Genomic DNA, 70567 nt, shown 5'->3' on the forward strand with positions numbered 1-70567 from the left:
GGAAAGAAGCTGCCTTAATGAGTCACTGCTGCCCAGGTGCAGCCCTCTTGGGGGCTGCCCATTTGCGTTTAAGATTCGTCATGTGATTTCTACAAAGGATAACGGAGTGGTAGGCTGGAGCTGGCTCGAACCAGCTCGCAAGAACTGATTGTGTGCGTCTCCTCCCAACGTTCGTGCTGTAATCACGGCAGCTTAAATTGGAGAGCCGGTTGTTAAACATTTACCAGCACACCACTGGATAATGGGGTCAGCATCAAAGCCAGGAGCATATGCCTGCGTGTGTACGTGGGACTCCACGCATGTGTTGGTGTGCACCATTCCTGGGGTCCGCATGGGGTCATGTGTGAATGCACGGCAGTGCTTGCCTGTGACCCTGTGACACATGGGACACACCCATGTGGCATTGTGTTCCTGGTTGTGTGAGACTGTGTGTGTGTATGCCATGTGTGTTGGGAGGAGTGTGTGTCTGCAGGTGGGTGTCACTGCGAACCTGGGAAGTGAGGAAGGGGGTGTGTGTGTGAGTCACTGAGACTGTGTGCTTTACGCATCTAAGTGTGGGGCTGTGTGACACGGTGAGTCTGGAGGACAGTGGGGAGACCCACATGTGCCCACAGTGGGGGACAAGGGCAGTGCCTGAGACCAGAGACACACAAATCTCTGAGCTCTGAGGATTCAGGGGAATGGCAGCTAAGACCGCCTGTGCCAAGTCCCGTTCAGTCCCTCCTCTGTCCTCAGGCTTAACCACCTGCCAGTCCGAGAGGGGATGGGATGCCAAGGCAAGCAAGGGGCTCTCTGATCCCCGAGATGAGTTCTCTGGGTGTGCACCAGAAGGGCCAGCACCAGGGGGCACTGTCCTCTGCCCTGCCCCTCACCATCCTTCTGGGTGAACTATCTCCTTTACACCATCGCCTGATCTTCCCCCTCACCTCTCATCCACAGCTCATTTTTGCTGTCTGGGGGGCAGGAGAGTTCAGCTCCTGCAACACTCACAAGGCCAAGGGCCCTAGGAATGGGGAGGGACATGGTCATTCAATCAGCCTCACCCACCTACTCACCGTGGGCTGAAAGCCTGGGCTGGGCGTCCCTCTGGAGCAGGGGGCTCTGGCCGGAATGACACGGGCTCCCTGCAGACCCCTGCTCCTCTGCTGACTCCCTCTAGCGCCTCTGCCCTAGGGAATTTGGCTCCACTACCCCCATTTCCTCCTGCCAAGAAGTCCTGCAGGCCTCTTGCTCCAGGCACAGGGAGAAGGAGCCAGTCTCCCCTGACCATAGCTGTTTTCCCTCCTGCCATCCCCTCCCTGGTCTATAAGACCAGAAGAAAGCAAGCATGAAGATAGGACAGTGAGGGAGAAGGACTGAGACGAGAGACAGGCTTTCTCACCTGCGGTCTTCTAACTCAAATCCCTTACCCATGGTCTGGCCTGGGGACATACGTCTTCTGATGCCTGAACCCACCCTCCTCTCTCTTCCCTGGAGCCTTCAGACTCCCATCGCCTGCAGTGGGTGGCAACGCTCATCTCTCTACCTCTGGCCTGCACTGCCCCAATAGCAGCCCCAACTCCCCAGACTTACAGGGAGGGAGGGATCTACTGCGGAGAGCATCCAGGCAACAGGATGCCTCGGTTCATCTCACAAATGTGCCCCAGTATCTTCACTGGAAGTTTCCTAAAGTCTAACCTAATGTTCCTTCTACTGCGGCCCTGCCCAGCACCTCACTGGCTAGAAGTTGGGCCTTCTTCCCATCTCAGCCAACCTTGCTCCTTCAGGTGAAGCTGGACTCTCAGGCAGAAAAAAAGCCAAGCTCCAAAAACGAAAACAAAAGTCTTCGCTCATCCCCAGCGCTCTATCTAAACGCCCTGTGCGCCCCTGCCCCCAGCCACCACAGAAACCCACAGGGCATTGGAGCCTTCATCCCAAAATGAGTCAGGGCCTCCCAGAGGGGTTGAGCTGGGGCACAGGAATTTCCCTTCATGCCAAGCAAGGGCTGCACTTGACATCGACCTCCATCCAGCCTCTTTGACCCAAAGGGGCAAGATCGGCTTCCCCACCAGGAGGGGTGGGACCTCCCATGGGCGAACTCAGCTGGCCTTAAAAGAGCCTTCTTCCTGGCCTCTTTGAACACCAAATCTGCTCTTTTAATACCAAATTTTCTCCCTAAGTTTGATGCTAAAGGGGGATCCATGCAGAGTGCCTAAGGGTGGAGTTGGGGACAAGAACTCCCTGCCTGACGCACCCCGTGTCCCACAGTACCCCCCACACTTTCATTCCAAGGAAGTAATGGAAATGGAACCTTCCCCCCAGGACTGAGGCCCCAGGGGACTCCCAAGTGGGTGCCGAGAGGCCAGCTGCAAATCTCCTAGCTCCTTTCTCTTCTTGCACTCGAGAGAGCAGGAAGATTTTCCCAATGGGGAGAGAAGTGCTGGGGGTGGGGGGTGGGTTCCAGCGCCAATGAAGATGGCTGGCCAAGAGAGGGGAGGCAGCAGGTGGTCCAGCTGACCCCTGGGGAAGCTGGCACACTCCCCCCCTCCTGCCCCCTGCACTGCATATATTCTCTCCCTCCAAAATAGCATCTCTGGAGGGGGGAGGTGGGGGAAGTTCTCAGCTCATCGTTCACTCCTTCCCACAGTGTGTTCACAGCTCTCTGGCTGTCTCCCGCGACCTGGTTTCCCTGCCAGGCCCTTCTGCTCTGCCTCCACCCTCACCACCTCGCTCTTCCAGGTCCCAGGACCCCTCTGGCAGAGAGGGAGCCTCCCTCTCCCGGGCCCATCGTGTTCGCCATCTCCTGCCTCCAAGCTGTGGCTGCCACATCATTCCTTACCTTCTTTGGGACAGAATTAAATTCAATGTACATAAATTGAGCACCAAATGTGTTTGTGGGGGTCTGTGTGGTGGTCACTGGGGCAGGGAAGAAAAACATCGAAATAGAACATTCCTGGTCCTTTTTTCCGAGGATCTCACAAGGGAGAGGTCTGACACTTGGTAACCTCCAGGTAAAGGTGGACCAGAGGCCTCTAACAGTGCTGGGAGTCCCCTCTCCCTCCCCCACCATAGGCCTAGGGCCAGGGTCTCACGCTAGACCCTGAGCCACCTCATGCCACTTCTAGAATCTACTCACAAGCTCCCCTGCTATTGTTTGGACTATTTCTCATGCAGAATGTTCCCGTGAGAGGCTCCCAGGTTGGCAGGGGCAGTGTGGGCCCTGCCCGGGAAATGCCCACTCTGATGGGGCAGCAGGACACAGACTGAAGAAAACCACTCCCCAGTTGGGCACAGCTAGGGTCACCACAGCTGCGAGGGGCCCCAGGGAGAGGGTTCCCAGAGGAGGGAAAGGTGGGTGAAGTAGACTCCGAAGAAGAACAGGGGCAGGGCTGGGTGTCTGGGACCGTGGGAAGTGGGAGGCCGGGATGGGGGATCTGCCCAGTCCGAGGAGGGAGGAGCAACAGCAGGTGACTTTCCGCTGCCAGGCGCCAGCTGTGGGGCTGGAAAAGGCCTGACCTCTTGCCCCCAGCACCGTGGGAGTGTTGGAGGCAAGGAAAGAGAGCCTAAAAGCCCCCCCCAGGGAACCACCTCTCCCCCTTGTTATTTCTGGCTCCATTTTCTTGGTCAAGAAGGGTGTCAGTGGTAATGCAAATTAGGAGGTGTTGGAGGTGCTGGCCGACACCCATCCTGTCCCCCTCCCAGCCCCTCCCTCCCTCCCCCATGCCCACACTCACACAGCCGACTGGAACATCTGCGAGGTGCGCATGGTGCTCTCGCCCTTGGCTGAATTGGCATGGAGGGTGGGCGAAGCTGCGGGTTCTCGGGGGCTTCTGCCTCTGCCACAGGACAGGGAACTCACTGAGAGGGCTCCAGCGGATGCCCAGGTCCTCCCTTACCCCAGCCCTCTGCCGCCCTTGCCCTGCCAGGCCTCCCTGGGTCATTAACATCTGCATGTGCCCCAAACCAGAGCCTTCTCTCCCAGGCTGCCCATGGGAGGGGACGCAGACTGGAGCCTCCTCAACAACACCCTCATGGCCTCTGCAGGTGTTGTCAGATCTCAGAAGGCACATGGGCAACCAGGGGGCACAGCCTTGATGCCAAGAATTTCTCTGGAGTCAACATAGAGAAATTAGGGGAAGGGCAGGGATAGGGGCAGGGTGCTAGAGGATCGCACACGTTTTCCCCACACTGTCTGGCCTCTGCCCCTGGATGCCTGCTCCCACCCCTTCCCGGTCAGGACCCCCTTGCCCTTGATGTTTCATCCTGGCGTCTGACCTCAATTCTTCCTGCAGTAGCCAAAGGTGCTCTGTTCTTATCCTTGCTGAGGGAGAAATGGGACTAGGGGAGCTCTTCTGCTCTCCCCTACCCTATAAAGATGTCACTAAGCGAACCCCCACCCCCTCTGTTCTTCTTCATTAGTCCTAATCAGCGGGGTGAGGTGTTTTTCATTAACACGGCTGACTCACCTACACATCCCTCCCTTTTGTTAGCGATCAGCTTTTCCCCTGACACACATACACACACACAAACACACATACACACACCACCAGCTTCTGAAAGGAGCTGTTGCTCTCCTCAGCTGATCATCTGACACAGCCTGCACAGGGACCCAGGAGAGGGGCAGGGGTCTCCAGGGCCTGGTAGCTCTGGCTGAGGAAATATTGGTGGGGAGAGGGCAGGGCTGCAGGGTCCCCAAAGATGAGGCAGGGAGGCCCGAGGGGCAGCTGCTGGTTGAAAGAGAGACTGAGAGCAGAAGAGCCAAAGCTGGAGAGAATGATGGGTGTTGGCCTTTCATCGGGCACTTGGAGATGAACCCACAGACAGCTTGGTCTCTGTGAAGTCTGCCCTTCCCCTGGCTCTGGGTCTGCACTGGTAAAAGTGAGCTGGTACCCAGCTGTGTCTTCTCCAGCCTCAACAGGGGTCTTCCCTCCACTTGGCTCCTGTGAAAGTCGTCCCACTCTCCTCACCTTCCCAGGAGCGTAGAGATGGAGACTCTTCTAACCCCACACTCTCTTGGCCCCTAGTGCCCCCCACAGGACTCCCACAGAGTAAAGAGTAGCCAGGGTCCTTATTTCTGAGCCGGGTCCTGCTTGGGAGGAGAAGGACAAGCGTTAGCAGGGCTCCCCAGCCCCTCCCCCAGCCCCACCCCCAGCCCTGATGTCCTCTCCTTTGGGGGAGGCATTACATGAAAGGCTATGGTTCTGGGGCACCTGGGCTGGGGGCACTCTAGCTTTTTTTCCTTCCCCTGCCTTCCATCTCAGCCCCCAGCAACCTTCCACCCTGCACCTGAGCCCTTTCCCAGCTCCCCAGAAATCAAGGAGACAAGCTGCCAGAATCTACGCCCTATGTCCCCAGTCTCCCCTCACTCCAGCAACAGGGGAATGTGCAGGCTGTGGGATACTTGGATTCTCTCCCACTTTCAGACATGCTCAAGGATCAGAAGTGGTTACCCGGGTCATGCCCCTGCCTCTAGCTCACTCCCAGGTCATCCTTTGCCCTTTTTCTCCATGGCTAGGATTTCTCTCTGCCTTGTGCCCCTGTACCACCCCTAATATACTTACGCCCTTCTAGCAAAAACTTATGCCTCTCTAGCTTCCAGAGATCCAAACAGGACCCAGAACCAGAAACCTAGGTGCTGCCTTCCTCCATGGGAGTTGACTGAGGTGGCGGAGCACCAGGGAGCACTAAGCATCCATGTGCCAGAGGTTCCAGAACCTTCTTTCCCACGGCTTGTGAAGCCAGGTCCCATAGGGATGGCTGTTCTTCCCTTTCCTGGCACTCAGGACATGGCTGCAGGTGGAATTAAGGTTGGATGAACTTTTAGAGGCCAGCTGTAGTTAACTGCAACAGAGGAGCAAGGGAGGCTGGGAGATCTCCCTATGGGGGTCTGGACCTTGGCACTAAATGGAGAGGGATGTTTGCCCTGGGTCTGGAGCTGAACCTCAGGCCTTCAATGAGCAGTTGCCCCCATCTTTTCTTTCTTTTTTTTTTTCCCTGGTGAGGAAGATCAGCCCTGAGCTAACATCCATCGCCAATCTTCCTCTTTTTGCTGAGGAAGATTAGCCCTGAGCTGACACCTGTGCCCATCTTCCTCTATTTTATATATGTGGGACGCCTGCCACAGCATGGCTTGACGAGCGATACGTAGGTCCGCGCCCGGGATCTGAACCTGCAAACCCTGACCTGCTGAAGCGGAGCACGCGAACTTAACCACTAGGCCACCGGGCCAGCCACCCGCCTTTGTTTTTAACTGAACCGTTGGCCTGAGAGGGTCACACAAAAATAAAAGGCACCCAGAGTTGATGAATAAGTAGCTCAGGCCCTTCCTGCAGACAAAAGGGCACAGCGCTGGCTAGGGCAGAAGTCACAGGTTCATGACCTGGCTCTGACCTCTCAGGCTCTGGGTCTTTCAGGCAGCCACTGAGCCTGGAGCCCAGCTCCTCCCCTGCTCCCAGACCCATGAGGACATGGACATGGATGTTCTCCCTCTCTGAGGCCCAGCCTGCTTCCTGGCATGCAGAACTCATTTGATGAAGAAATAGCTGCTACTGATACATGAGCCCCCAGGGCTACAGAACCTCTACCTGCCAGACCTACCTGGAGAGAAAACGCAAGAGTCCTTGACACCTGCTCAGGGCTGGGGTGGCGGCTTTGTCACAAAGACACCCTCTACTGTTCCCTATCTGTTCTAAATAAACTCCATGTCACAAGTCATCTGTGGCCACTTGCATGCCCAAGTCTCCAGAACCTTCTTGGAAGGTGGGTGCCCCACGCATCTCCTATGTGTCCAGTGCCCACCCTTCCATGGCTCCTTGAGACACAGTTTCCAAGACTTCCCACCACCAAGGGTTCTCTCGCCATCCAGGCATGGAAGGCACAGACAGAACACAGATGGAACAGGTAAGTTTTATTTGGACTTTCAACTTGTTCAGAGAGCTCAGAGGCCCCCATTGCCCCTCTCCAGTCCCCCTTCCCCACTTCCCCTCCCAGGGGGAACACACAAGGTACAATGCCATGTGTCTCTGGAGTCCTTGGCCCCTTCCCCGCCTGACACACCCCTTTACTCCCCTGCACTGAGGAGGAGGGGAGGGGTGTGAGGAGGTGGGGGCCTGGAAGAGTTGGATCAGAATGGTACATGCACTGACAGTAGCGTCCACTGCTCCCTGCCCGGGACTGAGACCTGGGAGAGGCTCGCAGTGGAGGGAGTTGGAGTCAGCGTGGGGCAGCAGGCTCTTGCCATAGGAAGCTCCCCACCTCAGCCCTGGGGACCCCCTGGCCTCCTGCTTACCCGTCCTTCTGAGGGTACGACTCTGAGGTAGATTGCACAGAGGGAATGTGGGTCGCTGGGGCGTGGGAAGGGGGTTAGCTCTTTTGAAGTTGATCTCCACAGCACCCCGGGCCCATCCTCAGGTTCTGGCCTGGGAGGCAGGGATGATGACACCCACCCAGCTAACAGAGGCTGAGTCACACCTGGGCTCCAGGGCACCTGTGGTGTCAGGGGCTCAAGGGAGGTAAGGGTGGAGGGGAGCATCTGCCTTAATAATCTGTGCCTCGGTGCCGGGGCTCGGGCAGGGAGGTGGGGGGGGCTCAGGCAGGGCATGGGACTGGGAGGCTGGCACAGATAGTCCCCTGGCCTGAAGGTCATGGTGCAGGGCCCCCCGCCCTCAGGGCAGCCTCTTTAGGCTAGATCTTCCCAGTCCTCCAAGGTCCTCCCTCTCCTCTCCCACCCCCCACTACTCCCTAGGGTGGGCAGAGGAGGAGAACAGGGCTAGCCTGCAGGGAATGGCAAGAAACAAGATGCCTCCCTCCCCCAGTGGAGGCCCAAGCCATGAGCCCTGAGCTGGCCACGGGATGGAGGAACTGGCATCAGTGTGCAGGGCAGGCTCTGGGACCCCACAGAGAGGTGTTCCCCAGATAGAGCACAGCCTGAAAAAGATGGACATCGGGAGAGGGGCTGGGGCAGCTCCTGGAGTCCTCTGATATCCTCCGCCTCCCCAGGCCCAATCACCCTCTTGGATCCAACCCTATCTGAGAACAGAAAAGCAGAGAAGAGCCTGGGGTGGGGTATGCCCCTCCCCACCCCAGCCCAGATCCCTACCTCCCAGCGGAAGCCAGGATGCTGGGGAGTGCCTTGGCTGATCTCCTGGCAAGAGCCAGGGCTGAGTGGTGCCTGGACCAGGGAAGACGGCACACACATTGACTCAGTAGCTAGTGGAGGTATCTGGGGGTCGCAAGGGGCAGGGGCCCCCACGAGATTCATGCAGCATTCAAAGTGAGTGAGTGTTTGGGGGTGATGGGAGACAGTAAAGAAACAGCCAGTGGGTGGGAGAGGCACCCTAGATCTTGCTGTTCTCCAGGTGGGAGTCAATGTGTTTGATGAGGGCATCATCCGGGTACCCGACAGGGAAACCCAGCTGGCAGAGGGGGCAGCTGCGGATGTCAGAGCCCACTGTCTCCATCAGCAGCTGTGAAGAGAGGGGGGAGTCACTTACGGTCCCCGATCCCACCCATGGTCCCCACATCCCAGCTTGTCCTTTCCTGGGACCCAGGGCAGGAACAGCTGCAGCACGAAGAAGGGGTCTGGGCACCCTTTCTCCAGCACCACGCACTTCCTCCTCCTTCCCTGCCCACCTTCCACCAGTTCAGCGTCCACTCCCCTGACCCCAGGCGTAGGGTCCCCAGGAGGTGTGTATGAGGAGGTGTGTGCGCTCAGCCTACCAGGGCATCTGCAGTAATGAGCCAAGACTCGGACACGCCCCCAGAGCGACTAAGACACAGCTCCCAGATAACTCAAAGAAATGGATAACCTCAAACAATGTACATCCCCCAAATAATTTTGTCTGGCTTTAGAATATATTTTGGTCCTTCTGGGTGGCAAGGGTTGGCTCTGACATTCAGGAAACTCATTATTTCAGTGCAATGATAGAGCCTTGAGACAGGGTGTCTTCTAGGACAGACAGAAAAGAGCAGGGGCTCTGAGGCCTGATGGCAAGAACTGGATGAGCAGGCCTATCCCTGTGCTGGTCGAAACGCAGGACAGCACGGCCTGCATCACCAGCAATAGTGGATGCTCACTACTGAGCCAAGCACCGTGCAGGGCGTTGGGCTCACTGCCTCCCTCTTAAGAACCCTCTAATGGAAATAAAACTAATCATCGTCCTCATTTTGCAGATGAGAAAACTGAAGATCAGAGAGGATAAGTGACTTGTTCGAGGTCCCACAGCTACTAAGCGGGGAGTGCAGAATCAAAGCCAGGACTCACTCTGAAGACCATGCCCTTACCCGCGGGGGTGAACAAGGTGTAAGGGTGTAGGGCCCAGTTCACACCAACAAAAGGCCTCGGGAGAGAGGTGAAGGACTCCCTCTACGTCCCAGGGAAGCAGGGGTGGTCAGGAGGGGAGCCCGCGGGTGGGCGTGGAGCGGAGTGCGGGCGGGCGGGGCGCACACTCACGTTGATGGACGGCCAGGACTGCGCGTGCTCGGCATGGGCGTAGGCGGCGGGCGACTCCGGGACGGGGAAACCCGCGCAGAAAGAGGCGCAGCGGGTGGTGCCAGCCCCGGGGCTGGGCGGGCTGGCGGGCACGGCCCACTCCTCCTCCTCCGACGGCTGCTTCTCGAAGCGCAGCCGGATGCCCTCGAAGGCGCGCCGCGGGCTGAGGGGCCTGCCGGGGCCGTAGAGCTCGGCGCCGTAGGCCCGCGGCTTGGGCAGCGTGGCGGCCTCGGCCTGCAGCCAGGGCGGGGAGGCACCCGCGTAGCCCGCGCCCTCGGCCATCTCCGAGTAGCTGCGCCGGCCCTGGAAGCCGGCCTTCACGTGGTGGCTGGGGGGCTTGGCGTAGGCGCGCTCGGCCAGCGTCCTCTCGCCCGGCGGCGGGGCGGCGGGGCCGGGCTGCGGGGCCGGGCAGGCGGGGGGCCCCGGGGAGCGGCGCTGCGGGCTGGGGGTTTGGCACGGCGGCGGCACCGGCGAGCGGCGCTGCGAGACAGGCGATGGGCAGGAGGGCGAGGCCGGCGAGCGGCGCTGCTGGGGCGAGGGGCACGGGGGCCCGGGTGAGCGGCGCTGGGGGGCGGGGGACTGGCACGGGGGGCACGGGGGCGCCGCTCGGGCAGGCGGGGATGGTGAAGGGCACTGGGGGGCCGGGGAGTGGCGCTGCGACAGCGGGGAGTGCCTCTGGCCTGGAGGAGAAGCAGGACGGGGTGTGGGGGACAGAGGTGAGGAGAGAAGACGTCAGAACTGGGGAGCCAGGTGCTTGCGGCGACCCCTGCCGCTGTCCTCCCAGCGCGAGTGAAGAAGGACCAGGCACGGGGAAGGGAAGTGGAGGGTGGCCCAGGACGCAGGATGGTAGCCATAGCTGCCCCTCCCTATGGTCCAGCTCCGGCCTCAGCCTCCCCTGCCCCGCCCCATCTCACCACCGCTCCGGGCCTGCTCCTGCAGCAGAGTCCTCAAGATCCGCCCCTGAAGGGAACTCAACTCCCGAAGCCGGCCCAGCTCCTCTGTCAGCTCCGTGTAAGCCAGCGCCAAATTCACCCTGAACGACACCCCAACCCCTGAGTCAAGGTTTGACCCCAGCCTGCCCTGACCCTGAGGTCAGAGGGCAGGGAGTGGGGAAGAGGAGGGAAGTGGGTTTACTGTCACAGCTGTGGAGGAAGAACCCACATCTGGCGCTCCCCTTCTCTCCTACCCCAACTACAGAAATTCTCTTAGGCCTTCAGGTCCACCTCAAAGGCCACCTCTTCCAGGGAGCCTCTCTCTCCTGCCAGTGAACCTTACCTGGGGCTAGGGCGGTGGTTCCCAGACTTTGGGCTGGGGCTGGGGAGTTCAGTGATTCCAAGGGGTCCCTGAATGCATGTGTTCACGGAGCACTGTCTGTGGCCTGAACACATCTCATACATATGTGTGTTTTTCTAATCTGTGCAGAAGCTGTGGTGACGAATAAAACACAGATTCATCAAAAAAGCTGCACTGAATTTATGGTAGCTTTTGTCACTGTGAGTTTTCTCAAAGAGTGGGTACTAAAAGTGTAAGCGCAATCTGTGTGTTGGGAGCAGGGGTCCATGAAAAGTCCTCAGCTTTGAAAGACTGGGGACCACTGTTGCATAGCCTATGAAGAGCCCCATTCCATAAGTGAAGACATGGCCTCCTGAGGTGCCATCTTGTGCCAAACCTGAGCCCAAGTCTGCCCAGTTCCAGGTCCACTGCTCTTGCTTCCAGCTCAAAGCTGCCTCTGAGCTCCTTTCAGCCTTGCAGCTCCCAGGATCTCCAGGGAGCCCTTACAGCGAGATCTTTGTGCACCGCACACCTCCAGGGGGCACCACTCACATTTATCATTTTTCAAAGGTTGCCTTGTTCTGGAACTTCACTAGGAGTTCCTTGAAGGTGGGGATTATATCATTGTATTCATTTTTCCAGCACCTTGTCCAGGGCCTGGTACCCAGTAGATGTTCAGTAAGTGAATAATGGATTGAGCCTCTCTATCCATTTTTCTTTCTTGTTCCCTTTCTTCCTCCCACTTCCTGCTCAGGCCTCCTGGGTACCCACCCTCACGGAGCTGGAACAGACTCTGAGCTTAGCCAAAACTTCACCCACTTCCTTTCTCTTTGGGTCACTCTGACCCAGAACCACCAAAGGTTATCACTCAGCATTGCCCCTCCCCTCTCTCCCACCCTGGCCTCCACCTCCAGGGAGCCCTTCCTGCCCTCACATGAGGCTCTGCCGTGGCCTTGGGTCACTGCCTTCATCTCTGCTGTGGGCTTAGACAGATCCTGGCAGGTAGGGGTTTTGGTTTCCTCGGATCTCCCCCCTTCCTGGCCCGCCATCACCAAGTCCAGAAGGGACTCCGGAAGTCTGTGGAAGTTGGAGCTGGAGGGAAGTCACAGGCAGAGGCTCAGCCACTCCAGATGGATCTCCTCACCGGGGAGGCCCTCTTGCCCCAGGAGGTGTAGGGCCCTGAGCAGGAGTGAGAGGTGTGGGGGGGTGGGGGTAGTTCTCCAGACCCTGAGGGCCTGTCCCCATCCCATGGTAATGGACATGTGAGATGGGATATCTGTGGATGGGAGGGAGGAAAGGGAGGTGTGAGGCCAGTATGAAGAGTGTGAAGAATGGTGTGCAAGTGAGCATGTGTGTGTGTGTCTGACCCCGAGGAGAGGAAGGGAAGTCGTGAGGTTAGGGCTTAAGGGGGCAGGAAAAGCCGAGGTGCAGAGGGTAGATAATGACTGAGCTCACTGGCTGGCTCTTACTAATCCTGGGGCAGAGCTGGGCAGTGGGGGAGACAGCAGACCCTCCTACAACAAAACTATTTTTAACCAATTTGGGCCAAAGCCAAATTATGGCAGACAGGCTGGATTCTGGGGGACAAACCCTCTTCTTAGGAAGGGATAGTGCTCACTCCTCACCTGAGGGTGGACAGGGACGGACAGGAGCAGAGAGGAAGGAGTCCTTTGGGGAATCCTCAGTCTCATTACATCTCAGCCCTTATGATTGCTGAATGTGTCCTGTGCTCCCCCACCCTCATCTCAAGGGTCTGTGGGAAGAAACGGCATCTCCCCCACAAGACTGAGAGGCCCAGTCTGTGTGTCCCACATTAAATTGGGGACTTCTCAATGGAAAGCTCCCTCCTTCAGAATGAGGGCAATCTGAGGGCAGAAGCTGTGTCTCCCCCATCAGACTGGGAGCTTTCAGAGGATCATGCTAGCCCCTCAGTGGTGGGGGCAGGAGGGGCCTCTGGGCAGGGCACTGTGTCCCCCTCTGACCAAGCAGCCCCAGTTTCTCTCCCCATCTGCCTTCACTGCTATATCTCAGGTGACAGATACAGGTCATCGCCTTCACACCCCGCCTTGGAGATCTCACCTGCCACACTCAGTTCCCAGGCCCCTATCTCTCCCCTGCTTGCCTTCCTCCCCTTGTCAGGAGCTACCCCAGTTTCCACCGCCCAGCTCCTGGCACCCACTTTGCAGCAAAACCGACAAGGCAGCAGGCAATGGAGAAGAAGCCCCCAGCTCAGACTGCCCAGCCCCTCTCCCAGCTCTGACCCGGTGCCTGGGGCAGGCGGGCACTGTCCTCCTGGAGCCCCAGGCAGCCCTTACGAAGACCTCTGAGCCCCGAGCAAGGTGGTGGGACCTGACCTCCTGATGTCCCAAGGCCCTCTGGGACCCGCCCCCCCTTCATCGGGCGTCTCTTCCCACCTCAAGATGCACAGGCCCATGCTGCTAACTACACTAAGGACCTGAATGACTCACGTTAGAAAACACTGCCAATTCAGTGGAAAAAATCTCAACTTCACAACACAACCAAGAGTCGCACATGTGCACCTGAATACACATTCCATTTCCTGGCTTCCTGGCCCACACCTGAGTGCTATTTTCCACCATCGTGACTGTTTGGGAAGGACAGGTCAGGGCAACGGCAGCAGGTGGCTGCCTGTGGGTGCTTCTTTATTCCTTCAATTATTGGGGAAAGTTTTGTCTGAGTCTCTCAGAACCTGGGAGGGACCCAGGGAGAAAAGAAGCACAGATAATCTGTCTGAGCCCTTATCACGGCCCACTCATTGTGCTAAGAACTTTACTTAATCTTCACAACAACCCTTCAGTGTTGCCACTGTTATCTCCACTTTACAGATGAGAAAACTGAGGCTTACAGAGGTGAAGTCACTTGCTCAAGGTCATAAAGCCTAGTAGTAGTGGGGTTGCTGGAACGGGAGCTCTGGCCTCCGGGACTCCAAAGTCCAGGCTGCTGACCACTAAGCTATACACTGCCTCCCAAAAGGATCAGGAGAGGGGGCAAGGAGAGATGGAAGGCAGCAGAAGGGAAAGACGGTGAGAAGGAAGAGGCTGGGGACGGCGGAAGTGGCCTGGGAGCCCTGAGCATCACCATCTCTGCTCTGGGAGGGGAGAAGAAGGTGCTAGACATATGTAGAGCTACTGAGAGGCTGGCTCAAGGTAACAGAGCAGGGATCCAAACGTGCTCTTGGCACTTCAGCCTGCTGAGCAGTGCAAATGGCAGAGCTGGCAGGAAGGAGGGCTCCCTCCGCTGCAAATCTTTCCCCCTTCATTGACTTATCCTTCCATTCATTCTTTCCACCAGGAATTCGGGGATCTCGGAAATTCATCTGGAAACAATAATTGTCACTGTTACTGATAAAGCAACCGAGATGAGAAAGGTTAGAGACCTAAACATCCATCTTCTTTCTGCTCTAAAGCAGCTGGGAGACACAGGGGCTTCCCAGTGCAGCATCTTCCCCAGGGACGTTCACTGGGTGGCCTGCGCTGCACTGGAGCCCCAGGGAGGATGCAGCTGGGTCGGGATTCAGGCCAGTGAATCATGGGATGAGAACTAGGGATGGGTTTGAGGTCAGAATTAAGGTTGAGTCAGGGTCATATCAGGGCTGGGGTTGATAGCTCATTTTCCATCAGGATTGTGGACAGAGTTGGGGTCAGGATGAGGGACAGGGTTCGAGTCAGGGATGGGATCAGTATTAGAGTTGGGACTGGCATCAGGATCAGAGCTGGTCACGTGGTCAGAAGCACTAGCTGACTCAGAGTCAGGAGGCAGACATCCAGAATTCCCAGCCCTTCCATCCTTGCCCATCGCTGCCCCAGCCACCTCACCCCTGTGGGGGAATTTAGGGACCAAACTTTCCACCACACGCCGGCACACCCAGCATCAGTCTTCCCGCCCGACCCGCCCGACCCTCTGGGAGGGGACCTCAGGCACCGGGCCGTGGAGCGGACTTGAGGTTGCGGGCCGGGGGGAGGAGGAAGTCGCTTTGCAACAACCCAGTGCTCCACCACTTCCTTTCAGGCGCCTTGAGCCCCTTCTCTCTCCTCGACCAGCTATGACTTGCGGTCCACAGAGCTCTTCATGGCAGCCCCTGCCATGCTTCCAGCAAAGCCAGATGTTCACTGTGTGTCTAGACAACCTCCCCAGATGCAGCCCCACTGAGCAGCTCCCGGCGGGGCTGGGAACCAGAGTCCCCATTAAGGAAGGAGCCACACATCCCAAGTTGCGCAGGACTGTCCTCGTTCACGCTAGTTGCCCCTGCATAAGTATTAATAGTGCCCCCTTTCACTTTCAAAAGTGATCAGGTTTGGTCAGCAAATCATCTGGCGTCACCTAACCTGCCCCAGAGAAATCCCACAGAGGCACTGTCGCCCCACTTGCTCAGGATCGCCCCACCTGCTTGGCATCTGCACTGCACTTCTCACTGAACTTCTCTGATTACTTAACTTCTTTGTACCTCAGTTTGCTCAGCTGGAAAAGGGGACAGTACCTTCACCACAGTTTTTTTGTGAGAATTAAATGAGACTTTGGAGGTAAATCGCCTCAAGTAGTGTCTGGATGAGGTATCAGGGGAGTCCCTAGGAGACAGGTGGAGAAAGGGGGAAACCAGTCTGGATCCTTTTTTGGAGACACCAGCTCGACGACTTTGGTTTAAGAATGAGGGGAGGATGCAGAGTTTCCCATCTAGGGAGAGGACGTGGTAAGAGCCACACTCTGCCTTCCTGGCAGGGAGAGGGGCACAGCTGGCTTCAAAGCCCACCAATCCCTCAGACCACAATCAGGTGGGAGTGGTGGGCCCCAGCTTCAGAGCCCCTCCCCACCCTCAGGGAGCCTCCCAGGCTGCAAGTGCTCAGGGGTTAATTCCTGTGAGCTGGGTGCCCGGGCTGAAGGAGATTTGAAAGAAAGGAAGTAGGGAGGGTGAGAAGCGTGAAGGGGGAGGCCCTGGGCCCGCTGGTTCTGGGGCAGGAGGCTAAGCTCAGGGTACACGGGGGTCTCCGACTTCCGTCCTGACCCACCCCACACTGCCCTTGACCTCTGTGCAGAGTTTCCATCCTCTCTCTCGAGTTCACACTTCTCCCCCACCACTAACCGCAGCCCACGCAGAGGCTTGTGGGCGGAGAGAGGGTGTGGGGGGTGGGCGGAAAAGGGCCCAGGCTGCAACACTGAGCCCCCCACGTTGGGAAAAAAGAAAGGCCTATCGTTTTCCCCCTCATCACTCACACTGAGCCTCCGTCTTCTCACAGGGGGCTCACATCACGGATGGGGCCCCTCCCCTCCGAGCCTTCATTCCCCTCACTGAGCCCCCACCCATTCAGAGCCCTCAGCCCCTTCAAGGAGCACCCCCTCCACAATTTCCCCTCCACCCTCAGCACTGACCACACCCTTAGAAGGGCTGCACTCAGGACCTGCAACTCTGTGCTGGGCCCAGACGGGATGGGGCCATGGGTTCTGCACCTTGCCTGGGACCCTCCTGGGGTCCTTACCTCCCTGTGCATCATCAGGAGCAGGGTGGTCTCCACTCCCACCTCGTCCCTCATCATTGCCTTTGGCCCCTGAGTGACCCTCAGTGGCTATTCCTCTGGGGCAATTTTTCCCCCTGGGCACCAGGCACCAGGTGCTGGGCTGACCAAATGGCAGGGAAATCTTGCCCGGAGGTCAGACCTGGAGGGGGGCAGTCTGGTCTGGTCCAGGTGCCTATTTGCAGAGGAACATTGATGACCAGAGTTTATGCGCCAGGGGCTGGGATGGGAGGGACTGGGAAATCCTGGGGCCAGGGCTGCCTCCCAGGTCTGCCCCCTCAGCACTGGTAGAACCCATGGAAGGGAATTAATAGAGGGAGGCAGGAGCAGTCTAAGGAGGGTATTTTAACAGCCAGGACTCCCACAATAAGCCTGGCTGCCCTGGAGGTGTCCAACTGAGATGGGTGAGCAACTTTTGGGGATACACAAGACTCCCACACAGGAGCAGGTTGACTCAGGAATTTCTGTGGCCCCCTCTTCAGCTTTCACACCCCCAGCTGGATAATCCAGCCCCTGCATTCCTCTCCTGGGAAAGCCCACATGTAACATTCCCACTAGCCTGGAGGGTCAGGCCCAAGTAGAAGAAAGAGGAGGGTCTGGTGGGGGAAAGTGTGCTGAGAGCAGGTAACTGAGGCCTCCTCAGGTGGGAGGACAGGGGAGGAACACTCGGGAAGCAGCCTATTACCAAAAGGAGCTGAGTTTATAAGAAAATAAAACTACCGGGGGAGTGAGGACTTCCTCTGAGAATTAACTCTTGCCAAGCTGGGGCTGTCCAGAGATGCTCGGCCTGAACGGAAATGTGAGGCTGGGCAGGCAGGGCCTGGCTGGCTCCAGGGGCTGAGGTCTAGGAGGTCCCGAACCACAGGGACAGAGGGGAGGAGCCGGGAGGTCACCTTTGGTAAGACCGGCTCAGGCCAGCCCCAAGCAGAGCCCAGCTCCCTCTGTCCAAAGGGTCTGGGTGGGGAGGTACCCTGGGGTGGGAAAGGAAAGGGGCTCTTCTGGCCACACAGAGGCATGGATGATAGCACCTCCAGAAGTACCTTCTGGGAGGGGTTCTCTCACTCACATCCAGCCTTGGCCCATGGGATCCACCACCCCTTCTCTGCCTCCCCCACCCTCATCACCTTCCTCTCACATCTCTTGGCAATGACTGCCCTCTGAGCCTGTGAGGGAAATCTGGGGCCAGAGAGGTGAAGTCAGTAAAGCAAAGCCACTCAGCATCCCTGGAAGGGTCCCTGGGATTCAAAGCCCGGCAGTTCAGACTCCAGCCCTGCCAAAAAAATCCTTTCTCTGGGTTCAACCCATTGGGGGAGCCTTCACTGCTGGTCTTCTGAGAGGGTTGGACTCAGTGACCCATAAAGGGCCCTACAATGTGACTTTTGGGGCAAGCCAGGCTTCTAGAACATGCGTGTCCATGTGTGTATGTTCTGGATCTAGTCTGGGCACATGGGCTAGGATGGGCTGTGAGCCTCAGCCACAAGCTAGGGTGGACCCTCTCCACAGAGGCACCCAACACTCCTCAGCAGCCTGAGGGGTCCCACCCACCAGTCCCACAATCTAGGTTCTCACCCCGGCCACCCCCCGCCGGCTATCACAGCTCCACCCAGGCCCTTGCCTCAGGGTGCAGAGGGAGGTAAGGGGTATCCCCAACTGGCCAGAAGCTGGGAGGAAGGTGAGGAGGAAGCCTGCAGGGAGGAGGACCCCTAGGGTCCTGCAGCTGGGTATGCTGTGTGATGAGGGTTAGTTCCTGCCCCTCTCTGGGTCTCGGTTTCCCCCTCCAATGAAAGTAGGGAGCCTGTGGCACACGCCTCGTCTCGGGGAGAAGGCTTAGGCGGAAGGAGGTTTGTGCTCTATTTCTCAGAAAGTGGGAGAGGATGAGTTCGGGTGCGGATGTGAGAGGCAACAGGCTGACTGCTGCCAGGCTGCCACTTGCCCTCTCCTTCGCCACCCAGCACTGCCCAGGGGCCCCCACCTTAGGCTCCCCTCTGACAGAGCTCCCTCCCTCCTTCCTGCTGCCGCTCTTTCCTGGCAGGATCCCCAAGGGACACCCCAATAGAGTACGTTCTGATTCCCACTTGCTGCTGTATGAACTCAAGGCCGATCTTCCTCTCCTAAGCCTCAGCTTTCTCTCTCCTGAGACGAGGCGCCACAAATCCCGAAAGGCCATCTCCTTCCTCATGGTTGAGGAGGGGAAGGTTACCCCAACTGGCTGGGCCTTGTTACTGGGGCAGAAAACGGGGCTCAGAGAGGCCCAGAAACTCACCAAGGGACACAGAACACAGCAGCAAAGCCTCTGAGGAAGTCTCTCTCAGCCCCTGACACCTCGAGATGACAAGGGTGCCAGAGGAAAGCAAAGGGAACGTCCCAGAACCTGAGCACGCCCAGAACCTCGCCTCCTTCCTGTGAAGGATGCAGAGCCACACAAGCAACCCACGGCCCTGATGCCTTGGAATAGAGGTCCCCCAACAATGCACAGGGGGAGAAGTGAACCAAAGTGGGGGCCTGGGAAATGCCCCCCTGCGGTGTAGAGGTTAAGAGGGGGAGGACTGCAGACGTGACTTACTGATCATCTCCAACTCTCTTCACCCACGCCATGTCCCGCTCTGACTGGTTGGAGGCCAGATCCTAAGGGGGAAGATTGAGATGTCAGACCCCAACTCCACCTGCCTTGACTCCCCTTCTCCACATTCTCAGGGCTGGTCTGTACTCAGGGAGAGAATCCTGAACCTCTCAAGGTCGTTCCCAGCAGCACCTAGATCTCCACAGAGTTCTGGAGGGGCCAGGTCGGTGCCCCCTGCTGCTTACCTGGGCCCGGGTCTCCTGCAGCTGCTTCAGCTCCCCCTGTAGCCGCTCGCACTCAGCCTGCAGCTGCTCCTCCCGAAGCTGAGCCCCCCGGGCCTCTCCCTGGGCAGCCTCCAGAGCCTCTTCTAGCTGCCGCCGCTCCAGCTCACTCACACTCGGTGTGGGGCCTGGCCAGCCTGCTGGCACGGGACAGGACAATGTCAGGCTGGGTCCAGCTGCTGGGCACCCTCCACCGACTGCCAGATCAGCACAAAGTGAAACGGGGGAGAACTGCAGCATGAGGGATCCAAGAGAGACAGCCAGAGGACAGACAGCTTGGGTTGAGAGATACCTCTACTGAGGGCAGTGAGGAAGGATGGGCTGAGCCGCTTTTTCTAATCTCCCTGGAGGCCAGGGAAAAAATAATATGGCCCCTGAAGGGCTTCCTTGGCCAGACCCGAGTCTCTGAGCATCCTCAGGGGCCGCTCCTAATCACAACCTCAGACAGGCAGGGGGACTCTGGGTGGGCGCGCCCTCTGCTGGCACATACAGGAATTGCACAGGGTAGCCAGAGAAGGAGGGAGTTAAGACGGGATGTCAGTGGGAGAAACTGGGGTAATAGTGGATGAGGTGAGAGACTAAGTTGGTAAGAAGAGAGGGGGAGATTATGGGAGAAATTTAACACATTATCATGAGGTGTGGACTATCAATCCGAGAAGCTGGAGGTATCCAATGGTGTTAAAATGGGGGGTTGGCTGGGGGACTTTGGGGTAGGAAAATCAGGGGCCACTAGATCTCACCATGACTCAAGCCAGGTCCCCCTCTCAGGGCCAAGTAGTGCAGGTCCAGCTCAGCACAAGGCGGGGCAGGGGCAGGTGGGGGGCTCAGGCTGGGGAAGGCTGCGTCCCGGAGGCTTTGCTGCTGCCGCAGCTGCTGCTCCAAACCGCAGATCTGCCGCAGGTGGGTCTCCACCAGGGCCCTCTGTGGGGAGAGACAGAGGGTGAGGGTCTGCACAGGGCCAGGGCGCCCCTGTGGGCCCCCCAAGCCCAGGACTTCCCCATGTCTGGGTAGCCATCATCCCCCCAAACTGAGCAGAGGCCCCAGGTCACACATTCCAACTCCACTCTCCAAGTGGCCGTGAGTGCGAGGTCTCGCCTCCCAGCAACTGCAATGCAGATGTTTCTGGCTACTGCCCCTTGCAAGGTCAGAGTTAATGCCTCTTCCTGTCACTAACACACAGGGATACTTATAAGAACCCTGTTCAGACACTGCCACCCCCTCAGGAGCATAAGAACTTCTATTTGCATACGTGACAACCACTCTGGGCTTCATCTACCTCACCTACAACATGGGGATAACCAAACCTACCTCTTAGGTTTGTCATGAGGATTAAAATGAGTAAATATATCTAAAGAGATAAGAATGGTGCCCAGCACATGGTAAGTGCCATGTAAGTGTTTATGATTATTAAGGCAATGCATTTTCAAACGAATGCCCCACAACAGCTCTCGAGGTTGTTATTTGCCCCGCTTTTCAGAGGAGGGATGGGGGCTAAGTGCTTTGACCCAGGTCACAGCCAGGAGTTGGCAAAGACTGTGTCTCCTGATTCTGACGCCTGCCCACCTGCTCACATGCATGGCCATACTCTGACTCAGAATCACACATATGCCAAGACCCATCCTAGTAGCCATAGACACTTCTGGTCACCTCTGCCCTCACCTACAGCCTACCAGGGCACACTGCTATAGGTATAGGGTTGACCTAGCGTGAGACTCAACATAAAGAACGAGGTCACTCACATAGTCACCTCTGTCACTACATGGCCAGGATGTACACAGAGTCACTCACAACTTGCATGACACACAGAGCCCCGCTCACAAGACCAAACGGGCACTCACAGACACAAACACACACAGCGGGGTGCACCCCACAGTCACACACACCGGGTTGCACACAATCACACAAGCAGGGCCACACCCCCAAGCACCCTAGCTCTCTGGGCCTCACCATCTCCCCCAGCTCTGTCTCTAGGTCATTCTTCTCCACGCAGAGTTTCTCATAAGCCTGGATCATCTCCCCGAGCTGTTCTTCCTGCTCCTTATTCTTCTGCAACTGGATGGGGCCCAGAGAGGGTAGAGAACACGCCACAGTCAGGCCCATCCTTGACTTGGGGGCTGAGCAGCTCCCTGCGCCTCCCACCCCGATTCCCAGCACCCAGTGGAGGGGCAGGAGGAGCTGCAGCCAGTTCTAGGGAAGACCGTGGGGATCAAGGGGACAGAAGGCCAGAGGCTGGGGGTGGGGGAGCGATCAGAAATTGACTGGAGCAAGGAGCTCAGGGAGCAAGGTCGGGGAGGCCTGCGAGGGACTCACCTCGTGCTGGAACTGGTTGAGCTGTTGCTGTAGGCTGACCTTCTCCACCTCGAGCAGGGAGCCATCCTTGATTTCATACAGAGAGAAGCCGTGCTCCTCTCCAAAGTCATTGATCAGCGGGTACTGCGGGCAAGGCAGGCCCTCAGGAGAGCTAATGCCCAGCTCCCTGCCCAGGCTTCAGCCTGCTGTGCCCCCACCCCACAACCTGCCTCAGAGTCCTCACCTCTCCCTCCCCCCTCCAGTGGGATCTGTACATCCCAATTCCCACGGGCCTGCAGGCATCTCCACCAATCAGATCTTTTCTAGATCCAGGGATCCCTCCAGATCCCTTGCTGATTGGCGCTGGACTCTCTAGAGTTCCCATCCAGAGCAGCCACATCACTCACGGGGAACCCTCAAGTTCCCAAGAGTGTACACCCTGACTCCTCTTTTGGACCCCTGGAATCTCTGCTGAATCCCCAGTTCCTGTCACCCAGCACCCCCCTACACACACACAGCAGACCCCTCATCTCCAGGTTCTGACCTTGATCTCATAGACTTTGAGGCGGCGGCGGAGTGTGGCATTCTCCCTCTCCAGGCCCCCCAGCCGCTCCTTGATGTCTCCGTAGGCTGTGATAAGGGCAAAGTGGGAGGCAGAGCACATGTCCCCCCCCAGCGAGGGGTCTCCAGGGGCGTCCAGCCACACCTCACTGGGTCCCAGGGCCTCCTGGGTCAGGATGCTGATGTCATCCTCAAACATGGACTCCATGGCAAGGTCCTGGGCCGTGGCCCCCCCTGGGCCTCCTGGGAGAGCAGGAGCAATGGTGGAGAGAGCAGCCTGGAGCTTGTCCCATACCCCTCATCCTGGCCTGAGGAGCCCTGGCCCGAGGAGCCCTGGCCCGAGGAGCCCTGAGATGTAGCCTGGTCCTGCCCCCATCTCCCACAGCCTCCTCCCAGACTACTAAGCCCCATCTTCTCTTCTCTGCTACCTTTGGGGGGGAGAGGGTTAAGTGGGGACAAATAAGCCAGGTCAGCAGCGGGGAAGGGCTCCTTCCGGAACCCAGGGAGACCTGTGGACAGGAGAGGGCTGCTGTTCCTGCCTTCCCAGCACAGGGCCCAGACGGTGCCTGCCTTGACTCACTCCTCAACCCCTTCTCCACCCCAGGCCTCACTTCCCCAAATACCTCTCTGCCAAGCTCCTCATCCCAGGGCTCTGGCACCCCTGGCTCCTCCCTGAGGAAGGCCCAGTGCTTCTGGGAGGGTCAGCCCCACCACTGTTAGCACGTCCTCTGCCAGGCCCCCGCCCAACTTCCCGGCTTCCTCCTGCAGGATCCCAGAGTTCAGGAAAAGGAAGTGCCTCCCCCACTCACACTGGGGCTGTGGCAACCCTCCAGGCCCTCCTCACCCTAACCTGGGACCCACAGGAAGTCGTCGCCTGAGTGTCAGAGAGAACACAGGGGAAGGGGGCTCTGGGAGAGGGCGGGGGCTCAGGAGAAGAGGGCCGCCAAAGAATTCCCGAGCCCGGCCCCTGTGCCTGCCCACTGGGAAATGGGGAGCTCTGGCAGGGGGCAGGAATGACTCAGGGCTCCAGAAAGAGTAGGCGAGGGGGTGCGCGTGTACTTCTCCCGGCCCTGTTTATGAATGTGTCTGTGGCTGGCATGTGTGGGGGGAAGTGTGTGTGTCTGTGAATGAGTGTAGGTGTGTCACAGTCAATGAGTGCCTTGGCGGGGCTGCGGGTGGGGGTCGGGGATGCAGTTGGGAAGTGGCCGCGAGACCGAGTGTGTTTGTGTGTGCGCGTGTGTGCACGCGTGCGTGAGCGTGTGTGAAGGGTGGGCACGTTCAGGGCCGTGTGTCACGTGAGGCACTATGGGAATGTCCGAGGTGTGTGCGCGCGTGCCGGAACGTGTGCGCGTAGGAAAGGGGGCTCCTGAGGTGTGAGTTGAGACAGTGGGGTCCGACCTCCCACAGCTGGGCAGCAGGAGCTTGGGGTGGACAGGGCTCAGGCCCAGGCCCTAACACCGTCCCCCCATTAAGTGCCAGGGAAACGCGAGGGACCGGGTCTGAGTAAGGAGTGTGAGCCCGGGTTTGCGGGGCTGGCCCCACCTTTAACCCTGTCCTTCCCAGACCCATCCCCTCCCCCCAACGCCGCTCGCCAGCGCTCACCACACGCCCCCAGACCCCTTGCCCGCCACCTCGGGCCCAAACCCACTAGCGGGGGCTCTGTCCCCTGGGCCGCCCCGATAAATGTTTCCGTCCTCAGCGTTCCTCCCTCAGCCCAGCGGCCCCGGGTGAGAGCCGTGGAAGGCGGATGGGGAGGGGGGTGACTCCTCGGCCCGGGCCCCTTTTGCGGCCCCTTTAAGAGCCGCCCTTTAAACCCCTCTCGCTCGGCGGACAGAAATTGTCGCCCCTCCCCTCTCGGGGGCCGAGACCACGCAACCCCCTCCCCCAGCCGGTCGAACCCCGGGCCCTCGGTCCGCCGTCCCCCGGCCGGGGAAGGGGCTCCGGAGGCGGTGCGGCCTGAGGAGCGGCGGCCCACGGGGAAAGGGGGGAATGAGGGCTGCCGGCACCGGACCCTTCCCCTGCCTGCCATCCTGGGCCAACTACCGGCCAACCTCCCGCCCCCTCCTCCTGCCCACCCCGCGACCCCCGGGGGCCGGCCCCGGGCGCCGCTCCCCTCCCCCCGCCCGGCCCCGCCGGGGACTCACAGCTGCTGCCGGTTCCTGCTTGTAATCGCAGCCTACCCCCTCCGCCTGCTCCCTCCCCAGACGGGCACCGGTGCCCCCACCCCCCTGGCACCGCGCTCTGCTCTCGCCCTGTCGCCGCCGCCGGGTCTCTCCCCACCCCCAGCCCTCCCCAGCCCCCTTCCTCCCTCCCTCCCGCCCGCCCGCCCTGCTCCTCCTCCGCCGCCGCCGCCGCCGCCGCCTCCTCCTCCTCCTCCTCCTCCTCCTCCTCCTCCTCCCCGGCTGCTCCGGGTTTCTCCAGCTGGGAAGGCGCCCCGGACCCCGCTGCTGTCACCACCACGTGGCGAGGGGTGGCCGGCCCCCGCGGTGCGGCCCAGCCTGGCAGCGCGCCCGGCGCCCACCGGCCCCCCGCCGCGCGCGGCCCGCCCCTCGCCCCCCCCCCCCCCCGCCTCCCCAACGCAGTGTGGCGTGGTGTGCTGTGTGTTGGGGGCGTCTGCGGACGCTGCCGGGGCACAGGCGGTGCTTTGGCTTTTGCTTTAGGGCTGTATATTTTGGGGGAAAGTAAGGCTATTTATTTGGATTTTTTTTTTTTTTTTTTTTTTTTTTGGTCTTTGCTCTTTTGAGAAGGAAAATATTAGACCTACTCTTCATTGCTCTTGGAAGAGGGGGCATTGCTCTGATAATAAATACACTGACTATAGGGTCCAGTCGGAGAAATTAGAGTTAAATCAGTAACTTCTTCGGAAGTGAGAGTGAACTAAAGAGGTCAAAGTTTCCTTTAGGAAAGGGGACAGCTTCCCTCCCCCACACACAATCCCCTCAACACACAGAAGCACCCACAGGCCAGCGACATCAAGAAAAGACAGATTTCACCCTTTCCACAAAGGTTATTTGAGCACCTGCCAAACCGCTGGGCAGGAGAGAAATTTTTTTGCCACTTTCACACTGTGTGACCTTGGGCAAGTTACTTAACCTCTCTGAGTTAAGTTGAGGATAATTCCCGACCCTCCCAACAGAGGGTGAAGAATGGGGATCAGAACTAAAGGTGCTGTGAATCCTCAGGAGGTGTTTATAAGCCATTTTGATTATTCCCTGATGGATTAAAAAATGTGGGCAGAGGGATGGTCAGCCGGGCTGCTGGTAAGGAATGACCAGGGAAAACTTTGGAGGACTGTGGCTAACTGCTGACAAGCCGACCCTGGAAGCAAGAGTATAGGCTGAGGATGGGGCTTTTGGTATTCTTAGCATTTAGCTGTGAAGCTCCCCATGTGGAGGGAGGGTCCAGGCTGCTGGGAACCTGAGTCTACCTTTCTGGCTCCCAGGGGGAGGTGGGATGAATCTGGAAGGAGGGGAGGAGGAGAGGGCTGGTTTCTTGCTTGCTATGAGCTTTGAGAAGCAGCAGCAGCTGCCATCTTGCCCCTCTGTAGGGAGAAGATTGGACGGAGGGGTGAGCTTCTCCTCCCAGGAGAGCCAGCAGAGGCCGTGGACTTTTTCTCTTCAAAGAAGAGGACTCGCACTGGCTTCCTTCCTCTTCCTGCTGCTGCATTCCTTTTATAGTCCAGAGCAGGAAGGCAGGTCAGCTACTTGCTCTCTGAGGCACTAGCTTTCTCTGAGCCATGTGGGACAACCCATGTACCCTCTAGATGTGAGGGCTACCCAGCCAGGACATCTGTTACCCCACTAATCCCAAGGGCTGGGGAGATGTCACTTTCCTTAATGCTGCACAAGTTCTCTTCCGAAGCAGAAGACCAGGCGAAAGATTGGAGGCTAGGCTAGGGGGTGCAGGATTGTCTCTGCAGCCTCGATGAACATGGACTTGGCCACCAACTGGACCTGTGAAACTGACTGGCAAACCCTCCCTCACTGGAAAGGGTAATGGGGCCAGGTACTGTCTGAACACACACTCTCCCTGATGAGGTGTCAGCCCTGCTGCTGCTGGGCTTCTCGGGGTACAGGCCTGAGTCACCTGGCAGAGTGCAACCCAGTGGTTCATCCTGGGTTCTAGGCAGTTGATGGCAAAAGCCCAACAGAGATTACGCCTGGTTTAGGTGCCCCTAAAATACCACCCCCGCCCAATCTGGACCTGATCTCATCGCATTCCCATTTCTGGTTCTGTTGCTCATACTGGACAGACAGTTCTGAGAGGGACTGTATCCCACCCACCTTCACATCCCCAGGTGCCCTGATGGTACCTGCTCACTGTACATTTATTCAGCAAAGTTTTCTTGAACACCTATGATGCGCTGGCTGCTGAGAATACAGTGAGGAGCATGTCTCTGAAGGACAGATGTGTCTCTCTACCCCTCAAGGGGCTTATATTCTAGTGGAGGAGTCAGACCCTCCCAAAAGATTAATAAATGGAACAATTAGAAATTGTGATAGGGCCAGCCCCGTGGCTTAGCAGTTAAGTGCGCGCGCTCCGCTACTGGCGGCCCGGGTGCGGATCCCAGGTGCGCACCGACGCACCGCTTCTCCGGCCATGCTGAGGCCGCATCCCACATACAGCAACTAGAAGGATGTGCGGCTATGACATACAACTATCTACTGGGGCTTTGGGGGAAAAATAAATAAATAAAATTATTAAAAAAAAAAATTGTGATAAAGGGTAAAAAGACACAAGGGGCAGCTACAAAGAATGGAGGGTGGCATGTGCTTTAGATAAAGTAGTCAGAGAAGGTCTCTCTGATGAGATGACATTTAGGCTAAATCTTAAAGGGTAAGGAGTGTTCTTGGTTGAATGAATAAATGAATGAAGCAGTCAGTGTGACCGTGGATTAGTTACTTCACCTCTCTAGGCCTGTTTCCTCATCTGAGAAAGCTGGAGGTTGGTCTGAATTCCTTCTAAGAACCCAGGATATAATCAGGGATCATGGTGGTAGAGACAGAAAAAGGTAAAAGCCAGGGGCATGGTGAAGGGGAAGTGAGGTAGGAGCTATGGTGGGAGGAGGAGAGGAGGTAATGTGGCAGACAGCTGGTCAGAAACACCATTTCTAAATGGTGTTTAGTACGAGAGGACTTGCTGCCAGTAGTTCCTGGCAGGAAAGGCAGCACAAAAGCAGGGCCCCAGTCACCCCTGCATGTTCCTCCTTGGAAACCACTGGGGAGAGACTGTCTCCCACTCCCAGGACTCTTGCTCTGGACAAAGACTTTGTCTCTCCTGTCCCATTCTTGCCTGAAAAGAGTAGGAGGAGGTGGCGTTAGCAGCTGGTAAAGAGATTGAATCAAAATAAAACCCAGATGACTCAAATAGAACCAGGCGGGCAGGAAAATTGATTAGACATGTGTGACAGTGTAGGATCCGGGTGCCACCTTAGCCCTCAAGTTCTGGACCTTAGAAAATTAGGGTTCGCTGCGGAACCATCCTGGGACTCCTACTGCAGTTACTGGTCTTCCAATAAATCAGAGGTTTGGGCAGTGGTGGAAAGACTCATTCCTTCACCAAATCCCCAAATTCCTGTGGAGGTAATGTACATCTACTCAAATTAGCAAGGTTTGGGTGGAAATTTTTTCTTTAAATAACTATTTGTGCTTCATATTCCCCACAACCATGTTCATTTCTGCTATCTGCCAAACAGAATTTTTAAAAAATTATTATATTGAATTTCTGAATACTTACTATGTATTATCCATTAGAACATGAGCTCCACAGGAAGATTTTATTTGCTCCATTCATTGCTGTATCCCCAGTGCCTGTGCCTGGCACATACTCAATAATAGTTGTTGATCAGTTAGTTTAATTAATGCACGTGCAGAGGCCCTGTGCTAAGAACTTTATTTGCATTACCTTTCATTGGGATCCCTATTTTACAGATGAGGAACCTGAGGATCAGAAAGGTTAAAGAATTTGCCCACGGTCATACTCAAGACTATACAATAATTTGAAGGGCAGTGCTCAGGAAATAACAGGCAGTGCTCATTGCTATGGAAAGCTTACTCATACAGAGCCATTTCTTAATTCTCCTTCCTTCAGGACGGTGACAGGCTGCCCCTCTGCATCCAGAGCTCAGGCTGGGTGCCAAAGCTGAGATGTACTTTCCTTTCAGACAAGAAGGTACATTTCACACTGAGGAGAGCTCAGCTCAGGAACTTATGGGCTAAGAGCACCTGGGAAAAGGAACAGCTCCGGCTTCACAGGCCTCCTGCCTGCACCGCACTGCCCAGATCAGCTGACGGCGCCAGGGTAATTCAGATGTGGAGCTTACTCAGCAGCCCTGTGGCCTTTCTGGCCACCAGGCACCAACATCCAACTCTCCCCTAGCCTTGGTTCCTGAAAGCTTCTAGCTCAGAGGAAAGTGGAGCAGAAGTGCAGGGAGATGGTTCAAACTCCAATTGGGAGGAAAGTTGACGTTAGGGAAAAATGTCACCCCCATCCTTGAATTAAGAGTTCAACAGGGGCCGGCCGGTGGCTTAGCGGTTAAGTGCGTGCGCTCCGCTACTGGTGGCCCTGGTTCGGATCCCAGGCGCGCACCCACACACCGCTTCTCTGGCCATGCTGAGGCCGCGTCCCACATACAACAACTAGAAGGATGTGCAACTATGACATACAACTATCTGCTGGGGCTTTGGGGAAAAGAAGGAGGAGGATTGGCAATGGATGTTAGCTCAGAGCCAGTCTTCCTCAGCAAAAAAGAGGATTGGCATGGATATTAGCTCAGGGCTGATCTTCCTCACAAATAAATTAATTAAATAAACTTAAAAAAAAAAAAAAAGAGTTCAACAGTTGCCAAAAGGTTAACAATGGACTTCATGATAGAATTAAGACAAAATGGCTTTGTTATTTAATTCCCAAAACCCTTCATCAGGGGCTCTCCCTGCTTGTTAACCGTAAGTTCGCTGGGAGCAGAGGCTCATCTGCTCGTCCTCTACCCTGTGTACCACATGGGTACACAACAGCCCATGGGACAAGCACAGCCTGTGGAGTCAGCACTGCTTGCTAGCCCACACGACTTTGGGCAAGGTTCTTAGCCCCTTCGTGCTTCTATTTCCTCATCTGTAAAATGGGACTAAAATGGTGCCTTCGTTACAGTGTTGATGAGGATTACTTTTATTACTCCATATAAGATGCTTATTACAAGCCTGATATCTGGTAAGTGCATAAAATGGACACCATATAATGACTATTGACTAATCCTGTTCCCATTCCTCCAATTAACCCAAGGTTAAGAGGCTCTCCTGAAGTCATCCAGCAGAGAAGAGCTAGGAGCCCAGGTCTGAGGCCTTGCCATTTCCAGGTTTCTGGGTGCTCTGCCCTTCAAAGGCTAAGTGATGCCATTCCAGAAACTCCCTGAACTGTACTGACAAGTCATTAGTTCAACAAATATTTATTAAAGGTCTCCTACATGTCAGGCACTGCTCCAGGCTGGGAATAGTGGTAAATAAGACAGCCAAGGTCACCGAATTAGGGACCTTACATTATAGTTGGGAAAACTGGCAATAAATAAGTAAACAAATTTAAAATATACTTTTAGATAGTGCTGTGAAGGAAATGGGTGGCATGTGATAACTATGTACAGCATGGACCTTTGTTTTGTATAAAATCCTGACAGCATCTGTCTAGGGCAAACCTGAGTAAAGCCCGGGTTTTGGTATCTGACACATCTGGGTTTGAATTCGAGCTCCATGTGACCTTGGGCTGATGAATCTTGAATCTTTCGGCACCTCCCTCCTCAGTAAAATGGAAACAGTGACTTATATTAAGGTTGTTGTGAGAACTGATGCAATGGAACATATAAAATTTCATCAGTGTTTACTATTTTTCACTTCAGGCAGGTCAAGCTGGAACCCTTGATGAGGCCAGACAGAACTGTAACCTTGTACTCTATGTTCTTTTTGAGTGTTTGCTGGGGAGGGGGTATATGGGAATGGGGAGTTACCTGGAGAACTCTTGAAAAGGAAAAAAAAATTCCTGGGAGAAGCTGTTCCTCCTTGCCATTTGATAATGAACTGGTATCATTCTTTCCTCTAAGTACACCTTCAATGGAGAAATGTTCTCGGTTGATTGCCATAGCTCAGGATTTAATGCAGTCTTATAAAAACTACAAGTTACCCTTTATAACCCACTAATTTCCAAAATTGGGCATAGAAATAAAATATTAGAACTTCTATTTATATTTATTTTTCATATAGTTGCTTTTTAATATCTATTTTTGTGTCTGATGATTACACAACATGAGTACAGTAGTACAGGTATATAATTTACCAACACATGGGGGTATATGCATGACCAAAAATTTCTTACTGATGGGGGTGTGCAATCAGAAGAGGTCAAAGGCCACATGAAGGCTAAGGTAGGAAAATTAAGGTCAGTTCTCATTTTACTTGCCCAACATAAACTAAGAAAATGCATTATTTCCATAAAGTAGCCTGCAGGCACCACTATGCTAATAAGCAGCAGGGTGAAAAAAAGGAGCCAGTTTCTTAAATGCCACGTTAGTGTTCTCTCTACAAATTTCTGGGGAAAAAAGTCGAAGTAGAAATTAAATACACACTGCAAACTAAGTAAAAAGCCAACCTTTGGATGAGCCATTGAACAGACCAGGTCATTGGCCTGAAAAATACGCACAAGACAGAGGCCACTCTCCAGCAGTTTCAGAGTCACTCTCCCAACAGGAAACCTCCTCCACGTAGGGCTTTTTCATTACCTCATTTGCGGGGAATTTATTTTTCATTTATTTCCCATTATGCTACAATGAGTCCATTTTTGAGACAGATGTGTCCTTCCTCTCCCCAACTCACACACACATCTATCACCACCACACGCTCCAGCTTCCTTCAAACCATTCATTTCACCTCCAAGGAGGTGACACCATCTGGAACCAAAAATGAAGCGGCAAAATGTTGAAAATAAAAATAAAGCGGACTTTATTTAGAAGATAAAGGTGGTGGTATCAGTTTTGGTTAATAAAGTTGGGCTCAAGTGTTTTAACAGGTCTTCAATGCCATCACAGACTGGCATGCCAAGGGCAATCTGAATGCCAATTACAGATTGAAGTTGTTTCGAAAACCAAGATGCTATTAAAAGCTGATGGAGTTTGGATTTTTCTTAAAGTCAGACTAACACACTTCTTAAATGTAAGAGTGACTAGATTACTTGGTTCTGAAAGTGAAAACACTACACTGAGCAATTCCCCTCCTTTTCTCCACAAGTCCCTAAGGCAAAATTACAGTTGCCTCTGACAGCCAAAATTTCAACATTTCAACAGAGGGGAGCTGAGGGGAACTGGGAAAATGAAAAGCAAAATTAATAAATGTAATTGTAATTGATATAGGCAGCTGCCACTTGTGGCAAACCAAAGCCTAGTCCGATGCCCATTTTCTCCATTTGCACTGACATCTTCCCAAGCAGACGGTAACTACATTCTTGAAGGAATGTGCCAAGACTAGGGTGGGGAAGGCCCAAACAGTGAGTGGACAGAATGCGTTTTGCATTCAGTTGCCTTAGGTGGTACAATCAATTAAGGACAAATACCCTGACTATGGAAAACCCATTAGCCAAAGGTAACTAGAAAAGAGGATTAAATGCATAACCAGTGCAGAATAACTGCGAGGCACCAAGACCACAATCCAACCAGCCCCTTTTCCTCCTCTTCATCACTGAACGGATCTGGGAGAAAGTATTAATAACAGCACTTGTCAACTGCTTCCCTGGAACAAAACATGACAAAACACACGGAAGGTTTTGTTTTCATTATGGTTCTCGGTGTACTTTATTCTCCTGCTGTCTAGCTAGCTAAACAGCCCACACAGGACAGAAATGGGTAGCACTGAGGAATGATCAGATTTTTTTTCTCCCCAATATTCCTGCTCCATCCCTAAGCCCTGACCAACCCCTATCAGGAATGGTTAGTATACCATCCTCTCCCTCAAGGAACAATTAAAACTTAAAACAAGGCATTAGAGGGCCAGGTCTTTTCTTAGTAGGGCTTAGGAGCTGGTGCAAGCTCTTTACTCACAATGGAGCGTCTTTCCTTCAAACACCTGGATTTTTTTTTTTGTACACTGGTTCATAGATCGGCACTTGACTTTGAACCTGGCACCAAAAGGCACAATATCTGATACCCTGTACAAGAGCTATTAGAGATGCTGCCGTATGGATGGGCAAAACGGAGCCAATCCCACTTATGAATGGAAGGCTTGGACAGGGAGGGGAAAATGGCCAAGAGAAAAACATAAGCCCCTATTTTTTGCTAGAATGGAAATGGAAGTGGGAATTTAAGGTCTTGTTATTTTTAATCCTCCAAATACCAGGAAGCAATTAAAAATCTTCCTTGGTGTTTTTGAAAGCAGCATATTCAAAATGCCAGCAAAAACTCCTAGTAACTGCAAAACCTAAAGGGGATCAAAGCTCACTGACATCCCTCCTTATTGCTGAAAGGTTCTAAAACCAAAATTCAGGGTGCTCTGTTCCCTTGTAAAGGGGAAAATAATTAAGTCTGATTTACGGTTATCACAGCACATCACACTTTTAAAAAATATATTAAAGCGTGTGACCAAGGGAATGTTTGACACCATTTTATTAATCTTCAACTTCAGTGGAAAAATATAACCTTTTTCAAGTGCCATTTTCATTACAAGAGTTCTAACATATATATATATATATATATATATATACACACACTTATATATATATATATATATATAGGGGTTTTTTGTTGTTTGTTGGTTAGTTGGTTTTGAAGTGCAGCAAGAGACCAATAATACCACATTGTAGTCAATCAAATAAAAGAGAACAGAAGGCCAAGCAGTTTCCAAATGGTTATTTTATCAGATTGTTTGAACATTAAACTTATCCTCGTTTGCAATCCAAAATAGTTACCTGAAGTTTGCTGTGTGTGTGTATTGTATATTTGTTTTCTAAACTCTTTGGCACAATTTTCTGGGGGCGTTCAGACTGCCACAATACACCTCAGGAGACAACTTTTCTTTTGTGCTGCCAATTCTGAGTATTTAAATTTTGGTCTGTTTGGGTTGTGGCTTTCTTTTGTTTTTGAAGTCTGCATTCTTTATTTGTAACAATTGTACTTTTATTTTTTCTATATCCTCTAACTCCAGAGTTATCTTTTTCTCCCCCCTCCCCCCCACTTCTACATTCACAGTTGAACCATATTATTAGGAAAGGCGTCTTGATGAAAAGATCAGGATGGGAGCTCTGACCATTCGTCAGTGTTTTCCCTAGAATTTAAAAAAAACAAAAAACAAAACCTAAAGAGCGTCTTTCCTTTTTTTTTTTTTTTTTACATCTCTTGTGCTGCATCAGTAGACAGAACTTCAGTTAGTTTTATGAAATGCAATGTCTAAACCCCTTTTTTTCTGGGAAAAAGAAACTGCAATGACTTGAAGTTGAGAATGTGGATACCGCCTCACTCACACACACTCATTCTCAGACTGTAAAGAATCCCTCACCCTCCTTTTAGCCGGCACACATACAGTACCGTGTGGCAAAGATACACCAAAGGTGGGCTTGAGACCCAGGCTCCATCTTTCTTATCAGTAGCAAAGGCCAGGTTGCCTTTTACAACAAAGCACCACAGCTGAACCCAGTTCCTCCTCCTCTCCCGAACCAGTCACTCCACTCTGCACCGGCCAAAAGACAGAAAAGCTAGTTCTAGCCTCTCCTAGGAAGAGATAGCTTTCTTTTTTTTAAGCAAGTAAATCCATCATTTTCCTTTTCCAAGATGGCCGACGTTATGGTTTCCTACGAAGTCAGTGCTTACTTAGCTCACTAACAGCGCTGCTGTTGGTGGCTGCGGCTGCTGCTGTGGCAGGATTTTCAATGTGGTGTGTTTTCAAGCCTCACTCACTCATCCTCTCATTCCCAAACATTCAGCATCCGTGCACACTCCTCACTTCCGGGTTTTTCAAAAGATTGGAGATTTCCAGTGGGGGTCTCAGGTTATCATCCCAATGGTAACAGATCTAAAAACAGATAGAAAAAAGGTGAATTTTTGAGAATATATATAGCCAGTAAAGCTAAACACCTCTTTGATACCTACAATTAAGTGCTCATAGGCCTAAAGTGAATTTGTCAACTTTGCAAGGATTATTTTTCTTCTCTTCCTAAGTGCCATCTTTGTTAGTGCTGTCGAGTCGATTCCGACTCTTAGCAACGCTGTGGACAGCAGAGCACAACCCTGTCTGGTCTTTCTGCACCAACCTCTCATCATCCTGCACTTTATCAGACAATGCTCCTCTGCTATTTATAGGATTTTCATGGCCAATTTTTTTGCAACTGGGTGCCCAGGTCCTTCTTCCTAGTTTATCTTAGTCTGGAAGCTCCAGTGAAACCTCTCCACCATGGGCGACCCTGCTAGTCTTTGAAATACTGGTGGCAGAGCTTTCAGCATCATAGCACCATGCAGCCCCCACAGTATGACAACCCACAGACGGGTGGTGTGGTTCCCTGACCAGGAAGCGAACTGCTGTGGCTGTGAGAGTGCCAGATCGTAACCTCTAGACCACCAGGGCTAGCCATGTGCCATCTATCTGCTCTCACTAGCAACTACATCAGAGAGTGGGAGGGAAAGTCAAAAGATAAAACTCGAAATAGTCAATTTTACTGAGATCTGTGGAGTAAGGTAACTAAGTATGTGAGAGGAAAATAAATTAAAATTACACTGCAAAGCAGGGCTCAGACAACTCTGACTTTAGATATCTTCTGCAGAGCTAAGCAATGTCTAAAAGCACTGCAGTAAAGAAAGAAAAGAGTATGAGGAAGGGAATAGAGAGTAGAAAAGAGAATTATGGGAAAATGCCATTACTGATGACTTTATTAGGGCCCAAAATGATGTGGGGACTTTAGTGAATTCTTTTTACATAAGTTCTGTCCTTCATCACCATGAGGAATCAAATATTTGGCTCAAGCAAAGACTGAAGTTGCCTGACCCTTCCTCTCGTACCAGGCTGAGTAACAAAGGCCTGGCTCAGAAGCACTTATATGGGAAAGAGTACAAACCAAAATACCAAAGGAAAGGCAGCTCTTGTCAGAACAGTCTAAAGAAAATGTAGCTCTTCCCCAAGAAATTACAAGAGAGCAGTGGAAATAAGTTCTTACCAAGCTTGGTTCTTCAGTTTCCTCAGTTCTTTTGTTGCCCATGTTGCAAGGGTTTTTGCTTTGTTAGTCTTCGATCTCCGTCCTTCAGTTAACAGTTCATGGATCATTGGCCTAGCTTCTACTAATTTCAGTACATCCTTCCCAAATGCTGTACACAAGTCCCTGTGCAAAATAAACAGAACTGAAAATGAGCTCCTGGCCCTCTACCAATATCATGTTTTGAGCCTTCTAAACCAATGCTAAGCTAGCTGTGGGTTTCTTGGTATTCACTTAATTTTTAAAGCTGGAAGAAATTTTAGAGATAACTAAGTCTAACACTTGCCCTCAACAGATGAGAAAAATGAGGTCTAAAGAGAAAAAATGACTTATCTAAGGTTCCATAGCTAATTCATGGTAAAATCAGAACTAGAATATCCAGGTCTTTGAGCTCAAGACCAATGTTCTTTTTTTTTTTTTAAAGATTTTATTTATTCAGTTTTTTCTCCCCAAAGCCCCAGTAGATAGTTGTATGTCATAGGTTCACATCCTTCTAGTTGCTGTACGTGGGACTCGGCCTCACGTTGGACGGAGAAGTGGTGCCTCGGGGCGCTCCCGGGATCCGAACCCGGGCCGCCAGCATCAGAGCGCGCACACTTAACCGCTAAGCCACGGAGCCGGCCCAAGACCAATGTTCTTCTAATGATGCCTCAGAAACCCTCAGCAGAGAAGGCTAAACAGAGGCAATTTGCTAACCAACATCAGAATATGGGATGGACACAGATCTGACGCTGCTTCTATACCGAGAACTCACTTCACAAAGAGTTTAGTGGGGGAGAAATTAGAAATCTAGAGGGTCTGGAATAAGGCTAGAGCTAAAGTCTGAAATGAATTATCATTTGTGAGAACTCAAAAGAGGACAACAATGGTTCTGTTAAAGAAAGAAATCTCCATGCCAAAGAATTACCATCCAGGATACTCTCAAAATTCCTTAATACACGTTTTCTCATTTTCTGTAAGTTGTATTCAGCTATGGGAAGCAGAGTATAACCTACCCTATCAGCCCAGCAGCACAAGCTACCACTCCATCTGTATGATCCTCATCTCCAGCAATGTGGTCAATGAAAGACAGAATAAATTCTACTCTGGGTTGTACCAGCATCACATCCGCTATAAAAGAAAGAGAAGGTATGATGAAGTCATCCACATTTGGCGTGACTATATCCCATTTCAAAATTTCCAAATACTCGACCCCATCAGGCAGGTTTTAGGCTGGAGAACTAGTTGCATATAGGTATAAACCAAATTATTCTTCCTCAGATTAAGATGTCATTCTTCAAGTCAATAGAAGAGGCAGATAGTCCTCTTCTTACAAGCAGATATAATATAGAAAGAACAAATGGAACCTTTCCTCTAAGCCTATGATATCAAAGGGTAAAGTACAAATATTTCCCCCATCAGTAACAGAAACCTCAGGCGGCAGAGGACACCTGATCCCCCAACCTTTCAGGTCAGCTGCACTGGGGGATGCTCAAAAACTGCCACATATGGTTGGTGTAGATGCAACCAGCACCAGCAGCCTGGCTGGATCCCATCCCTTGCAATGTTCAAGAAATGTGAGATAAAGTAGCAGAGGAAGGGGGAGAAGAAATAATAAAATAAAGTCTATATCCTCCCCCAAAGCTACTCTCCTCCTTCTCCCCTTCCTTTAAGCAATAGGTGCTAGTTTACAAATAAGCTACAGAATGAAAGACACAGCTCATTTGGCTAAGTGCACACTGAACTAAGTGAATTGGGTTGTATACTCAACGGTGTACGTTCTCCTGGTCTCCCTTCAATCCCTGGACAATGCCGGTATAGGCTTCCAAGCAGCCTTCCCTTAGCTCATTCAGATAATCCACCATGTCATAGTCTGACTGTAAGAGACAAAGAACAGAATCTCCATCATACTGATCATCTTTAGTTGTATGTTAAAAGTCTCACTCCTCCAATCAGGGCTACACTTAAAGCTAGCTTAAGCTTACCTTGTCCACCTGGGCTTGCGAGGCCTGCTGAAGAGTATTCAATACAACTTCTAGGTATTTTTTAAATTCTCCACCAATAGCAAGGGCAATATCACCAAACACTGACAGAATCTGCGGCTTCACAGATCTGTGGACATTCTCATTCTGCCAAGAAGAAAACAAAAAAACAAGGAAAGGAAATTAATAAAAGTAAAAATTTGTTCTGTCTAAACACTCAAGAAACTTTTTTTTTCTTTTTCTTTTGTTTTGCTGAGGAAGACCAGCTCTGAGCTAACATCTATTGCCAATCCTCCTTTTTTTTTCCCCCCAAAGCCCCAGTATATAGTTGTATGTCATAGTTGCACATCCTTCTAGTTGCTGTATGTGGGATGCAGCCTCAGCATGGCCGGAGAAGCAATGCGTTGGTGAGCGCCTGGGATCCGAACCCGGGCCGCCAGTAGCGGAGCGCGCGCACTTAACCACTAAGCCACGGGGCCGGCCCATAAACTTTTTTCTCTTAATAATAAGCAACTACTAATATGCTGGGTATAGACCTTAAGGACTTACACAAAAATTAACAGTGGTTATCTCTGGATAGAGAGATTATATATTTACTTTTCCTTTGTACTTTACTGGTTTTCCCCTCAAAATTGCATGCACTGAGCATGCATTCCCTTAATTAACTTTACAACTGTACTTTAGAATCTTGTGAAAATGAACAATTTCCTTCTTCATAAGCCCACAGACAATATTCTGGGAACTTATAGCTCCCTGTCATGGATCTTGATGTTTAACCATCTTTCCAACCAACAATTTCTTCAAATACTGGTAAATTAGATTGTGTGTATACACACTCACCCCCAAGTTCTCCAGCAGGAGCTGCATCACCTCATCACAGAAAGGTAAGATGTTGGATTGCAGGGCACGGCATAGGTCTCCCACTAAGCCCACAGCTGCCAGGCAAACCTGCCGAGAATCAAAGAAATGATCTACCAGAAAGGGCTGCCTGCAGGGATATGGCATTATTTTTACCCAGCTGCTGGTTCTTTACCACTTGAACCTAAAGTCAAAGATGGAAACATTCTCCCTCTACGAAATTAGTTCATTTTAACAATCAATATGGCAGAAAGATAACTAGGACTATCCGAGATATCATTAAGAAAGACAGAAAAGACAATATTCACCAGGGATGGTGGTGACAGAAGTGGGTGGTTAAAAAAAAAAAAGCCCTGCTCTTAGGGTGCTACTCTGGTGCCTCTAATATGCATCCGTTTTTCAGTGACTACTTCTAGTTCACTCAGGGCAACAAATAAAGAAGCCCAACACTTGGGACAATACATAGGAAAGAACTATCTGGGCCTCAGAAACCTGACTTTGTACCAAAATGACTACCAGGTATAAACGAAAATATAAATGTATTATTTTGAAAAGCATAACCTACCTGGTATTCAGCATAATTTTTCAATCCAATGCCCAGGAAGGGTTTAAAGGCCTCCATGTACTTGAGGAATTCACCACCCAACACTGTAAAGAAACAAACTATTAGCACCACAGGGTATCATGGAAGTGAGCAAAAATAACCATCCTAGCTCTCCCAAAATGTATTCACTCCACTCAACAGGTTGGATGGAGTGTGAGTTAAATACAGATTTTATCACGAAGACATTAAGGCTGCCTCGGACAAGCCAAATTCATAACTGCTGGAAGGGCCTAACCCTTACGCCCTGGAGATTAACGCCACACCTCCAGAGTAGGATTTCACTGACTGAAACAACGAAGTGGTACGGCTCTCAAAGAACATCAGGGCTATTTCTGAACTGGCTGAGCTAGCAATACTGCCTCTTGTCCACCTCCTCATCTGATTATAACATGTCATCTCTGGAAGCCAGCTTCAAAACAAGGTCCCTAGGCAATTCCATCAAGGACTCACTTAACAAACCAGTCAAGAAGAGCAGACTGGGCTTCATATTCAAATCAGCCACTCCAGGAGCCAAGATGAACTTCTGTGCCCTGTCAGGGTGGTCACAGTTGGACATATGCTCTTTATGCCAGATATAGGTCTGGTCCTCAGGTAATGGCCTTAGTAATACACCTTATAGGCCACCTCTGAAGAAGTGTTCCAGGTTTCTAAAGTGCTCTTTAAGGGCCCTTTAAAGAGTCTTAAGTCAAATGTGGCTTCCCCAAAGCAATTTTGCATAGTCAGACATGTAACAATCAGAAAATCAATTAATTTCTAGAACTCACTCAATGTTTTCATTACATCCCATACCAGACACCATGATGTGTCAACCTGAGTCCAAAGCATTACAACTCAAAGCAGGAGGTACCAAGTGCCAGGAAAGAAAATAGAAATCTTTGCTTCCTCCATCCTTGATAAGAGCTAAACCTCAATAAAGCAAGTAGATTTTCAGGAGGAAAACGAACCTGATAAACATGAGGTAGATGATAACAGTTTCCCCCCCAAAAAGGTTGCCAATCTGAGCTGCAAACTGGCTCCCCATTTACTTCAAGGAGAGTGGCAAGGCAGTTATACACAAATTTACACTGCCGTGCAATCCAACTTTGAACTGACTCATGCCCCACTAAATGAGAAGACAGGAATATGCTTTCTGTGGTCAAAAATTCTTCATGGCCATTGAAACTCTTGCATTCTAAAGACATTCCCTGGGCCAGCCCCGTGGCTTAGTGGTTAAGTGCGCGTGCTCCGCTACTGGCGGCCTGGGTTCGGATCCCAGGCGCACACTGACGCACCACTTCTCCGGCCATGCTGAGGCCGCGTCCCACATACAGCAACTAGAAGGATGTGCAACTGTGACATACAACTATCTACTGGGGCTTTGGGGAAAAAAAGCAGGAGGATTGGCAATAGATGTTAGCCCAGGGCTGGTCTTCCTCAGCAAAAAGACGAGGATTAGCATGGATGTTACCTCAGGGCTGATCTTCCTCACACAAAAATATATATATATATTTAAAAAAAAAAGAAAAGACATTCTCTGCCCAATTTTGGCTCACTGACCTTCCACCAGTGTGCTAACTGCCATTAGGGCATCCTCTTGCACGCCCCCAGACCCAGCTGTGCTTTGGAACATCCTTAACAGGGAGGCCATGACCACATCAGAGATCTGCAAAGCATCTTGATGTTGTACTTTCCGGAGAACGTTCTGTGAAATAAACAACAGTTTAGGATCTATTGATTCCAAACCCTCCAATCAGAACACTAGACCGTTTTTTTTTTTAATCAATTAAGTCCTTTGGAAAAAAATTTTCTTGGAAAGGCCAAATTCACTTTTTATGCTCAAAAGTTTTGACAGTGCCAATCATCTGCAACGAAACACACATTTTAATATCCCTTCTATTTCCCAATTCAGAACAAACACAAGATGCTCCTCCATGGTACAGAAAGTCATCTCTTCTGCATTTCATTTATGTCGGACAAATCCCTGCCAGTAGCCTCATATTCCAGTCTTAGTGGAATGGCAGTTAAATTATTTCAGCCTTAAAGAAGGACATGTCATATTAGAGTTCTTACAAAACAAAAAAGCAATCCTTCCTATATCCTAACTGATTTACAGATGATGATCAAGAAATAGTCTTGTGGGCCGGCCCCGTGGCTTAGCGGTTAAGTGCGTGCGCTCGGCTGCTGGCGGCCCGGGTTCGGATCCCGGGTGCGCACCGACGCACCGCTTCTCCGGCCATGCTGAGGCCGTGTCCCACATACAGCAACTAGAAGGATGTGCAGCTATGACATACAACTATCTACTGGGGCTTTGGGGGGAAAAAAATAAACAAATAAAATCTTTAAAAAAAAAAAAAAAAAGAAAAAAGAAATAGTCTTGATAAAATAAAGCCAACTTGACCGCTCCTAATGCAATATTCCTCAAACCTCCCTCCTTACTCTGTTTCAACTAATGTTACTGGATCATTCCTGTATTTGTCTGATGAACAAGGAAAGACCTCTTAACAGTCATGCTTTAAAAAACAAAGTTTGGAGTAAAAAAGAGAAGGGAGTTCACAGGTAAGATGACCTAGTTAGCATGACTCAATACTAAAATCTAGTACCTACCCGAGCATCAGACAAGTTACAGGGTTTTGCTGTTCTTTGGTAAAAAAGGGAATAGCTCCTCAACCACTCCATGATTCCAGCCACAAGTGAGGAGTGACATTTTAATTTTCCCAGTCTCTCCTCAGAAAAAGTCTACTGTGAACACTGGGTACTATAAATGATGGAAATTATAATAAAGCTTCCAACAGCAACTGTTGTTTCAAAAGACAATGGTAGAAACTCAAGGCTATATCTTTAGCCAAGTGAACCACCAAATCACACTGGGCTATTCTTGGACAACGCAATGAAAACCAAAGACTAAAAGTTGCCAACACAAAATCGCTATACTGCTGGGAGAACCATCACAAACCAAGCAGTCTCTTTCCCTAACCTGTGCGAGACACAAATTGCGTCTTCGTGGACAGGCAAGAAAGGAAAATGGGAAATTACTCTCCCAATCAATCAGAGACCAAGGCCTTTTGAGAGGAGCTTCTGATCAGCATCATCTACACCATTTCAGAGTTCTGTGTGCACATAAACTTGTCATCCTGATATGATTCTCTTCCCTGGAGCTATTAAGTGATAACGAACCATCATACCTGAAGAGTTGCACAGAGTAAAGACTGAAGGTCATTGAACTGGATCCTATCCGATGTACTCTGGATATGTGACTACAAAGAAAAGAAGATCATCATGTTCTGAATAAACCCCTTCTAAAAGGGCTGTAAATTCCCTCAACGCTTCCACTTTTGCTGGGTTTGCCAGGACCATTAAATAGTGTTTACTGACACTACTGCTGGAAAGTAAATAAAAAACTTATATGCATATACAGCGTAACGCATGTAGGAATAAACTGTGACAAGCAATGCAAATTTTAAGTCACAACGTTTTTTATATAAGCCTGATAACTTTCTGAGAAAATATATACTTAAACACCAAAAAGTGAGAACACTTTGGAACTAGAGCTGTGTGTTAGGAGTACTGCACCCCTTCCACCACGAGCCAGGAGCACCCTGAGCCTCACCTCCATCTGCAACACCTGCTGCAGTCGCTCCATGATGACCAGAGTGGTTTTCTGAACCGCAGGGTAACAATCCTTGGCACTGTTTTTCACAATTTCCATCAGAGATTCATATGCAGAACTCCTTAGGTTGTTCTGGTGTCCATCAGGTCTGTAACGAACACAACAAAAATCTCTGCCTCAACTGAGAAAGGGCAGAAAAGTTGTTATACTGTACACATTGTCTCACCAAAAATAAGAACCCAGAAACCGATGTTGTTGCAGACCTGGTTTGAGTGTGGCAACACAATACAGCCAGGAATCAAATTTTCAAGCTTTGAGCCATTGGCTATGATCATTATGGTCTCCAGACCTGGTTAAACTTTAGAATGGCCTTTTTGGAAATGGGCTAAAATTATAGAGAAAAAATTAGTTTAAAATGCTGAAGAACCCACGTGGACAATTGAGGAGGTTGCCTGAATAGCCAAGACAAAGACACCTCAATTTTCTTCACTCATCTGCGAGAAATGCCTTTATATACAACCTTTAACAGAGAAGTGGAGATGAACTAGTTAAACATGGAAGATTTTCTACCCAGCCCTCTTTTTCTTTTAAGCATGGCTTCAGGCATAGCTCACACAAAACCAAAATAATTAAAGGCTGTCCCCAACTTCAAACCCCTTAAAACTACATTTCAAAAGCTCATTTATAAAACAATTCTATTTAATGCCAAGTTCTTCATCCAATATCATAAATGGTGGTTAATGATCTGGTGTGGCAACTAAATTCATAATGAGAGCTACTATTTCTCTTATACCATAATCAAACACTCCTGTTAACTGTAGACACTGCAAAATGAAGGGACCTCTTTAGATAAATTATTCTCTATAAGCAGAGAAATGAGACTGTTTTCTGACTTTAACTGTAAACTGAACAATTCTAAGGTAGACAATCTACATTTCTTTCTTTTCTTTCTCTCATTTAAACAAATAATCGACTATAGAATTCTTTTAATTCCTCCTATTGCAATGTTTATGATTAGGTTAGACAGCCCCCCACATAAGGGACAAAATGAGTTGGATGCAAAGACACCACCCATTTCTGCGCAGTAACAGTTACCTGTCTGTGGTCTCCAGAAGCTTCTGAACTATGAGTTCAAAAGAAGAAGATAAGCAATAGGTAGCTGGTTCTTCCTGATCATCAGCTACGTCTGCAGCTTCATAAGCAGCTTCAGCCAGACTGGAGAAAGCCTTGAACCCAGACAGAGTTAATATTAGTCCTGAAAAGAACCCCACCTTAGGATTACCTCATTTTTACTTAAGATACCTTGTGCAGTGTTCCTTTCCTACTGATCTAAGAATAGATCAGTGCTAGAGAATTCTCAACCTTTTCTATCAAGGTAAGACAACCTAACATTTTATAGGTATCCCCAAAATTCAATGTTTATTTATTTATTTATATTTTGTTTGTCCTGCCCAATAATCTGCCCACAACTTTCTTTTTTCTTTTTTTTGTGAGGCAGATTAGCCCTGAGCTAACACCTGTTGCCAATCCTCCCTTTCTTTCTTTTCTTTGCTGAGGAAGACTGGCCCTGGGCTAACATCCGTGCCCACCTTCCTCTACTTTATGTGGGACACCTGCCACAGAGTGGCTTAATAAGCAGTACACAGGTCCGTGCCTGGGATCTGAACCTGCAAACCCCGGGCCGCTGAAGCGGAGTGCGCAAACTTAACCACTACACCACCAGGCCAGCCCTGCCCCAAACTTTCTAAGCACCAGGGTACTTTCACCTACAAGTGCCTGCCACTTCACTTCTTTTCATTCACGGAAAGGCTTTCAGTCCCACTCCTTCCTTATCTGAATCCCCCAACACACCCCCAAATAAACTACATGCAGTCTGTCCTGACTCAGCACATAGGCCACCTACCCTCCTTCTCTCTTGCCTCCTTCTTAGCAACGGTACATTCTGTAGCCAGCAACTCTCTACCTTAATCAAAATTTCTTGTCCCCAAGCAACTAAAGAAAGAAAATCGGGTCCAGAGTTTTCCCGCTGGGTTAGCATGACTGTTCTAAATGGTTCAAGAACTAGTCACCATGAGTCAACAAATTCCCACTGGCTCATGCAGTTGGCATCTCCCTCACATTTTAATTGAAGAAATTAGGAGATGCTATTCAGAAAAACCCTTCCAGTGAGGTAGACCCATTTCTCTCCCACACCTCCTACTTCCTTGCCAGTGGCTCGGCCAAGCTCCTTATCTCACCAGGGAGAAAAATCTCTTACCCAGCACACGTTTGAAGCCACTCTGGGTTCAGCACTGAGGCCCTCAATCAGACACTGCAGCAGGGGAGTCAAGTAGACATCATTGATGGCAGCTTCCGGGAGCAGTTCACAAATTCTGCCCACAGTCCATGCAGTTGTATCTCGAACAACTACACTGGGGTCTTTCATTAATTCTATTAGGGTGGGCATGGCCTGAAAACACAACAGTTATTAGCAAAGCAAAACAAAGATTAAAATACATGTTGACTGATACCTCAGAAGAGGAAATATTGATGGCTGTGCTTTAACTCAAAGCATCAAGACAGTTTTGTCCTTAATTTTAAAAGACATGCTTGTCAGATATTCAACAATATAATAAAAGTAAAGTGAAAAGTGAAAAAGTCCTCCTCTCTTCACCAAATCTCAATATAGAGTTTTATTAAGAGTTTGGTATGAAAGCTTTCAGCAGTCTTGACTCAATTACTCAGGTAGAGATCCCAGGAAGCAGCTGTGATGGCATTTGGCTATATCCTGAAAGGACGTGTTCTATATGCACTAAACTCAATTATATGGACTCTTGTGTCATTTATAAGAGCAAAATAAATACAAAATTTCCATAAGACTGCATTACATAAATATCATTTTGTTCTAAGGAAAGACAATCACATAATTAAAAATTATGCATTAAGGGAAAAAACAAGTTATAAGACTACTGGCACAGTAAGATCTCCATCCTGCTGCACATACATACACACAGAAAAAAGCTGCAAGGATAAATACCAAGAGTTAAGAATGCTATCCCTGAGCAATGGGATTAAAGGAGACTTTTTCTTTTTGGCTTTTTTGGCATTTTTCAAAAGTCCTGTGACTTTTGTAACAAAAAAAGTTAAGAAATATATGTTACCCTTCACTGACAGCAAATAGCTATCTAGAAATAACTTTTGTGGGTGACTACTTAATAGCTTTGTTTTTAAAATAAAGGCAGATTTTCAAGCAGAAAGTTTAAACAAACAATAAATACCCCATTTTCCACCCCCAAACTCCCTCAGCTTCACCTGTATAACTAGCGGTTTGAGCTGATTGGGCTCTGGTCCTTCCAAGATACAGCCAAAAGCCATCACTGCTGCATCCCGGTACCGCCAATCAGGGTTCTTGATGTGTTCTTTAATGAAGGGGAGGACATGCGGGACAATGTCATCTTCACAGCAGGTGGCCAGAAGCATGAGGCACACCCCTGCCGCTTTGCAGGGGTTCCAGTCGTCATCGTCATCATTTTCATCCTGGTGAAACAATGTGGCACTAGTTAAGTTTTTGTTCAAAGAAACACTTTAACTGAAAAGTTCCTCTAACTACTCCCAAATGTCATTAGAACTTAAACTCTGGGGAAGTAAATAAAATCTAAAACCTTTATATTTTAATCTCTTCCACAAAGATTCATCACAGCACAGCCTGTTAAATAAGATGCAGATGGAGGGAAGATCCCACTTCCTACTATACAAAGAAATGAGCAAACTTCAACTACATGTAACCAGTATGAACTCTGAACACAGAGAGTACAAGGCAGAACAAAAGAGTCTATGCTATACGGTTCTAGCTATATAAAGGTCAAAATGAATCAAAATTAATCTATGGAGTTAAAGGTGAGGAATTAATTAATAACTAGGAAGAAGACATGAGGGAGGCTTCTGGTGTGCTATTAATTGTTATATTTCAATAAAAAGTTAAACACACAAAAAAAGATTCCATTCAGATCTCCCTTGAAATTAGAATTCAAGGTATATCTTCCTTACTGTGGCCATTCACACCACATAGTAATTTAACGCAGGTTGCCTATGTAGTTTCAGAAAATTACAAACCTAAAGAATGACCTGTTCCCAAACAAGAAAAGCACAACAAAAATATAGAAAAGTGAAGATACTAACGTCAAAAGATAAAAAATAGCAACTGTAGAACTGAAAGATGAGATGAAAATTTAAGGGAACACCCAGTCCATTTCATACGAAATACATCTCTACTTATCTTTTGAGATTGTTATATTGAAAGAGTCATGTACTTTCCTAAAAACAAATTATATTCTTGTGTACAAAGAAATTTTGCAGTGCTCAAAGTTACAGCACTCTTTCCTCAGAGCACTGCCAGCTCTTTGGTAGTATTTCACACGCACCAGAAGAGATGAGGTGACAAAAAGAACCTTCCCAAACACCATACCAAGAAAAACGGGGATGCATCAAGTCAAAAGGGAACAATGGCAACCAAGACACACTTCTTATAAAAGAAGTTTTATATTTACTCATTAGACCCATATCTTTGTGAAGTCTTGTTACTTTTACTTTGTCCTGAATCTTATTAATTGATGTTAATGATCATGAAGGATCAGAAGTTTCTTTCATGGGCTGGAGCCCTTCATTAGGATCTGAATAACTTTTATTTAACCTCATCAGCATTTTAAAAGTGTATACATATATACACACACACACACACACATACCGTCAACTCGTGAAAATATCCTAGCTATCAGCAAATATTTGAGCGGCCTAAAACTAGCACATCTCTCTTCCCAACTTTCTTTACTGCATCTTCTATAGCACGTCTCTTGTGTCAGTTTGCACAACGCAGCACTCAGGAAATCAGAGCAGTGTGTGTGGCTCATCCCTGATCAAGACTGAAATGTTCAGACCCAGTTCTCCTCCACAAACAACTCTGCGCCTAGAGAATCTTACAGATCCAGCTCAGCTATTCCAGAGTCATCTATAGCAGAACATTAACCAGTTGAAGTGCTGCTGAGCTCCTTCATGGAAACTATTCTATAGCAAACCAACCCTTAACAAGGTCTCATAGCTTACCTGGCTAGATACAGAAGGTAACTTACCTGTTTAGTTAGTGTCTGTGTGAGGATTGGAACCAGGTACTGTAGTGCTCCCTTGGCATAAAACTTGCTGGTGTGCTCAGGGGGCCGTCCTTGTTCTGCTGCCTGAGGAGAAACATAAAGCCCATTCTGGATGGCAGCAAACAAGCTGATACTAAAGGCATAAAATTAGAGCTGCCCAGGGGTCTGAACAGAAATATATGGAGCAAATGGTAACATTCACTATGATCTGTGGAGGCGCTCATTTTTTGGTCTACTTCAATGAAACTCTTTTAGGCCATACAGATAACCTACCTTAAAGGACTAAGGCAACTCTTTAAGAATTAAATTCTTTTTTCACAAGCTCCATTCGTATTAAAAAGCTGCCATCTAAGTGACCGTTGGATCAAGAGATGTACTAAGTTTATATAAGGATGCCAAAAATAAGATTGTGTTTTTTGCAGTACATAAAGACAAGGTTGGAAACAAAGCTTGAATTCAAAAACTGCAAGTGCTGGGCCGGCCCTGTGGCTTAGCGGTCAAGTGCTCACACTCTGCTGCTGGCGGCCCGGGTTCGGATCCCAGGCGCGCACCGATGCACCGCTTCTCCGGCCATGCTGAGGCCACGTCCCACATACAGCAACTAGAAGGATGTGCAGCTATGACATACAACTATCTACTGCGGCTTTGGGGGAAAATAAATAAATAAATAAAACAAAAATTGCAAGTGCAGAACTAACCCCTTTATCCAAATCTAATTCCTTTACCAGAGTTAGTAAACTATCAATTATACATCCCATGCTTACATTAGGACTTCCAAAAGGAAATAATTCAGCATCAGACGTCACCTCGTTAAATTGTGACTGCCTGCTGCCCCCTTGTGTTCATAGTACCAATATCAATATTTACAACAAATCATGCCTGACTAAAACATGAGATGCCTCATTACTGAACAGTCTCCCTTATGAGGGGCTTTGGCCAGCGGAAAAATCAAAATCTCTACAAATGGAGATACCCTCTAAGCCCAGTCAGAATAAAGCTTTCTCAGAGAACAATAATATCCACCAAGGAAATATGTTCTAAAACCCAGTCAGAATAGCTCTCCCCCCACACCGACTCTCTCCCGGGCTCACCTCTGAAGCTTCAATGGCCAAATCCATTTCCTCATCACAGACATTGGACCAGAATTCTATCCCTTGCAGGGCTACCTCATCAATGTCACTTTTCATTGCTTCAATTGTGATCTTAAGAGAAAAAGCACGACACCCCAGGCCCCAAATAAGTGCTGGTTCAAGTTAGACCCCACCCCTAACCACAGATATTCAACTTTCAAAAATGTAGATTTATGAAAGCTAGGTCTGAAATGAAAGGCAGAAACAGGAAAAAGATTCTTAAAATATACTTTTTACCAGCACAAACAACACAAATTTTCTTGGCACACTACTGATGGGCTTAAACAACACTCAGACTCAAGGAATTTCCCTGATTTCATAATATTAAGTAAAAAATTACAGAACTGACAAAACAGCAACTAAAAATGATAGGTTGTGCAACTAGCTACAGGCTCCAATACATAAAATAGAAATACTTACTGCAAAAAGAGCAGGACCCATATATGTCTCCATGTACTGATAATACAAGGACATTATCTTCACCAGATTCTGTAAGGCAGCCACTCGTACCTTTTATAAAGAGCAGATTAAAAAAGCTTACTATTTAGTTTAATAATAATGCAATCTGACAAAGGTAAGTAACTACTTCACTCAAATGGGTCAATAATCTAAAGGGTCAGTCGAGGTACATTTGGGTAATGTTATCATTCCCCTAAAATCAATCTCTTCCTTAATTTTTTCACTATTCCTTTCTATTTATTTTCCTTTCCTTCTCTTTTTTACTTTAAAGGTGCCTATGGAACCCATGGCAGGACTAAACTCACTAATGCCACTCAAACTGGATGCTTCTCCCACCTGCTTCAAGGGTCAAGTTTAGGACAGCAATAGCAAAGCTCTTTCAATGGCTACAACGGAAAACAAATCACTTGAATAACTTACGACAATTAAGTAGCAAGGTTGATAAAAAACCATCTCTCCCTTAACCTTTTTCAAGAGGATGGCAAATTTCATTATTTTAACTTTCCAAGTACTGTTCTTCCCTCTTCAATACATTAGAGAAACATTCTTATTAATAATAGTATTAGTCAAGCCTTATTTTGAAAGTCACCTGATTTCCTACACTTCAAACTACTATGCTAGAGTTGGCATTTCCTAGGAAAAATGGCAGACAGATTTTTCATATGACCTCACACTTACCCTTGTATCTGGACACTGTGTGGCTTCACAGACTACCTGCATAATAAAGTGCCTTTCGGACTGCAGGAAGAATAAAAACAAAGAGAATTAGAAGAGTATAAGCCATATTTATGAAGACCACTAGACTATTCCTCTTCAAGGAAACATTCTCACTCCCTCAGGGACCCAACTAATTGTGGACCAATCAAGCAGCTTTTCCTTGACATAGTAATGGCACTGTGAACGCTATAAAGAGTTTGCCCCCAGTGTCTACTACATGACCTGCCCTCTAAGGAGGTCCCTAATCTTTTAATCCCCAAAATGACCTTCAATAACAAGACTTCAGGGAGGAAGCAGAAAGGAAAACATAGGTCACAGGGTTTAAATAAAGATGGTTAGTTAAAAATCTACACTAGGAAAATCTGTTTTCTTGTATTTAAAATTTAGAAGAATTCAAAACACCTGCTTTATTTCAGAGACAAAATTTGTTTTGTGGGAGGTGGCAAATTCACATTAAATGTAGTAAATACAGGAGAACAGAGTAATGAACTTTATTTGCTACTGTCCTAAGTCTTCTGAAATCAAAACAGAAAAACCCTGTTTTCTAAGCAATTGGAATGGAATTGCAGTTTGCTTTGGCTTCAGACCTCCCCACATTGTCCACTATACGACCAAGAAATGGCAAAAAGCCAAGCTAAAGTGTCAACAAACATATATATACAAAAATACTTTCAGATCATGTAATCCAGCAATTCCACTTCTGGATATATATCCAAAAGAACTGAAAACAGGGTCTCAAAAATAAATTTGTGGGCCAGCCCCGGGGCTTAGCGGTTAAGTGCGCGTGCGCTGCTGCTGGTGGCCCAGGTTCGGATCCTGGGCATGCACCGAGGCACTGCTTCTCGGGCCACGCTGAGGCCGTGTCCCACATACAGCAACTAGAAGGATGTGCAGCTATGACATACAACTATCTACTTGGGCTTTGGGGGGAAAAAATAAATAAAATAAAATTATAAAAATAAATAAATAAATAAATTTGTACACCCATGTTCATAGCAGCATTATTCACAATAGCCAGAAAGTGGAAGGAAGCAACCCAAATGTCCACTGACAGATGAATGGATAAACAAAACGTGGTATATACATCCAATGGAACACCATTCAGCCGTAAAAGAGAAATTCTGACACACGCTACAACACGCATGAACCCAAGACATTATGCTAAGTGAAATAAGCCACTCACAAAAAGATAAATCAAATACTGTATAATCAAACTCATAGAAATAGAAAGTAGAATGGTGGCTGCCATGGACGGGGAAAGGGAAAATGGGGAGTTGTTTAACGGAAATCGAGTTTCAGTTTTGTAAGATGAAAAAGTTCTGGAGACTGGTTACAAAACAATGTGAATATACTTAATACTACTGAACTGTACACTTAAAAAAATGGTTAAGATGCTAAATTTTATGTTATTCTATATTTTAACACAACTAAAAAAAATAAGTAAGCAATGGGGGAAATACTTCTGGGCAAAATAAACTTTGTTTATACAATAATTTTCTTTTTTTTAATAATTTTATTTATTTTTTTTTTTCCCCCAAAGCCCCAGTAGATAGTTGTATGTCATATAGCTGCACATCGTTCTAGTCGCTGTATGTGGGACGCGGCCTCAGCATGGCTGGAGAAGCGGTGCGTCGGTGCACGCCCGGGATCCGAACCCGGGCCGCCAGCAGCAGAGCGCATGCACCTAACCGCTAAGCCACGGGGCCGGCCCTATACAATAATTTTCAAAAGCCACCTTCCTAAGGAGGTATGAAACAACCCAATTTCTATAGCTAAAAAAAAATTCCAAAGCATACCCACACTTTAGACTACAAAAGGAAAAACCTAAGCTTAGAAACACATTGGATCATATTCACAAAAACCTGATGAGAAATGGCGAACAGTTACTCCAGGGCCCTGTCGCATATAACACAAACCTTAACTAGAACAGAAATGAATGCTTCTAAACAAAATGATACTTCCTAAATTACAAATGAAAAAAACAAAGCTTTCCTTTAACTCTCAGTCATCACTCTGAACCTACACCTTTTGGTCAAGACACTCACCTCTTTGTCAAAGTTTGCTTTGGTGAACTCCAACGAGTTCAGGAGTGCATTAGTAGCTGCTAGCTTCACATTATTACTAGGCTCTTCTTTCCTCATCCCCTGGATTATGGCAGTCAGAATCTCGTTGGATTTATCCTGTAGCTGCTCTGGGTCCTGAAACAAGCAGAGAAGTGCAGTGAATATAATAATGAGTTCATGACTAATCAGCAGTCCTTTTAACTGTAAAATCCACTCGAGTGAGATCCACTTCTCCCATCTTTTCCCACACATTTCCATTTAGGGACACAACCACTTGCAAAATATCCCAGGGTCCGGTAGTCCAAAATCGAACTGTAACAAGTTAAACTCATCAGCTTCATCTCTGACTTCTTAGCATAATGACTCTGGGCATGAGGTAATGCTGGCTTTTTTTTTCCTTCTGTGCAAATGGAGATGGTAGTCTGGTGTTTTTTTCCAGGCCATCTGTACCAACTGAAGTAAAGCTTCAGAACATCTGAGGACCAAGGATAAACACCTGGGCACAACATCTAGGGAGTCTAAGTCCAGGTCAAGTGCTGTGGACTTCTTTGCTTCATCAAGTCTGTGTATCAAAACAGACACCAAGAGTGGTAACCTCAGCAGCAACAACGGTCCTAGGAGGGCTGCATTTAACATACTCTGTTGTGGTTCCAATGTCTAAACCAACTACAGCAAGTGTTGGCAAACTGTTTCTGTAAAATAGTAAATGAAAAAGTAACACAGCATCCATGGTACACTGAAGATCTTGAGAAAGAGATCAGGTCAAGGATGCTCCAAAACAGAGAATATCCTCTTTTAAAGTCCAGAATCTATGCCTCTCTAAACATATGGATTTCCATTTTAAGTTTGTGACCCTCAAGTGTCTTTACTTTAGGGCATGATTAGCAATGTGAGACTGTTAAGCTAACTACCCAAATAAACAAATAAAGCAGTCTTACTTCCAAAACTTTTGCAGTACTTCCACTGCTTCTGCATTAGCTTGGTTTTCTTCATGATATGATAAAGAATAATCCTAATACCATGCATGTCACAACTACAGGGAATCAGAGGTATATAAGTTAGATACATCAGGCGGCACTTACTATATCTTGGCAAATGTAACCAATAGCTTCCAATGTCGACTCTTTCATGTGCTCTGTGCTGTTGGGGTTTGTGACATTGGCCACCAGCTGAGGAATGAGTTCTGGCCACTGGTTCACTGGGATCTCTGCACAAGCAATACCAGCCACACACTGGGAGGCAGAACTAGGCCGGTAAGTTTCTGTCCCCAGAGTCTGCAAAACCTGTACACACACACACAAAAACAAGATGAAAGCTATCAATTCCCAATATTATTTGAACACATTTGCCTACCACCACACCTCTTATATCAGTCTCTGAATGTTCTATAACAGAGAAAAGTAGAAGGCATATACAGCACAGGTCAGCTGTTGAAAAACAGCCAGCTCCAGTACCAACACCAGCACAGCTGACACTGCCCCACAGCCTAGCAATGAAACTAACCATCCCCTTATGTACAAATGGAATTCTCCAAAGCCAGACACTTCACTTCAATGCAATTAGAAGGGAGTAGCATTAAAAGGCAGAGGAGATGACAAAATTCACCTTCTAGGCTCCTTGGTGGTGGTATAATGGAAGGATGCTCAGTCTTATTTTGTGGACACAAAGTGTGGGATTTTAGAATGATGCTAACTCTGGGGCATTCAAGTGAGTCTGATTCACAGTAGATCACTGTCTAACCTGACTCAAGGAAGAGATCTTCCCACTTACGAAACAGAGAATGAACTTCTTCTTTCTGGTCACCGACAATTTAGCACCCTGGGTGACTTTCATAGAAAGGCTTCAGTCAAGTAACATCACTAAATGCAGATACAAAGTTACTGATGTTACCAACACCTAAGAACTAATCCTTATTTAACTTCCAATCTAAAAGGATTTGTTCTGTTTACCCAAGAATCAAAGAACTGTTCCCTCCACCATCAACAGATACCAAGAACTAGTCAGATATGCCAATTAAAATGAGATCTGCTTATCATTAAACATATTTTGTTTGAGATGGTAATCATACAAGCATTTATGTAAAGGGTAAAGGCACAGGTACAGATAAAGGATGAAGCCACAACTGACCCAGGGTTAATCATTACCATGATCAGCTAACTCAGTCAATGAACTCACTAAGAATCACCAGTCCACTCAAAAGGCAAACAGTTAACTGTTCCTGGCATGAACACAGGACAAAGAGTAGCTGCCAGATATTCAGGCCAGCTCTGCTGACTGGGTCAGGTCACTTAGTATCCTGCTTTGTAGCTAATAATAATGAGCTCCCCATCTTTCTCCTTTATACGACATATCATCATCCCTGCCTGCCCCCAACTCCAACAGCTCTACCCGGTAACAGACAGTTCCAACTGATCCTAAATGAAGGTTTTACTCTCTAGGTCTACCAGAGCTAGAAGCGACTTTAACAAAAACTGTAAGTCAAAGACATGGGAGGTGGGGGTTGGGAATAAGATGAGTTGTCCAAAAACAGGGGCTGAACAGGTATTAACCCAAGTCTGACTAAGAGTTCCAGTCCAGGGCGCCTTGAACTACACTACATCATCCCCTAGTACGTACGTGGAGAGTACTGAATCTCATTCTACCTTTACCTTTTCTCTTTTAAATTGCTTCTAGAAGACCCTTGATTAATATTACTTGAGTGATTCAGAGGGTCCAACTCCTGAGTACCGAAAGTTATTTTTCTTAAAACTTGGGGTGACCCTAATGATAATACCTACTTATTAGAAATAAGAGCAATAATAAACTAGCTCTCAATTGTGTCCAAGACTCAAATTAAAAAAAAATAATAATAACCTTGGGACCGGCCCCGTGGCTTAGCAGTTAAGTGCACGCGCTCTGCTACTGGTGGTCCGGGTTCAGATCCTGGGCACGCACCAACGCACTGCTTGTTCGGCCATGCTGAGGCGGTGTCCCACATATAGCAACTAGAAAGATGTGCAACCATGACATACAACTATCTGCTGGGGCTTTGGGGAAAAAAAAGGGAGGAGGACTGGCAATAGATGTTAGCTTAGAGCCAGTCTTCCTCAGCAAAAACAGGAGGATTGGCATGGATGTTAGCTCAGGGCTGATCTTCCTGGGGCGGGGCGGGGGGGCGGGGGGGGCGGGGGGGGGCGGGGCGGCGGGGAATAACCACCAGCACTGAGAAAATGTGCTACATGTGCTATGAAAGGGAAAAAGGCCAAGACAACTGCTAAATTATTGTTCACGCACAAGGGCTCAACAAGGCCTAAATAAATTCTCATCCAAATTAAAAATAACTTTGGTGTTAAGAGTGATATGCTAAAAACCAACCAAACAAACAAAAACCAGTCAATTACAGTTCCAATCGTGTCTTATCTCATTTACTATTGTGTAATTTAAGATGAGAAAATGAATGGGGACTATAAGCCCCACGATTTCCAGTGACTGATAAAATAAACTTCATTTATATCAAATTACTGAGCTAAAGATTAAAATGTTATTACATAAGCAGACCCAATGTGGATAGAAATAGCTCTACATATATTGAAGAAGACTCAAAGTTGGCTTTCATAACCTAGTTCCAAGTCATGAGCACCTCCATGCAAGATTGGAGAGGGAAGGAGGTACATAACTAGAAAGAGAAGTTACTGCCTTAAGGGGAACTAATTTACCTAATGCTGACACCTAGAAAAAGGAAACAGCAAATATGATGTGCATAACCATGACCTGCACAAGCACACCCACAGGAATCCCCCACTGGTTTCCCCTCAAAAACCAAGGACGAATCGATGACTGCACAGATGCTTACTTACTATGCTCTGTGCCTTATCCATGTAAGACAGGCCACTAAAGAATCTCATTAACTAAAAAAAATAAGAAAAAAGCGAACATCTGTCCACATATTCTGAATCCTTTGCTGTAGCTAGAATTATGGATTTCTAACTCAGCAAAAAAGTCACAAGAACTCCATGGTGCAGAGCAACAAGGGACATTCAATTTTCCTCAAAATTCATCAGTCCAGCTCTTTAAACCCCTTGATAAAAAGCCAAATGTTCCTAAAAAAAGTTTTTCATAATTTGCTAAGTAGATAAAAGCACCATTAACGTCATAATCTTATTTTTCCAACTCTTTGGGCTTGAAAGGCCCAAGAGATCATTTAATTCCCCTTCTGACTGCACATAGTGCCATGCCTAAACCACCAAACAACGAAAATTATCTATAGCAGAAGTTCAACAAGAGCCAGGTGCTGGGTGACTATGGAAGAATCACTTGGGAAGACAGTTTAAAAAATATCCCTGAACCTCACTCCAAATGGGAATCTCTGCAGGGAGCCTGGAAATACATATCATTAACAAATTCTCTAAGTGATTCTGATAGTCCAAGTTGGGAACCACCAATTTGTCTACCATGCAAATTCACCAGAGACTCTACAAATTCTGGCATCTAATTCAAGTTTCCCAAACTGCTGCAGTCTATCTCATTTGTCTAAAAAAAAATTCCAATGCATTAATGGGAACAGACAAGCTGAACTGAGAAAGAAGATTTAAATCAAATACGATTTCTATCTTCAAGTGAAGTTTAGGTCCCAGAAACCTATTACACTGTCAGCTCTATCCCATTTAAATGACAAAAAACTGACAAAGATGTTTCTTGTTCCCTAGGCTAATATGACCAGAATGAGATGAAAGTCACTTACATAATTCTTGACTTCCCGTCGAGCATTAGCATCAATAGCAAGCCACCTCTGCTGATACTGTGCCTTGATATCTGGATCTTTAGATGTCAAAGAGTTCTTGATTTGTAGACCAGCTGCAACTCTGGCAACCTGACTGTTTCCTGGATTTGCCAGCACTCTGGACAGTTCCACAAGGAAAGTGGGCTGTTAAGAGAAGATGCATTTGTGAATGAAAATCTCTCTTAGGAATTTCACCAATTGAGAATGAATTACAGAGCACCAAAACACTGGGGAAAATCTAAATTTTTTAGAACATATCATAACGTCTCAGAAAATGTCAAAATATCTACTTCAAAACTCTTATAAAAATGTTACTTGGTATATAAAGAAGTCATCCATGTTCTCATGCAGCCTCAGCATTTAACAAAGAGTTACAGATTTTGCTACCAACATCAGATCTTCACATTAGATCCCTCAGTACTAAAGCAAATTTGACAATGTGGTAGTCAGAGGATTCTTCTCTGTACTTACAACAGTGCCTAGTACTCAATAAATATTTGTTAAATGAATGAACATGTCACGACAGGGTAGAAAGTAAAATTGTTTTTCTAAATTTAAAAAATCTTAGTCCAAAAAGAATGATACTCAAGGTGGATTTTGATCTCATGGAAGCAGGTAACCTTGTAAAAGAGAGGGAAATACTTATAAACCTAAAACATGGACTTCGGAGGTTAGTTCTATTTTAGTTCTAAGTGTTCAGTAAAAGGGGAACAATGAAAAAAGCAGATTTACAAGCAAAAACATAAATATTTAGGAATAGGAGAACATTGAAAAGTTAAAAATGTCAAGGAAAATAATTTTATATTTAATAGTTAACAGTTAATACGCTACAACCTCCTACACATTTTGTACTTGAGTTATCCACTAAACATACTGGATTCCTGAAAAGCATACTTAATCTTTTGTAATGCACGGGTCCCCAAAACTACTCCCTTTGTTTAAAAATTGTAACACACTCTCCTCCTCTTACCCTCAGAAAGCTCTGTCCAAATGGAAAAGTTAACAGGAAAAACCAAAAGCAGGTACTTTCTTATCACTAACAAGTTCTGCAATCACAGCAGAAGATAATTCTTAAAAGTTTTATTAATTATGTACCACTAAAGAATGTTAGGAATAAGATGTTAGGAACAAGATAAAAGCCTTCTTGCATATTAGCAAAAGTAGAAACAAGAATATACCCTAAATGGAAATGTTATCAGTCTACACTAGTGCAAAATATCTTTTCTACAGAAAGTCAAGGATTAAAAGATTAGTACTAAAAACTAGCACATATGAGGGGGGAAAAAATGATTAAAGGCAGTTTGTATAAAATAAGCCTCGTCACTTTTTTTGTTTACATTACTTTGCCCAGATAACACAAGGGACCACGTTTAATTAGTGTTATTTAGATTTATTACCTAATACTTTTTAAAAGATGTCAAGTATCATCCACCCTTCCCTCTGCTCCCCATCCCCCCCAACAGAAGGAGGACACCAAAGGAAAACATTACTGGTACATAGGCTGTTTCAACCAATCCATCCCACGTTTTTATTTCGAGATCCAGTCTCTAGTGGACTTATCTTCATTTTTTGTCTGTAGCCCTTAAATTTGAAAATACGAAAAACGAAGAACTTTCCTCTGTGATTTCATCTGGACACAGGCCCGATCTCAAGGATGAGCCTCAGCGGGTTGTCTGGGTACAGATTAAGTCTCCACTCAATTGATGTAAAAAAAAATACCCCAGGAGAGGAATAACCAGGCAGGAAACGGAGAAATACTGCCGGAACGGGCATTTGGGTGCCAGGCCTGGTCCTGAGCACAGACCAAGGGATATAGGAAAGCGTAGCGCTCTGGGAAGTAGGTGGAGAGAATCTAAAATCACATGGGCCACGGGACAGGAGAGAGAAGCCGGCCCGGATGAGACCAGGCGGGCAGCCGGACTCCGAGCTTCCACATGGCCCCTAGGCCCGGCTCCCCCACCCCCACCCTTGCTGAACACGCAGCGCCGCGCAACCTAACTTCCCTTCCCTCCCTCTTTCTCCCTCGCGCTGCACCGCCGCCCTCAGGCCGCGCGGCGATTGGGCGGCGGTCCCCCCGGCGCGCCGCGCCATTGGCCCACTGCGGGGCCCGGGGCGGGACACACCCACCGGCTTCCCGATGGCGGGGTTAGGTTGGACCGGGCGGGGGGAGGGGGACGGGATGGGGCGGGGTGGGTTCCCGAGGCCTGGGCCTCCGGGAGGGCGGGAAGGCCCGCACGCAAGGATGGGAGACGGCGGGATGGGGACGGCGGCCGGCACGCACCAGGTTCTCCACGGCCGCACGCTCCAGGAACTTCTGCGCCGCTTCCAGTTCCAGCCGATCTGGGGGAAGGAAAGTGGGAAAGGGGACAGGGTCAGAAGGGCCGGGGGGCCCCCTTCCCCCACCCGGTCACCTCGGCGCGACCCCCGGCCCCCGCGTCCTACCGGGGGACACGGTCTTCTCGAGGATGGTGATCAGCTCCATGGCGGAGGAGGTGGCAGCGGCTCCTCCTAAGACGACGGCCCGGCCTCTCGGGCGGCGGCTCTCACTGGGGATGGGGGTTGGGGGTCGGGTGGGAAGGGAGGGTGGGGTGGGGGGCGGGGGTCACCACAAGCCCATTCACCGGCTCCCTCTTGGTGGTCGCTCCGGCTCCCCTGCCTTCCTCCTGGCCTTCCTTCCTCCCTCCTATTTTGCTGCTGGCGGCGATGGCAGCTGCTCCTCGGGCGGCGGGGGAGGGACCCCGGGGGCAGCTCGGAGCGCGGCTGGTGCTCGGGCGGCGGAGGGAGAAAGAAGGAAGGGAGGCGATAAGTGAACGGCGGCTCGCAGGGAGGGAGAGAGAGGAGGGAGGAAGGCGGAGGGATATTCGGGCCGGGCCTCTCCGCGGCGGCACCGCGCTCCTCGCCGATTGGCTGCCGCCCTGGCCACGCGGAATCCCCAATTGGCCGGGCGGGCAGCGTTGAAGGGCCGCCATGCACTGATTTGCCCGCCAGTTTCAAGGCCCGGGTTGGCTGGGCGGGCAGCGGAATGGGGCGTGCGGATTGGTCGAGGGGAGAGAGGTCGGGGTGGGGCAGGCGAGAGCCGGCCGCTGATTGGGTTGGCCTGGTAAAGGCCTTGAGCTCAGACCGGCTGCGCGCTGGGAGGAGGGTGGACCGAAGGCAAGACTCTGGGCCCGCGTGATTGGCTGGGATCCTAGACGTTGATGGGATAGGGCGCCCGGGAGAACTGGGGAGAGGAGTTCGGGGTCGCGGCCGCGGGAAGGCGGGAGGTGCCCCGCCGCTTTCGGAGCCCGGCGCGGGGCACGACGGGACGCCTCCGGGAAGGGGCGGAGCCGTGTGCGGGCTGCGGTTGGGGAAGCGCCGTCACTCCGAGGGGCGTGTTGAAGAGGATTTCGCGGGCCCGAGCGGGGGAGGGGGGACCGTTAAAGCCCTGCACCGCGCCCACAGGAAGCTGCTTTAATGGTTAGGCCTCCTTGGTACCAGGCTCTCGGCTGGGAAGGACCTTGAAGACCATGCGGTTCAACTTCCAATTTGCAGATGTGGAAACTGAAGCCCAGAGAGGGTATGCAACGTGTCCAAGGTTACACAGCGGGTTAGTGGCCTGGTCTGGACTGGATTCAAGCGCTCCTGACTGCCCTTGGCCTTACACGCAGCTTCCTTTCCAAGGAGGAGAATGCGCATGCAGATCTTTTAGATCTATTTATAGGGTTTGAGGCTTGTGCTGTTTTAAGGCCTAACTCACGTGGGATGGGCATTTGGATTTCTCTTAGACGCCCCATCCATAGCTACCAGGTACTTAAAGGAATAGAAATGTTTCATCCTGCGAAGGTGCCTCTAATCAAGGCACAACCGTGAGCCAGCAGGAATGTGTGTACAAGCATAAAGGATCGTGGTTCTTAGCCTTATTTAGTTCTAAGCCCTGGAAGAAACTAATGAAAGCCTTTCCTTAGCAGAATGCACATAAAGAAAATGTGCATACAGTTTGACTTCCCTGACATTGGTACATGGGCTCCCCGTGAAGAATGTCCTGAATTACTACATTTTCATTGTATTGATCTCGGGTTAATTGGGTATAGCTTATAGAGCTCTTTACCAAATAGCTTGAGCTTGTGGAATAATTGCCCTACTCTAGTCATACTGGGAATACCTGGGAGGAACTCTGTCCTCTCTGAGAGATTCCACCCAAGAATTAGAAAAGCTTGGGACGGGTACTGTGGCATAGCGGTTGGGTTCCCGCGTTCCACTTCGGCGACCCGGGTGTTCGCCAGTTCGGATCCTGGGCACAGACATACTCACTGCTCATCAAGCCGTGCTGAGGCAGCGTCCCACGTAGAAGAATTAGAAGGACCTACAACTAAGACAACTGTGTACTGGGGCTTTGGGGAGAAAAAAGAAAAAAAAAAGCTTGGCCAGCTACCTTTAACCTTAAAAGAGAAAGAAGAGGTCTTTCTCTGCTAGAGATATCTTTGCAGTTGTGATGCTGGAAGTGTGGGGACACCATTCCTCACCTCATTCTGTGACTAGCGGATTTCCTGTGGCTTAGCCATCCTCCTAACCCGGCCTTTGGCTTCATCTGTTAACTGAGGAAGAACAGCCCTGTGTGTGTAACTTTATTAGGAATCAATGAAGGTTAAGCGAGATGACCTCCATGAAAATCTTTGGACTGCCCTTATGCGGATTACCCATACTACAAATGATCCAGAGTTTTGTCTCACTCCAAGCCAGCTTTCTCCTGCTCTCACCGGTGTGCTGAGCCACCCCCTCTACTTGACATCAGTCATGATAATACCAGTGAGGGCAAATGGATTTTTAAAGTAGCTGAAATAAAATGCTGGGAAGATAAATGTTTTGCAGCAAAGTTCCAGTCAAACAAAAGATCCTTCCCAAAACCCAAGTGAAATGAGTTTTTAGTTGAACTAAGGTTCCTGATGATGCTGGCTAGTCCCTGTCCAAAGCACTCAACACTAGCCTGCACTCAGCAGATGCTAGTGAGGCACCAAAAGGTATTGAGCACACAGACTCCAGAAACTGTCCGCCCGAGTTCATATCCCAGCTCTGCCTCTTCTTAGCTTGTGTGACTGACTTTGCTAAAATGCGGCTAATAATTGTACCTATTTTGTGTACGCTTTTGGAAAGTCTTTAAGTGAGTTAATACATGTTAAGGGCTAGGAACACTGCTTGGCATGTTTATATATGTTGGCTATTATGTATTTAGCATGTATTTTGTACTAAGTGAGTGGTTCTTGGTCCTTGACCTGTTAGAGAAGAAAGACTTTAATCAGTTAATCTCAAACAAATGTTGGGGCTGGCCCGGTGGCGCAAGCGGTTAAGTGTGCGCGCTCCACTGCAGCAGCCCAGGGTTCGCCGGTTCGGATCCTGGGCGCGCACCGACGCACCGCTTGGCAAGCCATGCTGTGGCAGCGTCCCATATAAAGTGGAGGAAGATGGGCACGGATGTTAGCCCAGGGCCAGTCTTCCTCGGCAAAAAAAGAGGAGGATTGGCAGATGTTAGCACAGGGCTGATCTCCTCACAAAAAAAAAATTCTCAAACAAATGTAAAGTTGTAAAAATGCCCAATGCCAAAGAATGACTCAGGACACTCAGGGAAAGCTTACTTGAGAAAGAGAAGAGACGGGCCGGCCCCGTGGCTTAGCAGTTAAGTGCGCGCGCTCCGCTACTGGCGGCCCCAGTTCGGATCCCGGGCACGCACTGACGCACCGCTTCTCCGGCCATGCTGAGGCCGCGTCCCACATACAGCAACTAGAAGGATGTGCAGCTATGACATACAACTATCTACTGGGGCTTTGGGGGAAAAATAAATAAATAAAAAATTATTAGAAAGAGAAGAGACTTGTTCAGGTGGAGAAGGGAGGAATAGCATGTGAAAAAGCCCTGTGGTGGGAGGGAGCTTGGGGATTATAAGGAACTGCAAGAGGGCCAGTACCTCCAAAGCACAGAGAACAAGGGAATGAGGTAAAGCTAGAGTGTTGAGTAGGAGAAAGACCGTGTGAGATCTTGCGTGCCATGCAGATGATTTTGTCTATATCTTAAGAGCAAAGGGCAGCTATTCAAAGGTGTTAAGAAGGTTGGTGGTTATAATGTGGAGATTAGCCTGGAAAGAGGGAAGAGTAGATGCAGGGAGACCAGTTAGTAGGCCATTGCAATAGTCCAGGTAAGAGATGATCCTTGGAGAAAGGAGAAGGGAAGAAGTAGTAGTGGAAATAGATAGCAAAATTAATTGAACTTGGTAACTGACTGGAAGAAGAGGGAGGTGTCACTGGTGCCTGCTGGATCTCTGGCCTGCACTGTGGAATGGATGGTGATGCCATTTGCAGTGTCTCCCAAGTAGGAGGAACTGAAGCCACCTGGTTTAGTAGAGTGGGGAGAGGTACAAGTGTTTCTTGAGCTGTGTATGGAGTACACAGGTTTTAATGTGTTTTCTCTATAACTTTTTGAGTGGCAGGAATATTCATGTCCAATGAACGAATTATGAAATTAAAAAGAAAAACTGGGTTTCATTCTTACTCTACCATTTCCTGCTGTATGATCCTGAACAAGTCACGTAAGCTTTTGGGTCTGTGAGATGGGAGAATCTGGGCCGCACCTTGGGTGGTCTGAGCATACACAGGAGCCTCTCTGAAGCGCTCGGGACAAGTGTCTCGTGCCGGGAGACGCTCGCCAGGATCTGTGAAGCACCCAGTCCCCCCATGACCTGCAGCACGTACGTGTGAGAAGACTGGCTGCGAGGGGAGAAGCAGTCGAGCTGTGACCTGATGCCCTTTCCTCCTGCGCAGAGCTGACTGACCTGAGACGGGTCAAACCTTGGCCTCATTAGCGTTGAGGAAGAATGGAGGTGAAGGCCACATCTGGAGGACTAAGTGCCCCTCTGCTTGGTAATGGGGCAAACTTCGTTGCCGTTTTCCTGACTTCCCACGCTTCTCCCAAATAACTTAGAGAAGAGAGAGCATTCGCAGAAAAGCAGCCGAGACATTGCTCTTTCAACTTCAACCCCCAGAAGCAGAAATACTATTATCGTCAAACAATTTTCTCGTCTCCCCCGCCCTTCCCTTTGCTCACTAGGCTCCAGCATTCTTTCTGTTCCTTGAAGACACCATGATGTATGAGTCTCAGGACCTTGGCATTCGCTCTTCCTTCCCATTAGTACTGTCTCAGTTCAGATGTCACTTCTTCAGAGAGGCCTTCCCTGACCACCCCATCTAAGGTGGTTTCCACAGATAGTCTTTGGGATGGGACCCTATTTGATTATCTTCAGAAAACCTCTCAGTACCTGAAATTATCTTTTTTTTTTTTTTTTTTTTTTGCTGTCTGTTCTTACCCCCACTAAAATGCACTTCCATGACAGCAAGGATCTTGTCTGTCTTGTTTGTAGCTTAAAATTGTGCCTCACACATAGTAGGGTCAAGTGTTTGTGAAACAGATGAAGCATACGTAACTACACATGCAACATGTCCTTATGGCCTGTGAGAAGTGACAGTCTAGCTTTGTAAAGACACTTTATAACTTAATTTGCCCTCTTTTCCAGTGTTACCCACACTAGCCCCTACATGTACCTTTGATCCATCAAGCCAACCATCTCCCTGTGTCCTGCAGAAGTGCTCATCAGTGTCCTAGGCCTTTCCCCTGCCTAGAATTCCCTCCTTGTCCTTCTCTGTCTTCTAAGTTGTACCTTGTTAATTTGTTCATTTAACTACATTAATTTATTGGATGTCTCCCCCACCCCCTAGGGCATTTCAAGCATAACATGAGAATATGATAAAAGCCATAAGAGAGGTACAAACCCAGTGCTGTCATGGAGCTAAAATCTGAGAGGAGGGAGAGAGACTTCTTATTTTCCAGACATAGTTATGAGAACACTTAGTAGACAAGGGAGGATTTGAGCTGAACATTGAAGGATTGGAGAACTTTGTAAATGTAGAGATTGCAATGAAGCCTTTGTTAACTAAGGTTGTGCGCATTGATATCTCTGCTTACTAACAGTGTGATCTTGGGAATGCTTATTTAATGCCTCTGTGTCTCAGTTTCCTCTTCTGTAAAATGGGGATAATAGTCTTAGCGTTGGCTTCATAGGTACGAGACCTGTACAGTCACATAGGCACTTAGAAGGGCTGGCTTCTTGCTTGGTTTAATGTTCTGCTCTCACCGTATTGAAATGCTTCATAATTTTTGAACAAGGGGCCCTGCAAATTGCATCCTGATCGTAGGGTTCTTGCAAAGTCCTCAGAAGTTAGCACATGTAAAGTTCTTAGAACAGTGAGGGGCTGGCATATGATGAGGGTTCAGTGAGTGCTAGCTGTTATACCGTTGTTGTTATTCTCTGAACTCTTGCAACAGTATAGCTCACAGTGTACCTCACAGTTTCGCATTTAGACAACCAGCAAATATTCTTTTTTTTTTTTTTTTTTTTTTTTAAAAGATTTATTTATTTATTTCCCCCCCAAAGCCCCAGTAGATAGTTGTGTGTCATAGCTGCACATCCTTCTAGTTGCTGTATGTGGGACGCGGCCTCAGCATGGCGGGAGAAGCGGTGCGTCGGTGCGCCCCTGGGATCCGAACCCCGGGCCGCCAGCAGCGGAGCGCACGCACTTAACCGCTAAGCCACGGGGCCGGCCCATCAGCAAATATTCTTGAGTGCCTGCTCCGTGGAGGTACTGGATGGGTCCCAGAGATGAATAGGACAGTATTTGCTGTCCTAGTGGAAGTTATGAAGAACGCATATGTTTTAAACATGCTAATTAGTAATAAGTAACAAATAATATATGTCAAATAGGAAGTATAGGAATTTCTAAAAAGTACATTTTGGGGCCCCACCTTCAGAGAGTCGTAGTAGTAGCTCTGGTGTGGGCCTTCAGAACAGTTCCCCAGGCGATTCTAATGAACAGTCACGGTTTGGAACTGCTGGCATTAACTAGGGAGGCCACGTGGAATAGAGACCAAAAGCTTGGCATTGGAGTCGGTCAGACCAGGGTTTGTGTCCCTGCCGTCTGTTACTCTGTTACTTTGCATGTTACTTAGCGTCTCGGTAAACATTAAAACATGCTTGTAAGATCGAATTTTAAAATGCTTGAAAAAGCTGAGCACATAGTGGACACTTAATTATGGGTTACTTCCTCTAGAGGGGGAGATGGTATCCCAGGAAAGGGCAGTCACAGAGGACTTCCTGGAGAAGAGGATAATCCACTCCTACAAGGAGTATGATTTGGATGGGAGAAAGGCTTCTAATTATACACTCTAGCAACAGGCAAGATATTAGGTGATAATATTGGAGGAATGCCAAATCACAAAATAATTTATGGGATTTAGTGGCTGATTAGATACAGAGGAGAGGGAATAATAAAGGTGAGTCCTAGGTCTCCAACTTGAGTGTCTGAGAGTGGGTCATTTTAAAAACAAGCTGCAGGAAGGTGGGGTAGAAGTTAGGGGAGGGGTCGTGAATCCAGTTTTAGAAACGTTTAGTTTTTAAGATCATTGGGGGACATCCAAGAGAAGCTGTACATTCTTTTTTTTTTTTTTTTTTTTTGTAAGGAAGATCAGCCCTGAGCTAACATCCATGCTAATCCTCCTCTTTTTGCTGAGGAAGGCCGGCTCTGAGCTAACATCTATTGCCAATCCTCCTCCTTTTTTTCCCCCAAAGCCCCACTAGATAGTTGTATGTCATAGTTGCACATCCTTCTAGTTGCTGTATGTGGGACGTGGCCTCAGCATGGCTGGAGAAGCAGTGTGTCGGTGTGCGCCCGGGATCCGAACGCGGGCCGCCAGCAGCGGAGCACACGCACTTAACCGCTAAGCCATGGGGCCGGCCCCAAGCTGTACATTCTTGACTGGGATTTGGGAGAAAGGCTGGTGCTTGGGAAGTAAGAATTTAGAAGTCAATAGATCAGAAACAATCACTGAGATCCTGAGAGTAAATTATGTCTTGAAGGACATTCTATAAAGGGAGAGAAAGAAAAAAGGTTTCAGGAATGGAAGTGGGGTTCTAAACTAGCCGGTAGTAAGAGTGAGAGGAAGAAGAGGACAAGAGCAGAGGCGGGAGAAGACACGGGAGCGTGGGCTGCTTAGAGTGTGGTAGTCTGCGTGGTTGTGGCAGGCTGAGGCCAGCCCTGGAGGTCTAGTGGTGAAGATTGGGCGCTCTCACTGCAGCAGGTGGGTTCGTTTCCCGGTCAGGGAGCCACATGGCCCGTCTTGGTTGTCACTCTGTGGCAGTTGCATGTTTTTTGGTTTTTTTTTTTAATTTATTTTTTTATTTTTTTGTGAGGAAGATCAGCCCAGAGCTAACATCCATGCCAATCCTCCTCTTTTTGCTGAGGAAGACTGGCCCTGGGCTAACATCTGTGCCCATCTTCCTCCACTTTATATGGGACGCCGCCACAGTATGGCCTGACAAGCAGTGTGACGATGCGCACCCGGGATCCGAACCCAGGCTGCCAGCAGCGGAGCGCGCGCACTTAACCGCTACGTGTGGCGGCTGCGTGTTGCTGTGATGCTGAAAGCTATGTCACTGATAGTTCAAATACCAGCAGGGTCACCCGTGGTGGACAGGTTTCAGCGGAGCTTCCAGACTAAGACAGTCTAGGAAGAAGGACCTGGTCACTCACTTCCGAAAAAATTGGCCACGAAAACCTAATGAATAGCAGCGGAGCATTGTCTGATGTAGCACTGGAAGGTGAGAGGATGGCACAAAAAGACGGGGCAGGGTTCCGCTCTGCTGTACACAGGGCCACTGGGAGTCAGAATCAACTCCACAGCACTAACAACAAGGTCCGAATAACGTTCCCCCGAAGATGTGCACGTGCTAATCCCTGGAACCTAAGAATACGTTACTTTACATGGCAAAAGGGACTTCGCAGATGTGATTGAATTAAGAATTTTGAGATGGGGAGATTTTCTTGGATTATCTGGGTGGGCCCAATATAATCACAGCGGTCCTTATAAGAGGGAGGCAGGAGAATGAGAGAAAAGGCAATGTGGTGAGGCTGGAGAGAGATGGAGCCAAGGAATGTCGGCAGCCTCTGGAAACTGGAAAACTCAAGGAACAGATTCTGCCCAAAAGCCACCAGAAGGAACACAGCTCTGCCAACCCATTTCAGACTTCTAACTTCCAGATCTGTAAGAGAATAAATTTGTGCTGCTTTAAGCCACGAAGGTTGTAGTAATTTGTTACAGCAGCTTTAAGAAACTAATGCAATAGTTAACAAATAGAAACAACCTAAGTATCCAACAATGATGGATTGGTTAAATAAGTTATAATACATTGGTATGATGGACAGTTATAATTGTAGTTAGCCATTAAAAATTATGTTGTAGAAGATCATCTAATCACAGAGAAAATTTTCACAATAGATAGCCAAGTACAGAAAGCAAGTTATAATGTTGTAGGTACTTATGTTAAAAATTCATCAAGGGGCCGGCCTGGTGGCTTAGTGGTTAAGTGCGTGCACTCGGCTGCTGGCGGTCCGGGTTTGGATCCCGGGTGCGCACTGACGCACCGCTTGTCCAGCCGTGCTGAGGCCACGTCCCACATACAGCAACTAGAAGGATGTGCAGCTATGACATACAACTATCTACTGGGCCTTTGGGGGAAATAAATAAATAAATAAATAAATTTTTTAAAAAAATTCATCAAACTGTACACTTAAGATTCAAACAGTTTATGCACTTGACTATAGGTATGACATACCTCAGTAAAAAAGTTTTGCAGGGGCCAGCCCGGTGGCATAGTGGTTAAGTTCGCATGCTCCACTGTGGCAGCCCGGGTTTCGCAGGCCAGGATTCTGGGTCTGGACCTACATACCGCTTATCAAGCCATGTGGTGGCGGCATCCCATATACAAAATACAGGAAGATTGGCACAGATGTTAGCTCAGGGACAGTGTTCCTCAAGCAAAAAGAGGAAGATTGACAAGGGATGTTAGCTCAGGGCCAATCTTCCTCACCAAAAAAAAAAAAAAGTTTTGCTGATTGCATGCAGATGTCCTGTTTTGTTCAAAGAAGAGCAGCATGTATTATATCTGTGTAGCCATGAATAGGAAAAAGACTGGGGACATGTAAACCGAATGTGAATAATGGCTGTCTCTGGAGCCAGCCCTGATGGCCTAGTGGTTAAAGTTCAGCTCTCCCACTACTTCAGTGGCCTGGGCGCAGTTCCCAGGCACAGAACCACACCACTGGTCTGTCAGTAGCCAGGCTGTGGCAGTGGCTCACGTAGAAGAACTAGAAGGACTTACAACTAGAATATACAACTGTGTACTGGGGCTTTGGGGAGGAAAAAAAAAAGAGAAAGATTGGCAACAGGTGTTAGCTCAGAGCGAATCTTCCCCGGCAAAAAAAAAATGGCTGTCTCTGGATGGTAGGATTACAGATGATTTTCGTATTCTTTCTTGATTCTTCTCTGTGTATTTCAGTTTTTCTTCAATGAACAGGTATTACTTTTTTGATCAGAAAAAAATATTTTAAAAATTCATTTTTTAAAATCACGGAAAAGGGGTAGAGAGAAAGCCTAAAGGATTTGTAAGCTCAAGGGCAAGGGCCCTGCAGCATGTGGCACAACCAAGCCTCTATAGACGGTTTTCTGAAAATAGGTGACGATTTTTTTTCTTGTATTCCCCCCTACTCCCTAAGAGCAGAAAGCGACTCAGTACTGGGGACACAGAAGGAAGAAGAAGAAGGGGAAAAAAGCAACAATGTAGAGGAAAGCTTGCTGAATCCTGAGTTAAGAGGGCCTCAGAGACGTGAGGGAAATGGAGCCAATTATTTAATTAGTCGTCCCCCCGCCCCCTCCTGTGCTGGCCCGAGAGCCTGGAGACAGACCAGACGCCCTCAGCCGCTTGCTCCTGTCATTTTTTCAATCCTCCTTTATTCCCTTTCTTCGTTCTTTTTCTAATTATCAAAGTAATATATGCTCCTCAGCGGAGAAATTTTGAAAAGCATCAAGAGAAAAGCAGAAATCACCTGTAATCCCAAATTACACCCACCATTAAAATATTGGCATATTTTTACCAACGTAGTTCAATTTTAAATAAAAACCAAAGTATTACTATGTAATACTCCCCCTCCCCCCCACCAAAAATGTACTTTTAAGAATTTTAAATTGGTTCAACTCTTTATCAGGTTGCATTAAAAAACAGTATGAACTAAACATATTTGAACTGGCTCGAATGGGTTTTCACGCTGGGCGTGCAATGCAGAAGTGAAGGCTTTTCACTTTTACTTAAGCTTTTTTTAAAGTACCAATAGAATAAGCTAAAAATTGAAAATCACTGAAGTGTGCCCACTGGGTCACAAAACCGGAAGCTCACTGAGGCCTCTCTTCCTGGCTGGGCGTGACAGGGAATCCTGTACTCAGAGCCAGGGCTCTTCTCACCTTTCTGTTCTTTTTTTCTTTATTTGGGTACATACTCAATTTCGATGATCTGCTTTGCTGTTTTGGGGAAAACGCAGATCTTTTCCTCCTGTGTGGCTCCTTTATTCTCACACTACCACCATACTCAGAACACTTCTGACCCCAGATGTGGGGGGGTTTCCCCCACCAACAATTCTCTGACACCAGCTGGGTGTTTTACAATTGAACTCAATTCTCACACACGGCTTGGAGATAGCGTCAGATCCCACAGGTTAAGGGCGTAGTCCTACAAGACTGCCCCCCACTTCAGATACCAATTGCAAGTAGTAGGCCCCCAGGTTAGCCCCAACTTCTGTCCAACTTGGCTACAAATTGGAGGTTCCCATGGCCCCCTTCTTGCGTTCCGTTAATTTGCTAGAGTGGCTCACAGAACTCAAGGAAGCACTTACTTACATTTACCAGTTTATTGAAGGATATGCTAAAGGATGCAGATGAAGAGCCAGATGAAGAAATACATAGGGCGAGGTCTGGGAGGGTCCGAAGTGCAGGAGCTTCTGTCCCTGTAGAGTTGGGGTGCAGCATCACCCTCCCGGTTCATGGATATGTTCACTCACCTGGAAGCTTCCCGAACCCCCTACTATTGGGACTTTTATGGAGGCTTCCTCTCATAGGCTTGATCAATTATTAGCTCCATTTCTAGGCCCTCTCCCCTCTCTAGAGAAGGGGCGAGTGAGGAGGGGCTGAAAATTCCAAGCTTCGAATTATGGCTTGGTCTTTCTGGTGACCACCCT

The 70567-nt window shown here is 49.0% G+C and overlaps 2 protein-coding genes across 5 annotated transcripts; both read right to left on the reverse strand.

Annotated features, from left to right (window-relative positions):
• Nucleotides 1–6694: 6694 nt before the first annotated feature.
• TBKBP1 (TBK1 binding protein 1) lies at nucleotides 6695–24222 on the reverse strand. Of its 4 annotated transcripts, none has more exons than XM_087441053.1 (10): nucleotides 24105–24222; nucleotides 21944–22203; nucleotides 21421–21543; nucleotides 21058–21162; nucleotides 19851–20031; nucleotides 19075–19250; nucleotides 18833–18894; nucleotides 10384–10502; nucleotides 9431–10149; nucleotides 6695–8444 (listed from the first exon to the last, which is right to left on the reverse strand). In XM_087441053.1, the coding sequence occupies exons 2-10, from the start codon at nucleotides 22166–22168 to the stop codon at nucleotides 8316–8318; spliced, it is 1839 nt and encodes a 612-aa protein (XP_087297179.1). In that variant the 5' UTR covers nucleotides 22169–22203; nucleotides 24105–24222; the 3' UTR covers nucleotides 6695–8315. The 4 variants fall into 4 exon arrangements, with proteins under 4 accessions (XP_087297179.1, XP_087297180.1, XP_087297178.1 ...); XM_087441054.1 differs by lacking the exon at nucleotides 24105–24222 and adding an exon at nucleotides 22584–23507; XM_087441052.1 differs by lacking the exon at nucleotides 24105–24222 and having other exon boundaries at nucleotides 21944–23507.
• A 6695-nt stretch (nucleotides 24223–30917) lies between these two features.
• KPNB1 (karyopherin subunit beta 1) lies at nucleotides 30918–59230 on the reverse strand. The gene is made up of 22 exons (XM_004434604.3): nucleotides 58869–59230; nucleotides 58708–58766; nucleotides 56388–56570; nucleotides 52750–52950; nucleotides 51650–51802; nucleotides 49566–49625; nucleotides 48849–48938; nucleotides 48390–48500; nucleotides 47281–47382; nucleotides 45467–45691; nucleotides 44433–44624; nucleotides 43271–43401; nucleotides 42176–42323; nucleotides 41751–41822; nucleotides 40126–40270; nucleotides 38551–38633; nucleotides 37968–38075; nucleotides 37131–37274; nucleotides 36917–37022; nucleotides 36162–36276; nucleotides 35131–35292; nucleotides 30918–33995 (listed from the first exon to the last, which is right to left on the reverse strand). Coding segments are annotated over exons 1-22 (2631 nt in total). The 5' UTR covers nucleotides 58909–59230; the 3' UTR covers nucleotides 30918–33994.
• Between the last annotated feature and the right edge of the window lie 11337 nt (nucleotides 59231–70567).

Source organism: Ceratotherium simum, chromosome 16 (assembly GCF_057802395.1).
Source record: "Ceratotherium simum simum isolate JZ-2026a chromosome 16, ASM5780239v1, whole genome shotgun sequence".
NCBI classification, from domain to species: Eukaryota; Metazoa; Chordata; class Mammalia; order Perissodactyla; family Rhinocerotidae; genus Ceratotherium; species Ceratotherium simum.

Bases quoted from the DNA above. Each gene is read 5' to 3' on its own strand.
- TBKBP1 (XM_087441053.1), bottom strand. From the start codon at position 22,168: ATGGAGTCCATGTTTGAGGATGACATCAGCATCCTGACCCAGGAGGCC. The intron at 19,251-19,850 runs GTGAGATCTAGT...GTCCCGTGCCAG, and splicing joins GGGACCTGGCTTGAGTCATG to CAGGCTGGCCAGGCCCCACA. The intron at 18,895-19,074 runs GTAAGCAGCAGG...CTTCCCCCTTAG, and splicing joins TGCAGGAGACCCGGGCCCAG to GATCTGGCCTCCAACCAGTC.
- KPNB1 (XM_004434604.3), bottom strand. From the start codon at position 58,908: ATGGAGCTGATCACCATCCTCGAGAAGACCGTGTCCCCCG. The intron at 56,571-58,707 runs GTGCGTGCCGGC...TTCTCTTAACAG, and splicing joins GTGCGGCCGTGGAGAACCTG to CCCACTTTCCTTGTGGAACT. The intron at 37,023-37,130 runs GTAAGCTTAAGC...TGTCTCTTACAG, and splicing joins CGCAAGCCCAGGTGGACAAG to TCAGACTATGACATGGTGGA.